Here is a 72,089-nt window from a genome sequence, read left to right as displayed (position 1 = left end):
GAAGAAGATCGTTCCTCAGAGAGAGCTACCTAGAAAACCTGTACCTGTTACAACATGAGGTGGAGGAAGAGATTCACCCTGTAATAGCAGATTTGATTAAGCAAGGGAAAAGAGTAAACGACTGTCCAATATTGCAAGCATTTTAGCATTTCATGCTCTAACTGACCTTTTTGGGCGAGAGCTGTGGGCAATTGAAATGACAATTGTTTCCTGAGTATTCGCGGTTCTGCTAGCTATTTTTAAACACACATTAGACTTTTGAGCTTACCAACTTATTGTGTTTTATTATAACAGTGATAATGTGGTGATACCATGACCATGAACACATTTCATTAGATGTCCTTTAAATGTGCAAACTATGTTGGAGGGGGAATAGACAGGTGGAAGATTCTATTCAAATATGACAGGCTTGTCTGTAAGTATAATTTTTTTGTAAAGAAGCACTAGTGCTAGAAAAGAAACAGGTTTCCAAAATCCACAGGATCCATCAATAACAATACTGAGACATCGACGTGAAAGTTCAAAAACATTGACTGGAAAAGATTGGAAATAGCTCTTCCAACTGCATGCAAGCGCAAAAATAGTACTGACTCCAGAATGCAAATATTGACAACAAGGATGTCCATGTGCTATGCTGAGATCTGGGAGTGGCAGTGGAAACGCTATAATCACCTACTAAGGGACAATTTACTTAAGAATTTCTTGATTCCTTGAAAACCCAGTTTTTACATAAACAGAGACTTTCTGCAAATAAATTACCTGCTAAAACTCCAAGCATTTTACCTGTTCTACTCCAAAGTCTTTCTAAACTAAAGTGTAGAGGGAAGGACAGACCCAAGCAAAATTATCTAATTAACCCTATGCAAAGAACCCCAAAAAGCACTCGCCATCAGTTACTTTGGGGAAATAAATGTGTGCATGATTGTTATCCATTTTTAGTAACCCTCACACCTTTTTCCCCCATCGAACTGTGTGATAAGCCTTATCAATGTTGACAACTATACCACTCCGAGTCTATTCTTTCTCTTTTCCATAAAATACTCTATTCCAGGTCTTTGGTACATGATCAAACTGATAGCCTTTTTGCCATTACCTTTTTAGTTTTTGAACACATTGCTCCAATCACTTTTAATTTAAAGGAACTATTTCACCTTTGTGATCACTATTCATTCAGTTACATCTCTTAGCAGCTACTTTATCCAACATATTATACATCTCTTTATATGTAATTCCCTATTTCTATCTTGCTTGACACAGTAAAATCAGACATACACTGAGAACTAATAAAGATTATGGACAGATTTACAAAATGTGGCACAGTGTTCTGTTGCATCAGAAAAGGATGTGCTGGGTTACGCAACTTTTTTTGACAGGGGCAGCCCCGTATTTACTGTGTGTTACGGTATGGTGCAAATCTCTGTGTTGTAGCACAACGTGCCGTAAAACAACTTATTCTTGCTTGATGTAAATCATACTTGCATGCTGTAGGTCAATGCAGCATCACCTCAAGATGCCTTTGCATCACTTTTAAAGTAAAGCACACTCCATGCAACATTTAATCTTTTTGAATATGGCAAGCTGTGGAGATGCTAATACCCAGTAGGGTGGCCATTAAGGAAGACAGGTTGTCCAGGTGAGAGCAGAAAAGTAAAGGTCGATTTTACAAAGGAGGAGAAGGGAATTTTTATTTCTGAGGTGACAAACCAAGAGAAGAATCTTTTGGTCAATTCCAAATTACCATTATCCAATAAGGAAGTTTTATGGAGAGGTATAGTTGATAAAATAAATGCAATAGCACCAAAATGCAGAACTGTTGTAGAATGCAAGAAAAGGCTGCATGATTACAAGCACACAACCAAGTAAGAACTGGCAAGGAATGTGAAGGATTCAACGCAAACTGATAGAGTTTGAGATATATATGAGAAATTGACATCACTGGAGGAGAATGTTGCAACACTTATAGGACTCGAGATGGTAGATGGCACTGTGGACACTGATCCTGCCAATCTCAGGATAAGTTTGCAATAAAAAATAGTGTTGAAATGTATAATCTCATAAATATTTCAACACATCTATTTGTATTTTGTACATGTCCCCATGTCCAATATATTTAACAATGCATAAAGTTACATACAAAGATGTCTTAAATTAATTATGTAAATCGATTTTTTCTGAATTTCTTACATTATGTTCCATTTAAAAAATAAACAACATTTGTCAGCACAAAATATCAGTTTTGTGATGAATCATATTGCAAATATGTTATTCATTGACTGCTTTATTTTAAAGGAACTGAAATGTAAATCATAATGTAGAATGTTTGAAAGATTTAGGTGGTCATTCCGACCTAGGCGGGCGGCGGTTGCCGCCCGCCCGTCGGAATCCGCCTGAATACCGCCCCGCGGTCAATAGACCGCGAGGGGTAGTCTGACTTTCCCGCTGGGCCGGCGGGCGATCTGATTCAGATCGCCCGCCGGCCCAGCGGGAAAGCGCCTTCCACAAGGAAGCCGGCTCGGAATCGAGCCGGCGGAGTGGAAGGCGTGCGACGGGTGCAGCAGCACCCGTCGCGCTTTTCAGTGTCTGCATCGCCATCCTGTTCATGGCGGCTTTCCCGCCATGAACAGGATGGCGGTAGGGGGGGTCAGAATCCCCTCGGCGGCGCAGCGAGCTGCGCCGCCTCGGAGGATTCTAAGGGTCAGTGGAAAACCGGCGGGAGACCGCTGGTTTTCCCGTTCTGACCGCGGCCAAAGCGCCGCGGTCAGAATGACCAAGGGAGCACCGCCGGCCTGTCGGCGGTGCTCCCGCCCCCGTTGGCCCTGGCGGTAGAGAACCGCCAGGGTCAGAATGAGGGCCTTAGACATTTTGAATGGTCATGTGTCATCTAGTCCTTATATGCTTGTGGAGAAATATTGCTAATGAGAGCATTAAATTCTGTGATTTTAGGGTTTCTTTTAAAGTATATATTATGTATACATCAAAATATTTTAATGTAATACTAACCCAATTAGTGCAGGTGTTGGTCAGACGATGGCACCCACACTCTCTCCCTAGTGTGTCTGTTGTTCATTGGCCAACATAGAGAGGGTTTAAAGAGAATCTCAGGTTTTAATTCCCAGCAAAGTGGAATCTCTTCCACTTCAGGCCCAGCTCCATTGCCTATATGTGACATCAGTGTGCCACAAGGCACACTGGTGTCACAAATCCCCATCTGCCTCAAAGGAGAGAAGCAGGTGAGTTCCCTCCACCATGCCTTGATGGGGATATCTTTCTAAAAATGGCCTCCTCTCAGTTCAGGAGGCATCACTGGAAAGGGGAGATTCTCCCCTTTCTAGTGATGCTTCCCTGAAACACTTTCCTGCTTGGGTTCGTAATTGTAATGTTTTGTGTCTATAGGAGAAGCTGCAGCTGGATCAAAAAGCTAAGTGCTTTTTTGCTTTTACACTGTCACACATATTTCACAGACGCACGCACCCACGGATGGATGAGTGTTTTTACACTTTATCACACACATCTCACAGTTGCATGCACCCACTGACTGATTTAAAACCATATTTCTGCCTTATACGTAGGACAGTGTTTTAGAAAGAAGTATTTAGACATGTTTTACACAGTCAACAGAGATGGCGTCTTCTGGATGACTGCTGGCAAGGCCCTAACTCAAGTTATGGAGGACAGATGGGATGCAGAATCAGATACTGAGACATCACCTGAATGAGAACAAAATGGAGCAGAATCTGGAAGTGACTTTTCAGTCTGCAGAGTTTCATTTGATGTCTTGTCTTCCAGTGATAATAAGCAACATGTACAAGGTAGCAATGGATATAATTAACTGCACATTTCAGTTAAAAGAGCTATAGTAAATGCAAACAAATATTTTTTTTCAGAAAAGAAATAAAAAGGGGCAGTACACCAGCCCAGCATCTTGCTGCCATAAGCGTGCAGGTCAGGTAAAGAAGAGGACAACCCTACCCAAAATAGTATCTGTTAAGTCTGGAGCACACCCAAAGAGTAACAAGTGAAAATAAGCAATCGTAATACTGGACTCTGAGATCCTGTTTTATTAACAAAACCATAAAGTGAAACATTTACTTAAGTTGCTGATGTTCAGTTAAGGTTGCAATATTTGAGCAAACTAAAGTTCATTGGCGATGTGATATATAAAGTACTAAGAACAGTCTTAATGGACGGAAGAAACAGCATTCCACTCATGTAACAATAGCAAGTGGTCTTCAACTGCGATTCTTGTTGTAAGAAGGCCAACAGTTCAAAATTTACAGCCAGATGGTGATGTTCAACGTGTCAAAAGTGGTCATGGCAAGAAGACAACCAGCCAACAAGTGTTTTGTCAATATGATGTTATCAAGGCATTGTTGGGATGAAGGAAGTAAAAATGATCACAAATTCAGGTCAAACGGTTCTCTACGATGAAGTATGACGAACACCTAATGCAAAGGTTGTAACCTTTATGTGGACAACTTCTATACAAGAGTAGAGATGTTCAGTGAGCTGTACAAAGTTGGCACTGTGGTATATTTTGAGGTAACTGCAAATAATTCTCACAGTAGCATGTTTGTAAGATGCTCCAAAATGTACACAGGGCTGCTGTTCATTTCAGCTCACAGTCAAAATCCATGATGAGAGCACTTCCCCAGTCACAGTTTGGGGTCAGTTTGCAAAAGTTCACAAGCACACCTGTATACTTGATTACAACAAGTACATGGGAAAAGTGGATAAGAATGACCATGTGCATAAAACTCACACATGGTATAAGAAGCTGTTTACCAACCTGATCCAGTTGTCAACATACAATGCATATGCTGTTTACCATCAGACCACCACAGGAAGACCAATGTCTTTACTTTCAGTTGATTGTCACTGTAAGACTTACTGCTCAAAAAATAGTAGGCCCCACTTCATCTGCTGTGGAGGATTTGGTAAAGCTACAGGATAAGCACTTGGCTGATCGCATTCCTGCGATAGCGAGAAAGACTTGCTCATGCCTTTGTTACAAAATCTGCGGTAAGTTAGGAAAGAGGCAGGAGGCTAATGTTTTTCAACTTGCTTTATGTTGTATCATACAAAAGTGAAGGACTGGGAAATTGACAGAGGTGGAACTTAAGACAGGTTTCCCTAGCATGTTTATCTTAGTTTCAAAATTGAAATATAGTAACTCTGTTCAGGGAACCTAGGGCTCAAGGTATCCTTGGACACCCACCACCTCACATCCATAAACTGGATGAAGTTGGATTTAGCACAGCAAGTGTGCTCAAGGCACAAAAAGACATATTTTCTTAAGCTTCAGGTAGCTGCTACAAAAGGAGTTAATAAAGGTTCACTTAGCAAGTATACAGGATTAGTCATGACTGTGAAGGAGACAGAGACATGAACAGGTAGGAAAAGCTTCGGCTAGATGTGCTCTCACGGGGATACTATATGGCAAGGAAGCAGGTAGTCAAGGTAATAGAGATTCACACACCATCACTTCATCATTACCAAAGGACTCAGACGAATAGGTGCCACACTCTGCACTGAGTTACTCCATCACTCAACTATGCAGATGACTCTAAACCATAAAAAATGCAGCAATCAGACTCACCCTCAATCTCCAAGCGCATGCCCACACACCCTGCACCTCAAAGAGCTTCACTGGCTTACCATCCAAAAGCGAGCTTTCTTCAAACTCCTCACACACACATGCAAAGCCTTACATAGCATTGGTACAGCATACCTGAACAACTGCATCAGATTTCAGAAACCTTCCAGACACATCTGCCTCACTGGAATCTTAGTCACACGCATCCATTCCGATGCAGCACATCCCATGCAGAATAAGCAGTAGTGTCTTCTGCTTTGCTCCAAAAGCCAGGAACGACCTGCTCCTATGCAACTGCACCGCCTCTAATATTCTCGAAACCCCAAGAAGCTGAATACTTGGCTCTTTAACTAAGGGAGTTTATGGATTAGCCCAAACTGCCCCTGTGTCTATGGTAGGATACCTTCCTGAGTGAGTATGTGCTTTGCCAATACACCCAATACCACACGGAACTCTGAACCCCACTCTACACATATGGATCATATTTGTGGCCTGCTTGCCATGTTCACTCTCCATCAATACATGGTAGATGTTCAATTTTCCATATGATAAGTTCATTAAAATCAAAGCACTGAACAAAACAGTGGACGGGACATATGCCATGACATCACTGAGTTCCCTATGTGCCAAAAACTAACATCCTTAGGCTTAGGACGTACATTTCATAGGAGTCATTAGTAAAAGCTCCCTAGGTACACACTTGATAACGCTCAGAAGGTCGACTGAGGCAGATACTTGACATGTAGTAAAAACTTAGACAAACTTTGTTTTCATTTGTGAAGCTTGTTGAGGCACCAACTATCATTGTGTCTGGCCATATGTGTATAGAGATTGTTATCTGGTGTATTTATATAGAAGTTGGTTAATGACTGGGTAAGAGGTGGCGTGATTGGGGATCCCAACCTGTGGCATATGAATGTGATGGACCCTTGAATGGTAACAATATGTAGATGTGAGTGCACTGCTGGGTTAGACTGGGCCTGTGGCTGGCAGTATGAAAGTCTTGAGTGAATAGCGTGTCAATGGCCCATAAAGTGGTTGGTGACTTCTCCTGGAGGAGCCAAAACCAACCAAAACCAACCAAAACCAACCACTGTAACTGGTGGTTTCACTCTGGATGTTCAGGAACAACCCCTTATTATTTTGAGAGCTGAAGACCCAGAGGTTTCCAGGGTTGTGTAACTTGCATTGATCAGAAAAACTTGAAAGTGCATAAATGGCTAAGATTGCTCGTTCATTTACATTTAGAGTTGTAAATTTCTGGAATCTGTTATGATCCACAAATTGACAATCACCCAGTGTTATCATACATCTCCACATAAAAATGGAACCCAATTTTTATGGGTGGACTTGAAGCCCATGATTAAAAAAGGACACAAAGTGCAGAATGGACACATCAAATCTTTCCACTGAAAAACACCCTGTTTGTCTGTTGAGTCAGTGTGTGCAAGGAAGTGAGTGTGCTTTGGATTGGGGTGGGAGTTGGGATTTGGGATAAGGAAGGAACAGGAGTAGGGGCACAAGGTTGGGCCGGTTGGGGGCTGCGTCAGCGCAGAGGCTATCTTCACACTTGATCTCTGCATGCCAGACACTGAACTATGAATGTCATCCAGGAATGACATCAATCTGTTGCATTTGGCAATTAAGCCCCTAAATGCCATTCACAAACCTCTGTCAAAAAGTGTTATTTGAACAGGTGTTTAAGCTGCTACAATCAATATATATATGGGTAGGCATGAAGCCATGCTTTACAGGCCAACCCTCTAAATTTCACCATAGGTGCTGCAGTCCAAAGGTGGCTTTTCAACTTTGAGACCTATGGGTGTATTTCATACACCACGTATTAAGGACTTATAGGCAAGTTAGATTTTGTCAATCAGGTAAGCCACCTTAATCATGCTTAAAGGGGGTTCACCAGTCACTTCACTCCTGCGTAACAGCGGTATAGTGCATAGCGGTAAAAAGAATCAGCAAAAGGTGAACAATCTGAGGCGACCGTGCAGATATTCTGAATTTGCCATACTCACCATTACTTGTGAAGGTTAATTATGATTTTATCATATTAATAACTGGAGGAGAATGTAATTAAGATAGTCAAAATGTGTAAAATTAGGTCATGTGTGTTTTCCAATGTTGGTACAGGGGGGTTTACTTGAACCACCTATGGAATGTGGTTAGAAAAATAATCAAATAACATATGCTGTACCAAATCGTTGCCTATTGCTCTCTGGACTAAGTAAAACAATGGATTAATGTTGATTGCTATTTTTTTTTTCATTACTTCAGCACAACATTTCTAAATGAAAAATTAAAGTAAAAACTCTAAATCATGGCTGTGTGCCAGCTTTGTAAGCATTTGGGCGTGTTACTCAGGATGTGAAAATCTCAACAAAATGAGGAGACTTATAGTAATATTTTGTCCAATGTTCAACATGTACTCTTTTGCTAAAATATGGGCCTTTAACTTTGAAGGATTATGGGGACAACTATTTATTGCATGTATCAATTGGATAAATATGGTTGACTGGTAATCAAATGTTATTATTTATGACAATATGTGATCTCTGTTTTGATGTGATAAATGAACAGACAATTCAAAAATTTACTATACTTATTTTTAGATCATCTGTATGTAGTAAACATGAACCAGAAAGGGATCTGGAAGGCCAGATATCAAACGATTTAATCTGTGGCTCACATATTCAGAACCATGGGACGTATTCGTAATTGATCCAGAGCGGAGGAAAGATCAATTCGTTCTGCAAGAGCATCTCGGCCCACAGCAACACCCCAAGCACCACCACCATTACCACAAGTTGATGCTGCAGCTCCGGCATCTCCTCAATGAGGACAAGAAGCCATTAGGGTGCTATATGGGCTGTTAAACTAAAATTCCATACAAGTTGCTCATAACGAACAATGCAATCGAGGTACTGACTCACTCAAAACCTCGACTGCATAACAGACAACTCAGGCAAATAACAATAATTGCTAGGTAGGTGTCAATAAGCCTTGTGTGCAATGGCCTAAAGTCAATGATGGGCTTCCTTTAATATTCTGTTTTTTCACTTGTAGTTTTGTCATTTAAAGCTTGTATTTTCTATAGTTATATTACTTTATTTAACTTATGCATTTGGTTCCAGGGTAGTTTAAGTTAGTTTTAGAATATATGGTTATAGAATGTTTCTATGTGCTTTAGAGAAGATAATGGTAGTACAGATTTTTCTTGAAGGAGTTGGGGTGTCATATCTATAAATATGCTTTTTATTCAGATATACAGTATTTCAGGTAAAGTTAGAGTATGTAGTTTACACATGTGTAGAGATTTAGTAAAGGACTATATATGTAGACATTTTGCTTTAGTTAGACTATGTATGTATTATTGATAATAAAATGTTTTATGTAAATAACATGTCATGGTGTGGTGTAGCCATTTTAGTTATGGCTCCATGCACGTTAGTTTAACACACTAGGCTGCTGGGTACTTTAACCTAGATATATTTTATTCAGCTTTGCATTGTTATTTGTACAATAACCAGTTTTACGGTCTTGTTTTATTTTCATCTATCTAACTGTTTTTGCTTAGCCCAGCACTGTGGCTACAGTTTGGTACATTGCCGGTGAACGTGGTAGAAGTTTAGTCTCCAACATTCGTAGAAAATACAGATCCTTACGTAGGGACATTTTCTCAGAACATCAGCTGTGTTATTATAAAAACACTTCCTAGTCCCATTACACGTTAAGAGGGAGATTCCAGCCAGGGAACCACGACTGTATGCTGATTGCTTGAATGCTTCGCTACAGATGCTAATGCAGACCACAGGCCTTTGCTCGTGTATGAGGGTTGATGTCTTCTCGGGGGAACCTGAAAGGCAGAATTAGAGCTTAACACGCTGTGCTCAGATTATGACTTAGATAGGAAATAGTTCATCAATCATAGTGACAATATGAAAGCGTTATTCTTATGCTTCACTCTTCGCGTCACCATTTTAATACTGTCATGTTGTGTCGTCCTGGTTATTGCAGCTCAAGCTTTGCTATCTAAGATGCAGTCATTTTATTAAACCAATCATTGAAACATATACTGCTGCTGTTTGTCATTCATATATGAGACTGAATTGTGAATGAGAGAACTGGATGCGACCTGAGTGACCACGACTTCCCTGAGAAGCCTAATATGTCATGCGCTGGGCTGCCCAATCATCCCTATCCTTTGGTAGAGATGAGGCACTGCTAGTTAGCCGGAGCAAAACCCGGATTTAGAGCAACAGGTGTCACCCACAGCAGGGCAGACTCAGTCTCCCACAACGTAGACGATCTTGCTGCTCAAAATCCAGTAGTCTCATTAGAATAATGAGAGCCTACGCGACAATTGTATTATCATTACTTTTAACTTACATAAAATACTTAGCTTTACCTAATAGCAGTACACTAGCTGACTGTCAAAATCACGATTTCCATGGCTTCAAATAAATGTGTATATATATTATGGCTATTGCACCGCTTTTGTGCCTGCTAGGAGATCTTGTGTATGTTTTTGACACAATTTGACCTTTGAGTTATACGGCGTTAGTCTTCATTAAATTAGTAGATATCACTGTGTTGGTCTTGCGATGATTTTAAATGGGAACATATATTAATAAGGGGTTTATGTAATGCAATGCAAAGCAGACTTTGCACCACACAAGGCTGAAAAGTAATGCAAATCAACCATTTTGCCTTTTTGTACATATGAATTAACAAACTGCATTATCTAATGCGACACACGTATGATGCAACAGCTTTGTAAATATGGCCCTATTTGTCCAGGAAAATGGTCATGAACCATGTGCCACCTTTTTTTTTTTAAAAAGGTCTTCTGCTTCATATTGAAATACTGAATCAAAGAAAAGTGGTTGCAATTAAGCATACAAACCTTCATCACAGTTTATCACTCTCACTTGGTAATATGGACATGAAGCTTCAATAAATTGAATTACACATCATAGATAAAACTCACAGAGCTTTGATAATGAAATGAAGCCAAATCGTGGATGCCTCTTTTCCAGATACTTTGCCAGTGAGACTGGCACAGGCAGACAACAATGTTGTAAATAATCATGATAAAAAATATGTCACCAAGGGACAATAGGTGTTAAAAGAATTTTAATTCTTCTATTTTTCCTTTCTAGAACTTAAATCTATATTATCACTTTATAGAATAAAGAAAATATCTAACTGATTTAGTCAGTAGCAAATCAAATAAGTTATTTTATTCTGCCATTGTTGGAAGATAAACCCCTCTCCTACTTTCTTATTTCAATAGCATATTGTAGAAAGCTGGCTTGGTGTGTGGTGGGTACTTAAGTTACTTACACCTTATACCATGTCCACGTATCCCTAATTAGTGTAGTGTAGGCAGTGTCTAGAAGCCAGGCTCTCTAGAGGTAGCTGTGGATGAGCAGCCAAGGCTTATCTAGGAGACATACAAAGCTCATTCAATACCACTGTAGTCACACAGCACTCACACACATGAAAGACAGCACTCAGTGTTACAAAAATAAAGGTCCTTTACTTTAGTGACACAATGCTAAAAAGTACTAGAGAGGCAACCCTTCAATAGGAGGTAAGTAACACATTAAATATATAGATTAGTTACCAAAATGTTACAAAAATAAAGGTCCTTTACTTTAGTGACACAATGCCAAAAAGTACTAGAGAGGCAACCCTCCAATAGGAGGTAAGTAACGCACTAAATATATAGACTAGGTCCCAGAACTAGGCACAGAAAGTGATAGAAAACAGTGTAAATACAGTTAGACAATAGCGACCCTAAGGGGAGCCCAATCCATGTACTAAAAAAATGGAATGCGAACACAGGACCCCCACATAAGTAAGTGGAATGTGTAGAGGGGGGCTTGGTGGTACTAGAAAACCCCAAAGGTAAGTACCACAGTGCCCCCTACCGACCAGGAAGAAAGGAGTACATTACTAGATTTTCCCCAAACCACTCAGAAGGAAAGAGAAGAAGAAAATGCAACGCCCAGACAAGACTGCAAGAAACCAGTGGTGGTTTTCCGAAGAGGAAGACCTGTGGAAGAAGGAGACCAAGTCCGGAAGTCACAGAAGGGTCCAGGAGGAGTAGGAGCTACTATCCAACCAGCTGTGGATGCAGGAGTTGGTCAACGGTGATGTGATGAAGGTCAGCACTGCAGCCCTGGATTCGGTGAAGAGTTCCTGAGGGATGCAGACGACATCCCATGCTAGAAGAAGAATTGTAGTTGGGTGTAGGTGCAGGAATTCCACTAACAAGCCTTGGCAAAGGCAAATGACAAGGTTGGTGGAAAGTGGAGCTGCCTGTGACCAGCAAGGCAGAGGCAGCACCCATAGGAGTCCCACAGGATGGGGACACAGGAGTCGCAGAAGAGCCCACGCAGCATGACTGAAGAAGGGTCCCACGTGCAGGAGAACTATGCAGATGGCTGTGCATCACAGAAAGGAGTACTGGGGGCTGGGGCTAGACATAGCATGAAGATCCCTTGGAGGAAATGCAAACAATCCTTGGCAGCTGCAAGAGACGCAGTGCATGGGGGTACTTTCCTGCATGGGAAGGCAAGGGCTTACCTCCACCAAAGTTGGATAGCTGGCAGAGAGGACCAAGAGGATTACTCCAGACCACCACCCGTGATGCAGGACCTACGCAGCTCAGGATGAGAGGAGATCCACGAAGCTGGTCGTCGGTGCAGTAGGTGCCTGCGGATGAAGGGGAGTGATTCCTTCATTCAAAGGGAGATTCCTTCTTCTTCCTCCTGCAGACCCACCCTCAGAGGATGCCCAGCTGGGAACATTTTACATAAACTGGAACGAGCCGTGGAAACAATGTTGTCAGAAGAGACTTCTTTGTGGATACAGATAGTCGGTTCCTGGAGGGTTCAGCCGCGGTTTCAGTGACTAGAAGTCAAATCTGAGGACCCACCCAAAAGAGAGACCCTAAATAGCCCTGAAAGGAGGATTGGTTGTCTAGCCAGGTGACCACCTATCAGGAGGGGGCTCTGATGTCACCTAACTGGCCTAGCCAATCAGATGCTCTCAGAGGTCCCTGCTTACCATGGATTCAAGATGGCAGAACCCATGGACCCTCTGGAGAAGCTCTAGGCACCACCCCTGGGTGATGATGGACAGGGGAGGGTCACTCCCCTTTCCATTGTCCAGTTTTGCACCAGAGCAGGGACTGGAGGTCTGTGAACCGGTGTAGACTGGTTTATACATGGAGGGCACCAAATGTGACCCTCAAAGCATACCAGTGACTTGAGGAGGCTACCCCTCCCAAGCCATGTAACACCCATTTCCAAAGGGAGATATTGTTACCCCCATCTCCCAAAGGAAATCCTTTGTTCTGCTTTCCTGGGCTTGAGCTGTTCAAGCAGCAGGAGGGCAGAAACCTGTCTGAGGGGTGGCAGCAGCTTAGGCTGCCTGGAAAACCCTGGAAGACTGGGAGGAGCAATGCTGGGGGTCCTCTAAGGAGCCCCCAGAGTGCATGGAATCATACTTACAATACTGGCAACAGTATTGGGGTATGATTCTGACATGTTTCATATGAAATATGCCTAGGTTCAGAGTTACCATTATGTAGCTGGATATAGGTTGTGACCTATGTCCAGTACTCGCATAAATTGGCGTCCCTGCCCTCACACACAGGTACTTGCACCCTGCCCTCTGGGCTAGAAGGGCCTGCCATAGGGGTGACTTACAGTGACTTGGTGCAGTGACCTAGGGTGAAAAAGGGTGCATGCACCCTTTCACGCAGAATGCAATGTCAGGCCTGCGGAACACTTTGCTTGGGCTCCCCACAGGTGGCATAGTACATGCTGCAGCCCATGGGGATCCCCTGGTACCCCGATTCCCTGTGTCCCATATACTAGGACTTACATGAGGGCACCAGTATGCCAAATGTGGGGTGAAACATGGTACAAGTTACGAAGTTAGATGGGAGAGAGCATAATCACTGGGGTCCTCGTTAGCAGGATCACAGTGAACACAGTCAAACACACTGACAACAGGCAGAAAATGGGGGTAACAATGCCAAGGAAGAGGGTACTTTCCTATACATATGGTGCTGCCATTAATAATTAAATTATTGTCAAACCAATCCAAAAGTCAGGATCATTTTACAGACATAATAACAGCAATGGTTAGTCACAATCTTAACTCCACTGCACTGTGTGAAAGTAACAGCTACACGCTGTTGAGGATGTCTCTGGCCTCTCCACTACTCAATTTCAGTGCTCAGTTTAATAGTATTTTTGGTGCAGGTGGCAACTGTCACATTGAGCTCCAGAATGCGGCTCTCAATACAACTGGTTCAACGAAGGGCACAGATCATATGATCTTTGACTTCAGCACTCACGACCTGGTGGCTGACTCAGCTAGATGTAGATCATCTAGCTCACAAATGCTCAATCTAGCCTTGACCAGTTCTATCTCCCAAAGTTCATTATTCTGTTGAAGGATGCATTGAAAGGACTGAGGAGCTGGAGCTAGCAATCTGTGCCCTTCACGATCCTAATTTGTTAGGAACATGACCCTCTCAAATGTGAGGGTACTCTTACCATTTGTATCAATTGCTGAACCTAATTACTGTGGAACCGGAAAGATCATACTGACAACCCCACTGCAATAGGTATCATCATGGATGTTTGAAATCGAACCCATATTCTATCTATAATAGAAACCACTCTTTTAAGTTCATAACTGAACAAGACTATTGCAGTATAATCTGACTTTTGGGATAAGATCCACCTTGATTCAAGGAATGAAAATGGATGCCATTGTATATGTGGTGTACAATAACATCAGAAGGTTTGTGCACTGAAATGATCACCTCCCACCCAAACCTCTGAGGTGGGAAAGACTCAACACCTCATGCTGTTGGCCTTGTTTGTGGAGAAATGTGATGTTATGCATTGCTGGCAATGCAATGTCTGTGATGAACACAGGTAGCTACAAAAAGTGAGGAAAGACCAATCACATGATTGTTAGGCTGTCCCTTAAAATCGTGGAGAGTAGGGATCGGAATACTGTAGCTATTGTATATCCCAGTGCAAAAGGAAACTACTTTGATCATTATCTCCTGCCATGGTATGCCTTTTGTAGAAAACGAAAGATCAGAAGTAACCCGACGAGACCGAAGTGACTAAAACTCTGGGCACATTTTACTTCTACCAAAGTCGTAGAAATGACAAGCGATATGTGTCCGAAAAAACATAATCCTGGATATGTCACTTGTTATAGTGTTAGAATTGCCCTTGCGGGTTATAATGCAACTCCTAGATTAATCAACTTCCAAAGGCCCTAATGCTAGATTTTGGTTATTTCATTGTATTATATTTTACTTTAAATTTAAAAAGCACGTCACCCCCCTGATAAGGTGCAAAATTGCTTTGTGGGTGGATTGCCTTGACCTACCTTACTCCCCCCCTGCTAAATGCGCTCCTCGGAGCCCCTTTTGCTCTGCTTAGGTGGGTCCTGTTGCCAGGCGGACGTTTCCATGAAACTGTTCCTGAAAGACTGATAGAGCTCTCTATATGCAATATATACTATATATTTTCTGTCACGTCAAACAAAAGAACTTGTTTATTTTTATTTTCCACAGTGTATTTAGTCATAGCGATTAATGGACTAAACCTACCCTACTGTCTTGTTTCAGCTGCTCTCTCGTAGGCGGGCTATTCTGTCAGTTAGCTGCTCACTGGAGACTCCTGGTGACCAATGGCAGAGCAGCGTTCACCCTCATTCACATCAATGCGGAGCTGCCACATGCCCTGCAGCTGTGACTTATTCCTAATAATCTACTTCCTTGCACAAATTTCACTGAGTTTGATTAAAAGGGCAAACCACGAGCACTGCTTTTCGAATAGTGATGGTGCTGCAATCGTTAAGTGAAAATTTGGTGAAACAAAATTTTATTGGAAGTGGGAGATTCACAGAACACGAAAAATGAGAGAGGATTTTGATGAGGGAGAATAGTAATGTAAACAAGATGTATGCAAATGTAGTCATACACTATTTACTATAAACTACCTTGTAATGTTGCACAGGAGGTGGTGTGTGGCCTGGGTAATAGTGGGAAGGGAATAAAGCTCTGGTCTCAGTGTGCCAACAACACACTATGTTGAGGAATCCCAAACATTTTTCTAGACATGGCTACCGTGGAAACGACTGCTTAAAGCTGAAACAGTGCGATGCAAGTGATAGAGCGGTCCGTAGTAATAATTTTACCTGTGTTCGGACGCTCTTTAGGCCGATGAATCTTTTGACTAAGTGGGAACTCTCTGTACTCTCATATTGATCAGTCGCATCAAATCAATAATCAATAACGAACATAAGCAACACCTTGAACAACATAACACCTAACAATTAATCCAGAATACATTTCGGCGAACCCTGACCTTTCAGTCAGGAAGAACCACACCAGTTTATTGCGAAGTTAGTGAATTTATTTCCCTATATTAACAAAGCTAGCACAATGTAAATGTGTCTCAACACCAAATGATAAACATATATGAACATTAGTAGCTGTCCATAACGTCGAAACAAGTGTAATCTATTAAGCATTTGAATCACAAGGCATTCGATAATGGCAATGCAAATCACTAATACGATAATCTGTAATGAACTAATGGCATACATTTAGTCAGCATAACAAGATCTCAAATTGCATCGTGCGACAGATGGAAACCTCGTCTAACCTCAAATTAGCATCGGCATGTAGGACTTCATGTAAAAACAATTTAGCAACATTAATTTAGAAAACTCCTAACTAGGGCTCTTACCAAAATCAGCAGTTGGTTACCTAAAAGGAACACAATGCAATTTTACAATTTCCTTTCATATTTACCAATTACGATCAGCATACAAGGAAGTCTTCATCTCACAGGTACCGTTCTTCGGTCAGCATGGGTACCGTTTCTCGATCAGCATGGGACGGGACAAAGGGGCAGGGGTGAACGGGGCAATTGCCTCACGGCGGCAAGGTAAAACTATTACTTCATGTAAAGGAATCAAATCAAGGTTACAGTCTCTAGGGCAAGAATCATTTAAAGTCTCTTTCTCTCGATTAGAGAAAGAATCAAAGTCTCTCAAAATGGCGTCGCAGCAAAGTGGGCCATAATAGCTACGAAGTTAAAATGGCGTAGTGTCCGATGATAGAGAGAGCAATGATCTCCGATTTCTTCTTGTGCACCTGGGTTTTATAGACAACAGTTCAAGTCCTGTAGGGTCTCCATTGGAGGGTTCATAGGTTAGCTTCAAATTGACCAATCAAAAACGACAGTTCTCAAGCTTTTACTTAAGCATACATTATCCTTGGAGATGGGTACGCAAATCGCAACATTGTCTCCCAATTAGCTTACTTTCAGAGCCTCCATTGTCCGCACCTGCAAGTCGACCTTGAATTAAAGAGAAAATATGCCAGGCTGGCACTAACTTTAAGATAAGCATGTGAACAGTTTCTGTGGAAAAGTACAGCTTCAAGCTAAAATACACGTTTATTAGCACAGTGGAAAAATACGAGCATCTAAACCGTGAGACCAGGCAACTAGGCCAAAGCCTCCGCTAAAGTAATGCTAAGCTAAAGCATTTCAAATAAGCAAATCGTAGCACACGTTTATGATTATGTCAGATTAGTGCAATTCTAATTCACCACGTTATATAAAGCACGCGTATAAATGATGGCAAACTACTCTGAGGGCACATTTTGTCCCTGTACAATCTTTATTAATTTGGTTAATGTCACACATGATTATTTCAGCACTACGTTTAAGCGTTAATAAATCAAAAACTTCATTTTCTGCTTCATCAATCCCTCCTCTGATGACTACTTGTCATCACACCAAACCACGCCCACAAATTTTATTCCATTAAAATTCTGTCAGTTCTCTTTTCCTTTTAGTACCCCTAGTTTGCGCTTTGTATTCTTCTGCCATCCTTTTCATAATTTTCTCTTCTTTTCTTCTTTTAATTCTTTCCATAATCATTATTATTCCCCTTTTTATTCCCCAAATTCCAAATACACAAATTATTACTATTAATATTCCTTCTATTATTTTCAATAATATTCCATTCCAAATTCCCCCAATCCAATGTCCCACTGAAGCAAGTCCCTTTCCAACCTTCTCCCACACTCCTGGTTCTTTCAATTCCTTCAAATCTGCACTTTCCTTTGTTAGATTAGCAAGCATAGTTTTAATCTTCACACTATTATCAGGTATATAGGTACAACAGTGTCTGGCACCAATCATTTTGCAAACGCCTCCATCCTTTGCTAAAAGAATGTCTAAAGCAAGCCTATTTTGAAGAGTCATAGCTCTTTCCGCTGCAAGTTCAGCATCTATCAGGATTATAGCACCTGAAAACTTTGTCAACATGTTATCCACTATAGTAGACAACTTTCGTATCTTGATGGAATTCAACACAACTCCCAATGAAGGAATCATGGCTCCAAATATATCACCTACCACAGCAGCTGCGGTCTCTCTTTTCTGGATACGATGGGATCCAGATGTCTTTTGAATCATCGATACGTCATCCAGTTGATAAACCTTTGGGAACACTATACCCAAATAACATCTCCCCCACCATCCCTTTGGAAGACGATAATAAGCGTTATGCCCACAAATGTAATATACACCTGGAATGACAGGGTCAAGTCCGTTCATCATGAATGTCCATTTGGCCTTAAAAATAAACGTATGTTTGCATTCACTCGCTCCTACAAAAATATTGTCATAATAAGATTCTCCTCGATATATACAAAATTTCCCTACATGCCAAGAATCTAAAGCTATTTTCCCTTGTGTCTTTATAGCAGCAAAATCATAATTATCTACTGAAGTCCTCTCGCTTAGCTCCTTTTCTAATTTCGCATTCATTTGTGCCCTTCTATCATCTGTGCGATCTAAAAAGCTTATTTCTACAGCAGAGACTGAGCAAGTAAGGTTCTCCCTATGAGCATGAGCCGTTTCAAAAGGTTGCATTGGCTCGAAAAATTCCCTCATTATTTTAGCATCCCAATCCTTCGCCGTCTGGCTAAGCTGCGCTATTATAGGAACATAAGCAAAGGTAACATCATAATTCGAGTAAAAATACTGTATGTTAGTTTGACCATAAAACCTAGACATTACTATACTACATGTAATCCCATATGTAAGAGGCATGTGGTGATAAGTTACCCCTTCCTTCACTGATGTCGGTATCTGTGTACACACATAACAATCCTTCGCATCCATAGTCTCAACATACTCTGTTAGTAAGCGATAGAAAACATTATACGAAAGCTCTTTCTTATCGTGCAAGAGCCTCTCATCCAATGCTAGTCTTTTCAATGGTGTTAGTTCAGTGACAGTAACAGGAACAATAGTAGAAGCCTCGATATTCTCACTTTCACCCTTTCCATGCATTCCAAACACAATTGCCATTATTATTATTACACATGTAATTACCAAGCCTATACACACATATTTACAATATTTCTTTCTATTATTTTGCGTAGCGTACCTAGTCATGATCTGTATAGAATCAGAGAGCTAGAAGCACCTATAAACGAAACTATTTAGCAATTCAGTTACAAAGCTGAACAAGCGCAATGTTCACACCGTCTTCTTCAAAAGGCCAGTCACTTATCGGTTAGCAGCATTTGTCTCAATTCGGCAATAACTCAGTCTTTATCAGTTTAGCAAATGTCTCATCCAGTTTAACAATGTCTCAGCTGGTTGTTTCTTTCACGTTATATTGTAGCAAGCAATATCATTTACTACTCTTTCAATCGACAGAGTCTATGAAACTTTTCTTTTCTATTGGTATCTCTTCTTCTTCTTCGTTCTCGATGCTTAGAGATACAAACTCGTCAGTCCAATCATCATTGACTGCATATGCCCATTCAGGACCGGAATACCTCCTGTTTGGTATCCTTTTCCTTTTCAATTTTGCTTCTCTTTTCGACTCTGTTTCGCTGGTACTTTCCTCTTTTGTCAAGTCTTTTTCCTCACTTGACGATTGTTCCACAACAGTCACTTCCTTTCTTTTCTCTTTCACTTTCGGCCTTCCTCCTTCGTTCAAACTTTCTTTACCCTTTTCTTTTATTGGTGAGATACTCAGTCTTCTCTTTGCACCATGTCCATTTGATGGACCTGCACCCTTTTCTGTGGAAGCTTGAACCTTTTCGTTCTGTTCTGCCTTATCCCCTTCTTCCGGGGAATCGATCACGTTCTCCTTTTCTTTTTCTGTGTCGTCTGCTTCTGGGAAAGCCCTCCTCTGATCAGGCTCTCCTGCCTCTTCACCTTTTTCGAGCCCTTCGTCACCGTTACTTTCTTCAGGCTCTTTATCACTTTCAGCTGCTTCAGGCTCCTTGTCACCTTCAGCTGCTTCAGGCTTTTTGCTACCCTCAGCTGCTTCAGGCTCTTTGTCACCTGCAGCTTCTTCGTCGCTGTCTGAACTTTCCCCTTGGTCTCCCCCAAGTGAGTTGGGGTCTTCGTCGTCGGAGAATATCTCTTTCTCTCCTGCCTGTTCGCTTTCAGTTCGCTTTTGTTCTGTCTCAGCACTCGGCACTGCTTTATCAGGCACTGGTAGTTTCAGCGCTTCAACTTCCTCATCTGTGGGACACAACACCTTCTTTGTGTGACTGGCGTGAATCCAGTTGGGAACCCCCGCACACTTCACAGCGGTAGTTGTCGTCAGGATCACTTGAAAAGGGCCTTTCCAACGGGGTTCCAGACACGACTTTCTCACGTGCTTCTTTACCACGACCCAGTCACCTGCTTTCAGTGCGTGTCCTGGACCTTGGATCGGTGGCAAGGTGGTCGCTTCCACCTGGTGAGAGAAAGAGCGAACCACGTCAGCCAGTCCTTTGCAGTAGTCTAACACCATATCATCTGTAATATTCAAAAGCATGTTTGCGGGAACTGCAGGAAGTCTCATAGCCCTGCCCATGAGAATTTCATGCGGAGACAATCCAGTTTTTCTATCAGGAGTGTTTCTCATTGACATTAGCACTAAGGGCAATGCGTCAGGCCATTTCAAATTTGTCGATGCACATATTTTTGCCATTCTCGATTTCAGCGTACCATTCATCTGCTCCACCAGTCCTGAGGCTTCAGGGCGATAGCTACAGTGCAGCTTTTGCTCAATGTTCAGCGCTTCGCAAAGTAACTTTATCACCTCGTTATTGAAGTGACTTCCCCTGTCTGATTCTAAAGAGATCGGGAATCCGAAACGTGGTATCAACTCCCTCAACAAGAGCTTGGCAACTGTAAGGCTGTCGTTTCTACGTGTGGGGTATGCCTCAATCCAGTGACTAAAAATGCACACAATCACCAACACATATTTTAGACCCCCATGTACAGGCATCTCAATGAAATCCATCTGCATACGACTAAAAGGACCGCTTGCCCTACCAATGTGACTCGCGTTCACAACTGTTCCCTTCCCTGGGTTCATCTGCTGGCAAGTGACACATCAATGGCAAACTGCTTCTGCAGCTTGACGAAATCTGGGGTTAAACCAATCAGTTTTGAACAATCTTATCATGGCATCTCTCCCTAGGTGAGCTTGCCCATGATAGAACCGCGCAAGCTGCGATAAGAGACTATTTGGCAAAACATATTTTCCCTCATGTGAAACCCATAACTCGTCTTGTCTCTTTATACATTGTGATTTAATCCAGGAATCTCTTTCATCCTCCCTGACATTATTCTGTAGTGCTTTTAGTTCCTCTATTGTATCTACGACCTTCAAGGCAAATGCTTCAGCTGGTTCGAGTTCTGGTTCACTTATTGAATTCCAATCATCCCTTAGTAATATACAGTTCAAGGCACAAAATCTTGCGACTTGATCCGCATATGCATTTCCCAGAGACACATAGGCCCTCATTCTGACCCTGGCGGTCGGTGATAAAGCGGCGGCCAAGCCGCAAACAGGCCGGCGGTCTAAAATATGCAATTCTGACCCTGGCGGGAACCGCCAACACAGCCCGCCAACTTAACACTCCGCCCGCCACAGCGGTACAAACAAACAGCGCGGCGGTTCCCGCCAACAGCCAGGCGGCAGACAATGTACCGCCCACCCTATTACGACCCACCAATCTGCCACCTTTTCCGGGGCGGGAGCACCGCCGATAAGAACACGGCGGAAACAGACTACGAACGGGAAAACGCTCACCTCTACGCACTCCACGCGAGATTCCGGCAGCATGGAACCAGAGTTGCAGGTCATCCCCGCACTCCTATTCCTGCTCATATACCAGGAGCACGCCCGGCGGCGCGGAAGACATCGGTGAGTACTGCACCTACGACACAGGGGAGGGAAAAGATTACCGGCACACACCCACCCACCCACACCCACTACAACACACACATCAATGCATTCCCACAGATCACTGTCACAACCCACAAACCACCCCCCTCCGAAATAATGCAAAGACCAAAAGAAGAGATCATAAACGGGCAGATATATTGAAATATGGACACCAGTAATCGCAATAAATAAATAAACTATATACAAAATATATACAGCTACTAAATGTAGTCCAACCACTGTCCGTGGATCACAGGGGTCCTGTGCAAAGGGGCAAGGCCCAGTCCCACGACAAGAACTCCACGGAGAGAACACTGCAGGGGCATCAGAAAGAAAATCGGACAGGCACCTCAGGGGGAAGGGAAGGGGGGGCACCTCAGCCACTTGAGTACACGACGCCAGATCCACGAGGGGACTCCATGACCACTGGCCCATCCTGGGGAGAGCAAAGCCACAGTCCAAACAGTCCATACAGTGGGTGGCCTGCCCACTGGGCCATCCTGGGGAGAGCAAAGCCACAGTCCATACAGTCCATACAGTGGGTGGCCTGCCCACTGGGCCATCCTGGGGAGAGCAAAGCCACAGTCCATACAGTCCATACAGTGGGTGGCCTGCCCACTGGGCCATCCTGGGGAGAGCAAAGCCACAGTCCATACAGTCCATACAGTGGGTGGCCTGCCCACTGGGCCATCCTGGGGAGAGCAAAGCCACAGTCCATACAGTCCATACAGTGGGTGGCCTGCCCACTGGGCCATCCTGGGGAGAGCAAAGCCACAGTCCAAACAGTCCATACAGTGGGTGGCCTGCCCACTGGGCCATCCTGGGGAGAGCAAAGCCACAGTCCATACTGTGGGTGGCCTGCCCACTGGGCCATCCTGGGGAGAGCAAAGCCACAGTCCATACAGTCCATACAGTGGGTGGCCTGCCCACTGGGCCATCCTGGGGAGAGCAAAGCCACAGTCCAAACAGTCCATACAGTGGGTGGCCTGCCCACTGGGCCATCCTGGGGAGAGCAAAGCCACAGTCCATACAGTCCATACAGTGGGTGGCCTGCCCACTGGGCCATCCTGGGGAGAGCAAAGCCACAGTCCATACAGTCCATAACAGACCCCACTGCCACTGGAGGAGGCAAGTTGGCCAGAGGACATCCTGCAGCCCTGCCCGAGATAGATCCTGCCCTGCCACGTCTGCCAAAGGGCCAGCGGTTCTTGCCTTGAAGGGCCCAGTTCAGCGGTTCCAGAGACGGCGGGGCCCAGTTCAGCGGTCCTTGCCCTGAAGGGCCCAGTTCAGCGGTGCTTGAGACGGCGGGGCCCAGTTCAGCGGTCCTTGCCCTGAAGGGCCCAGTGCAGCGGTTCTTGAGACGGCGGGGCCCAGTTCAGCGCTCCTTGCCTTGAAGGGCCCAGTTCAGCGGTGCTTGAGACGGCGGGGCCCAGTTCAGCGGTCCTTGCCCTGAAGGCCCCAGTTCAGCGGTTCCTGAGACGGCGGGGCCCAGTTCAGCGGTCCTTGCCTTGAAGGGCCCAGTTCAGCGGTTCTTGAGACGGCGGACGGTCTATGGCCAACTGCTAATTGCCTGGTGGTGCCCTCCTGGGCAGCGGGGATGGTGCTCCTTCACTGCCCACCTTGGCTGTGGGTGGTGAGGTCCTCCTGGCCAGCTGGGCTGGGTCCTCCCTGGGCAGCGGCTATGGGGGTGGTGGGCTCTCCCGGGGCAGCTGTGCCGGTTCCTCCCGGGGCAGCGGCTATGGGGGTTGTGGGCTCCTCCTGGGCAGCAGGCCAGCTGCCTGACCTCTCCGACTTGCTGCCCTTGCCCTCCTTAGTCGTCGGCCTGTGGCCCTTTCCTCCCTTTGGAGCTGTGGCTGGTGACTGTCTCTGGGTGGTGTCCGGGGGGGATGTAGAAGGCGGGCTCCTGCGGCGCCCCTTCCGCCTTCTGCTCCTCTTCCCAGGGGGTGGGCTGGCTGTCCCCTTGCTGCTGGGCGAAGATCCAGACATGCGGGCTGGCGGGCTCCAATACCCCTGCACCCTTGTCAAGGGGGCTGCAGGGCTGGTGGTGGCTGAGGTGCTCTTCTTACCCCGACGAGAAGGAGGGGGGGGCTCAGGGTCAGGAAAGAAGTTAGTAGTGGCGAGGAAGAGCTTCTTGGGACAATGGAGAGTGGTAGGTACAGTGGGAATGGGAGTGGAGGGAGAGGATGTGGTTGTAGGTGAGTCACGTTTGCTGTCTTTGGGTGCAGGTGCAGGAGGGATAGGCTGTTGTGAGGTGGATGGCTGTTGGGTGGGTGGGTGGCTGCGTTTGTGTGGTGTGGAAGAGGGGGTGACAGACACAGTGGGAGAGGACACAGGGGACGTGTAAATGGCAGTGGGGGTGGTGACTGCACGTGTGCGGACTGGAGTGGAGGGTGTGCTGGTGATGGAAACACTGGCTGATGGTGAGGTGAATGGAGGTGTGAGTGTAGACGTCACAGGGAGGGAGGAGGGAGACGAGGAGGTGGGGGTCACAGAGGTGGTAGTGACTGTTGGCATGTCTGCATCGGAATGTTGCGTGTGTGAATGTCTGCGTGATCTGTGGTGCTTATGTTTGGATGAGCTTCTCTTGGGTGTTGAGGTGTGTGCAGGCTGGTCTGATGGTGTGGGTGGGACAGGCAGAGGAACAGGAGACTGGGAGGAGGGAGTTAGTAGAGGCAGGCAGGAGACAGGGACAATGGCTGCCGTCAGTGCTGAGGCCAGAGCCTGGAACGATCGCTGATGGGCAGCCTGACCCGAATGAATGCCCTCCAGGTACGCATTGCTGCGATGAACCTCCCTCTCCACCCCCTGGATGGCATTCAAAAGGGTAGTCTGCCCAACAATGAGCGTTCGGAGGAGGTCAATGACCTCCTCACTGAGGGCAGCGGGGGTAACAGGGGCAGGGCCTGAGGTGCCTGGGGCGAAGGAGATGCCCGGCTTCCTGGCAGAGCGGGCACGGGGCGAACGCTGAGGGGCTGCTGGGAGGGCGGAGATGGTGCGCTGGGTGGCGGCTGTACCTGTAATGGCGGGGGGCACGGATGGTGCCACCCCCGCAAGGGAGCCCCCTTCCGAGGACGTGTCCGTGTCGCTGCAGGTTCCAGTCGTCCCCGTCGTGGAGCTCCCCTCGCCCTCCGTCTCACTGGTCCAGTCTGACTCTGTGGCATGGCCCTCCTGGGCCATGTGAGATGCAGCTCCCTCCTGCCCCGATGCCACTTCTCCTCCGCCTGATGATGCTGATGCACACAAGCACAGAAAGACAAACAAAAAGGGGGGGGGAGAGAGAAATAAAGGGATATTGAGTACATGGATCTCCGGTACAGTTAGCGGACATGACAGACACAGATGCCCCCTGCACTAAGTTGCGCACTTGTGGTCCGCTACGCATTCCGTGGAACATGCCCTACACGCCTAGAGTTGACAACTGCACCCATGGATGACACGGCCCAGGGATGGCTGTACTGACAAACTACTGAGGGTGGTGGCTGGGGACACAGGGGCTTACGGGGGTGCCCAGCCTACAGATATCGCCCTGGCCTAGGGGGACCCCCAGCCATCCTCCCCCAACCAGACACCTCCACTGCGCGACAACAGAGTAGATAATGCTTGTACTCACCCCCTTGTGTCTGCTGTGCTGCCCTCACGCGCCCATCCAATTCAGGGTAGGCCACCGCCAGGATCCGGAACATCAGGGGGCTCAGTTGACGGCAGGCACCCCGCCTACGTTGGGAGGCCATCCCCAGCAGAGACTCGGCGGTCTTCTTGGTCCCGCGGCGGATGTCCTCCCACCTCTTGCGGCAGTGGGTGCCCCGTCGATGGTGGACCCCCAGGGTCCGGACTTCCTTGGCGATGGCACGCCAAATCCCGATCTTCTCATGGGCGCGGACCTATGTGACACGTACAGGGAGGGAGAAATACCACGTTCAAGTTTGTCAGCATTTTCCTTTCCAGTGGCCCAACGCCCCCCATCCCCGCCAGGCCCCCCGCCATGCCCAACATGCCCCCCATCCCCGCCAGGCCCCCCGCCATGCCCCCCGCCAGGCCCAACATGCCCCCCATCCCCGCCAGGCCCCCCGCCAGGCCCAACATGCCCCCCATCCCCGCCAGGCCCCCCGCCATGCCCCCCGCCAGGCCCAACATGCCCCCCATCCCGCCAGGCCCCCCGCCAGGCCCAACATGCCCCCCATCCCCGCCAGGCCCCCCGCCATGCCCCCCGCCAGGCCCAACATGCCCCCCATCCCCGCCAGGCCCCCCGCCATGCCCCCCGCCATGCCCAACATGCCCCCCATCCCCGCCAGGCCCAACATGCCCCCCATCCCCGCCAGGCCCCCCGCCATGCCCAACATGCCCCCCATCCCCGCCAGGCCCCCCGCCAGGCCCAACATGCCCCCCATCCCCGCCAGGCCCCCCGCCATGCCCCCCGCCAGGCCCAACATGCCCCCCATCCCCGCCAGGCCCCCCGCCATGCCCAACATGCCCCCCATCCCCGCCAGGCCCCCCGCCATGCCCCCCGCCAGGCCCAACATGCCCCCCATCCCCGCCATGCCCCCCGCCAGGCCCAACATGCCCCCCATCCCCGCCAGGCCCCCCGCCAGGCCCCCAAGCCAGCCAGTGTCCCCAAATCCAGATTGAATTAAACTCACTTGTTGGTCTGGAGGACCGTAGAGTAGCGCATACTGGGGGAGGACCCCATCCACGAGTTTCTCCAACTCCTCTCCAGTGAAGGCAGGGGCCCTTTCCCCAGGTGCAGCAGCCATTGTCCCTTCCAGACCGAGGTCACAGCAACACTTGCAGTATAGGTCCTCTCCTGTGAAAGTTCAAGTCGCAAGTGGATAAGTAGATAGAAAATGGCGGTCACGTCCGCGGCGGTGCGTACCGCGGCGGTGCGTCCCGCCACCGCCGGCGCCCTTCGCCATTGGCTCCTGAAACCCATAGGCTTCAATGTTAACCAATGCGGCTTTGCGCCGCGGTCTTCGCCCGCCGCCCGCCGCGGTGTGCCACGCCAGCGCATTGACCTCACATCCCATTGTCACACTTCACAGGTCAGGCAGCCGCCATTTCCAGGGCCCACATGGCTCAATTTCAACTGCGTCACACAGGCCTAGGCCTTGCATAGCCACTCAGACACGCCATTCACTGCATAGAGAATCGTATACTGTGCTAGCTGTGAGTACGTACCTGTGGGTTGCTTGACTGTGTGCTCCATGTTGTCCTTCCTAGGCACCGTCCGCTGGGTTGGGCGAGGAGACGGATGAATCCTCCCGTGTACCGACCGCTGGTGGACCTGTCGACAATGGAAGAACGCCACATTATCCTGACCTACCGTCTTAACCGTGCCACTATCCATGAACTGTGTGCCCAGCTGGAGCCCGACCTGATGTCCCCCATCCGCCAACCCACAGGGATTCCCCCTCTGGTGCAGGTCATGTCAGTACTCCATTTCTTGGCAAGTGGGTCATTTCAGACAACCGTGGGAATTGCTTCTGGGATGTCTCAGCCCATGTTTTCGAAGGTGTTATCCAGAGTGTTGTCTGCCCTGATGAAATCCGTGAGGAGCTACATCATTTTCCCTGAGGTGGGCGAATTGGCTACAGTGAAGGGTGATTTCTACACCCTTGGACATATTCCCAACGTAATTGGTGCCATTGATGGGACCCATGTGGCTTTGGTTCCCCCAAGAGACAGGGAGCAGGTGTACAGGAACAGAAAAAATTACCATTCAATGAACATCCAGGTGGTGTGTTTGGCTGACCAGTACATCTCGCATGTAAATGCCAAATTCCCAGGGTCAGTGCATGACGCCTACATCCTAAGGAATAGCAGCATCCCTTACGTGATGGAACAGCTACAGAGACACCGTGTATGGCTAGTGGGGGACTCTGGGTACCCCAACCTGTCGTGGCTACTGACCCCAGTAAGGAATCCCCGGACCAGGGCAGAGGAACGGTACAATGAGGCCCATGGGCGTACTAGGAGGGTGATCGAACGCACCTTTGGCCTCCTAAAGGCCAGGTTTAGGTGCCTGCATATGACAGGTGGATCCCTAATGTACTCACCTAAGAAGGTGTGTCACATCATCGTGGCCTGCTGCATGCTTCACAACCTGGCTTTGCGCCGCCAGGTGCCTTTCCTGCAGGAGGATGGTCGAGACGGTGGTGTTGTGGCAGCGGTGGAACCTGAGGAGAGTGACGAGGAGGAAGACGACGGGGCTGAAACAGACAACAGGGACAGAATCATTGAACAGTACTTCCAATAGGACACAGGTAACATTTCAAAGATAATTTAGTAAATGTTAACTACTCTCCAGCATCTCTGCTGCCTGTCTATTTGCCCCAGTGTATGATGACTGAGTTTTGGCTTTTCCCTCCCTATTTCAGATCTGGGGTCCCCACTACGAGTCCTGTGCTTCGTTTCCCCATGGACTACAGCTTTGTGGCAGCTGTTTGTTGACTTCACCATGTACAAGGACATATTTGCACTGTCATGTCAATTACAATCTATTGAAATCACAGCCAGACTCCAGATATTTTGGTTCAAAATAGGTGTTTATTGAAGTGCTCAAAATGGGATGGGTGGTTTCAAGTGGGTGGGGGCTATGGTGAAGGAATGTCCATGGCAGAGTCCAGAGTAACAGTCACACAGGTGCATTGTCCAGAGGCCTGTGGAGAGATGGAGCATGGGCAGTTCAAGGATGGACAGGGTGACAATGTGGGACAGTGGGATGACATCAGGTGGTATCCATTGCTGGCGGGGGTCTTGACATCCTACTCTGTCTTCTTGCGAGATCTCAGGGCCCTCTTGCGGGGTGGTTCTTCTCCTGCAGGAGGTGGGGGTCTGGTGGGCTGCTGCTGTGCGGGGGCCTCCTGTCCACTAGCGCCGGCGGAGGTGGTTGGCTGTTCTTGGTCCAGGCTAGTGGCAGGGGCCCTTGGGTGTTGTTCAGTGTCCGCCCTGGTGTTTACGAGGTCCTGCAGCAGCCCTACCATGGTAACCAGGGTGGTGTTGATGGCTCTGATGTCCTCCCTGTACCCCCGATAGTGTTCCTCCTGCAGTGCCTGGATCTCCTGGAACCGGGCCAGTACCGTCGCCATCGTCTCCTGGGAGCGGTTGTATGCTCCCATGATGGTGGTGAGGACCTCGTGGAGAGTGGGTTCCCTGGGCCTCTCCTCCCCCCCCTGTCGCACAGCTGCCCTCCGAGTTCCCCTGTTTCCCTGGGCCTCTGCCCCCTGGCCGGTGTGCCCACTACCACTGCCCCCAGGTCCCTGTTGTTGTTGGGGTGGTGGGTTATCCTGGGTGCCCTGTAGTGGTAGACACACCGCAGATTGACGCGCCCTGGAGACAGAGGCATGGGCCCGCTGGGTGGGAGCTGTGCTGGTGTTCCCAGAGGGGTTAGGGTCTGTAGTGGCCTGGGCCTGTGTGAGGGGAACCGACTGTCCAGAGGTCCCCGATGGTCCGGGCTGGTCATCGGTGTCCAGGTCGACAGAGCTGCTGTCATCGCTGACGGCCTCTTGGGTGGGGGGTGTGGAGAATTCTGGCCCCTCCGCCGCGGTGTGTTGACGGTCGGGTCCTGCAGGGGTATAGAGGTATGGTTATAGTTTCAATGTGTGGCATATGGGTGTATCTGTGGGTTCTCGTGTCCCCAAGTGCTGGCATTCGTGTGTGGGGGCTTTGGTGAGGGTGGCTTGTGGGGGGGATGTGTATATGCATTGGGCATGCTTTGGTGATGGGTGTCCATGCTTAGTGGACGCATGCAGGCCTAGGTTTTGGGATGTGTGGGTTGTGATGGTGAGACATTGGCGGGGAATAGGTGTGCTGGGGGTGGGGGTGAGGATGGTGGTGAGGATGGTGGTGGGGGTGAGGATGGTGGTGGGGGTGAGGGTGGGGGTGAGGATGGGGGTGGGGGTGAGGGTGGGGTTCGAGGATGGGGGTGAGGGTTGGGGTCTGATTTGGCATGCAGGTGGGGGGGAAGCAGTATTGAAGCTTCAACTTACCAGTATCCATTCCTCCGCCGACTCCTGCGAGGCCGTCAGGATGCAGGATGTTCAAGACTTCCTCCTCCCATGATGTGAATTGTGGGGGTTGAGGTGGGGGTCCTCCGCCAGTCTTCTGCACGGCGATGTTGTGCCTGGATACCATGGAACGCACCTTCCCCCGTAGGTCGTTCCATCGCTTCCTGATGTCTTCCCGATTTCTGGGGTGCTGTCCCACTGCGTTCACCCTGTCGACAATCCTCTGCCATAGCTCCGTCCTCCGGGCAATGCTGGTGTATTGTATCTGTGTGCCGAACAGCTGGGGCTCTACCCGAACGATTTCCACCACCATGACCCTGAGTTCTTCGTCTGTGAAGCGGGGTTGTCTTTGGGGTGCCATGGGGTGGTGTGTATGATGTGTGGGGTGGAGTATGTGTATTTAAGTGAGTTGAGAGTGGTGGTGTGTGTTGTTTTGTGTGTGGATAGTGTGTGGGTGATGGTGTTGAGTGGCTGTGGCTGTTATTTTTTGGATGCTGGTGTCTCGCTCTTGCCTTCTTTACGAATTTTTTAGCGTAGGGGTTTGTGGGTGATGTGGGTGTGTGTTTTATATTGTATTGTGTGTGTGGGAGTGGTGTGTGTATGTGTATCAGGTGTGTGGGATTCAAATCGTCCAATGTGGCTGAGTTTTGTTCGTTTGTGTGTATTCTGACCGCGGCGGTGTGTCCCGCCAATGGAATACCGCGTTTGAATGACCGCCGCGTGGATTCGTGGGTCGTAATGGCATGGGCGTATTTCTGTTGGCGTGACGGTGGAGGTTTTGTCACCTCCACCTTTCCGCCGACCGCTGGTCTGGCGGTCTGTTGTGGCGGTCGGATTTTCGGAGGTTTGCCTTCTGCGGGTCAGAATGACCGTGGCGGGTTTCCGCGACCGCGGCGGGATTATGGAGGATTTCTGACCGGCGGTAGGCGCCTTTTACCGCCGAGGTCAGAATGACCCCCATAGTCCTGTCCTTTCGTGTGAGCACTACACTTTACCACTGCAACTTCGGCTGGCACTTGAATGGCATGTAACAATTCCCTTATCCTTTCCCCGTTCTTCACTGGGGATCCTGAAGAAGTCAGGAAACCTCTCTGCGACCATAGTTGTCCAAAGTCATGCACAATCCCAAACCCGTATTGACTATCAGTGTAAATGGTGACTTTCATCAATGCAGACAGTTGACATGCTCTGGTAAGGGCTACAAGTTCTGCTACTTGTGCAGAATAGACTCCTTGAAGCCATCCCGCTTCCAAGACACCTGTTACAGTACATACAGCATATCCTGCTTTCAAAATCCCCATCCCATCTCTTAGACATGAACCATCAACAAAAAGAATTTGGTCATTTTCATCAAGCTTGGTATCCTTGATGTCCGGTCGAGGTTTTGTGCAAAATTCAGTCATCTGAAGGCAGTCATGCTCGACGTCTTCAGCGTTCTCAATTTCGGCATTTTCTCCAGGAAGCAAGGTTGCTGGATTCAACGTAGTGCACCTTTTCAGCTGCACATTCGGTGAGCCCAGAATGATCGTTTCATACCTTGTGAGTCTTGCTCCAGTCATGTGCTGCGTTCGGGAGCGGGTCAAAAGTATCTCAACTGAGTGAGGGACCATGACTGTTACTGGGTGTCCCATCACTATTCCTTCACTCTGAGTGAGGCTGATACCAACTGCTGCTACGGCGCGCAAACACCCTGGGAGTGCTGCTGCAACCGGATCCAAAGTAGCTGAAAAATACGCTACTGGTCTGTTCACGCCACCATGGGCTTGGGTCAAGACAGACAAAGAACATGCATCACGTTCATGACAAAACAATGTGAAAGGCTTCGTATAATCAGGCATACCTAAAGCTGGAGCCCTGCACATGCATTCCTTTAATTCAACAAAAGCATCCATCTCATCTCCTTTCAGCTCAATTTCATCCAAGGCATCCTTTTGGGTCAATTTCAGTAGGGGCTTTGCTAGAGAGGAGAAGTTGGGAATCCACTGGCGACAATATCCCACCATTCCCAAAAACTTCCTCACCTCCTTCCTTGTCTTTGGTGGACTCATTTGGAGTATACTTGTAATTCTTTCCTTCATTATTCTCCGTGACCCTTTCTCTATTTGGTGACCCAAGTATTTCACTTTCTTCTGACAGAACTGTAATTTGGAAGGAGACACCTTATGTCCATTCCTTCCCAAATGGTTCAACAGAGCAATGGTATCGGCTGTGCAGCCACTTTCTGTCTTTGATGCAACCAGTAAGTCATCAATGTACTGTACTAAGGTTGACTCGAATAGCAACTCTAATTCTTCCAAATCTTTCTTTAGAATCTGATTGAATATTGACGGTGACTCAGAAAACCCTTGAGGAATTCGACACCAACTGTACACTCTGTCTAGGAATTTGAAACAAAAGAGGAATTGGCTGTCCTCATGAAGAGGCACAGAAAAGAATGCTTGTGACAAATCGATGACTGAGAACCATTCAGCATCGCAAGGAATTTGAAACATTATCACAGCTGGATTCGGTACGACAGGGCAGCACTTGACTATGATGTCATTTATTTTCCTCAAATCCTGCACGAGTCGGACCTTTCCACTCGGCTTTATTAGTCCCATTATTGGTGAATTACATGGACTGCTTAACACTTCTTTCAGTACCCCTTGTTTTACAAATTTGTCAATGAGTTGAGCAACTTTCATGAGGGTATCTTGTGGCATGTGGTATTGTGGGGTCTGGGGAAAGATTGCATTGGGCTTTACAGTCACTTTCACTGGTTCCACTCCTTTCATCAATCCCACCTCTTTTCCTGTCATATCCCACACTTCCTTTCCGACTGTTTCTCGTAATTCGGCTGGAATGTCTTCTTCAGTTATCATCGGGAAAAGACAAATCAGAGGATACTCTTCATCGACCGTTTCCATCTCATCCCCCTCTACACTGTCCTCTTCTTCCCCGTCACTGCTCGTCTGGATTGTTATTCCTTCGTTCGAACACATGATCGAGCAACCTAATTTGCACAATAGGTCTCTCCCTAACAGTGCTATCGGGCTTGAGTCACATACCACAAACTGATGTACCCCTTGGTAGTTACCGATGCTGACTGGAACCGGATCTGTAATTGGGTTCGTCAGGTGTCTGTTTGCTACTCCCACCACTTGAACTGTCCTCCCTGAGAGTGGCAAGTTTGGTACTTCACTGCTCTTAACTGTTGAACGTGTGGCTCCCGTGTCAACCAAGAATGAGACACGATGACCCATTACTTTTCCCTCTACGTACGGACCCCTTTGATCAACTTCCAAGGATGCCGCAAGCACACAATCTCCTTCTTCTCCTGAACTTTCACTCTCCCATACGTTGTTTATTCCACTCTCACTGTGTAATGGGAACTGTTGTACGGTGCCATTTGTACTCATTACCTGACCCGAGACCTGTGGAGGAACCATCACTTGCTGCTGACTCATTGGTGCCAATGGTATTTGCATTTGCTGATTAGGTACCATAGGTAACTGCTGTTGCATCGGCTGCATTTGCGTCATCTGCATACAAGGCATCTGCATCTGCTGCGGCTGCATAGGTTGTAATCCCTGCAATTGATTTACAGTCTGAAAATTTGGGCTTGGACCTCTCAATTTCGGTCCCCTCATTGTCTGAAATGCATTGACATCATTGTTTTGCTGACCAACACCTACACCTGTACCTGCACCTACACCTGCACCTACACCTGCACCTTCCTGCACCACCATCGGGCACTCGCGTTTCCAATGACCGACGATTCCGCACACGTGACACGGCATCACCTTCTTCATCGCCTGCACACCCGTCACAACAGTGTTCAAATCCGGACCATTATTCACAAAACCTCCTCTGCCTCTGCCTCTGGCCTGTGGCTGAAACGCCATGTTTCCCTGCAACTGCTGTTGTGGTACCTGCTGTTGGAACCCTTGCATCCCTTGCAAGCCTTGCAGACCTTGCAAACCTGTCTGAGCTGCCTTAAGCTGCATCATCATCACCTTCTCTTTCAGCTTTTTCTGTTTCACTTCAATTTCGTCGCTACAGTATTTCGCATAAGTCAAGACTTCGTCAATCGGTTTCGACTGCCAACAAATCAAATGCGACTTTATCATTTGGCTTATCTCTGGCCTCAGCCCTTCCACAAATCTGAAGACAAAATGGAGCATGTCCTTCGCCTCTATTGTTTCCGTGCCACTGTAATTCTTGAACGCCTTCAACAACCTCTCATAGTAACTATGAATCGATTCCTTAGTCTCTTGGGCAGTTCGATCAATCTTCTGCCAATCCACGTTCTTCGCGGGTACCTTCGTCTTCAAATGCTCAATCACCTTATAGTACAAGCTCATCACCATAGGTGATGGTGCGCCCGTCTCCCTGTCTCTCTCTGGTTCACTTGTCGGCCAACCTACAGCTCTTTTGCAATCCTCCCACAAATCTGCCGGAACCACAATCTCAAAGAGAGTGTTCAGGACTTCCCAGAGACATTTTGCAAGCTTCACAAACCTATCAGTCTGCTGATACCATTCAATCGGTTTCTCTCTTAGTTTGGGAAAATCATCCGTAAAGGACTGAATGTCGCTTCTGTGCCATGGTACATGTACTAATTTTCCCCCTGCTGTCTCCCTCATTGGTAACATTGTTACTGTATCACTACTCTGCGGTCTTTTCTCATTGTGCTCTGTAGCACTGTCCCTCCTCTTTTCCTTCCTCTTTACACATCTGCTTTCCCACTTGTCTAAGCACCTCCACACTTGTGCACTCTGCAACAATTCTCTAAGGTGTGTCTTCATGCCTGCTGACCTCATGTGTTCAAAATCTGTGGTCCCAAAATCTAACCTGTAGCTTCTGCTCAAGTGTTTCGTCTTGTCTATGTCAACCCCGTTTCTGTCAGCTGCTTCCTGCAAGCTCTTGTGTATCTTGTTCACTTCCTTCGTAATCCTGGGACATAGATACCTCAGCTCTTCTTCCGTGTAGGACTCTAACCTGTTCACACCCATTGTCCCTTCCACCAATTCTTGTGCTTCCATGTTCAACCTGACCCTATTCATATAGTCTTCTCCTTTCCCACTAGCTGAATTTTGTGTGGACTTCAGACTGTTGAACCACTGTGTCAGCTGTTGCGCATTCACCCCCATCAGGGTAGCGTTCACATCGACTGCCATCGATGGCTGCGGCAGCTTTTCAGTGTTCGATGTGAGAGGTATTATCAGTGGGGGGCTCGACCTCACCAGTGTTGACTGAGCACATATGGGACTAAACTCCATCAAGGACCCAGACCCCGTTGGCTGAGCCGCTATCGGAGTTATCCCTGGAGTGTTTTCTATGCACCTTCTTTCTGTCCCATTCTGCAGCATTGATCCCTGACTGTTCAGACCCGAATTAGGCTGACTATACAGAGGTACCGCTGGACCTACAGTAATGGGTAAGGATATCGCGTCTGGGTTCTGTCCATTCCCCATGTTCTGTGGCATGTTCATTCCCACACCATGGGTCATCATTGCCGGCATGCCCATCTGGCTCCCCGTCATTTGAGCATATGCGTTTCCTCCCTGCATCTGCTTTTGAGGCATCAAAAACTGAGTTGATTCAGCTTGTGCCATTGTTTGGTTGTAACCATTCGGTACTCCCCTTACGGTTGGATCTAGAATCATTCCTGCACTGGTATCACCGTTGTAGTACCCTGGCATCTGCGGCTGATAATTTTCTGCCGGTTTCAACACGGGCACATCTGGATATATTCTCCTAACCTGCGGTATCTGCGGGGTGAACAGCAGACTCGGGTCCTTTGATCCCGATGACGCTCCTGAACTCTGGGTTTCACTGTTCTGTACCGGTGCCGGAGGGGCAGAACTGGTGCTTGGACCTTGTCCATTCTCTGCATAAGGCGGTGGACGGTCGTTCAGCAATTGCATTATCAACTCCTCATCCTCTAACTCCTCTTCTCTTCTCAACTTTTCCTCGTCCTCTCTATCCTTGGAACACTTTCTGTCTGTCTTACAGGTAGCTTTCTTACCTGTCTCTTCTCCTTCCTTAGTAATTGCGGGGAACAATTTTATCCCCTGCAATACATCTGACCTCCACACCTTCTGTGCATTATCCCACCTAGCATCCGCTAGTGTCTTCTCTACCTTCCTCATTCTGGTCTCGAACTTCTTTTGCTGTTGCTGTCTGGCCATTAGTTCCCAAATTGCTAGAGCCTCAAACTGTGCTGGCCTTGGAGGCACCTTCATGTCGTACATCGTGAATCTCAAATTCTCTAAAATCTTTATATTGAATGTCCCATATATCGGGAACGCTACGCTCCCATGTTTCTCTGTCAACTTGTGCCATTGCTTTAGCCAAAGGCACGGAGCTACCCCCTTTTCTTCCATTACAATGTAAGCTGGTGTACCCTCGGGCGGCGTCTCTTCTCCTACGCTCACTTTAATGTAAGACTCCCCCTTCATCGCACTCCTAAATGCTTTAAGGAATTTCATTTTCTCGTCTTTTATTTCACAAAGTTTATAATCAATAGGTCGCTTTTATTTCACAAAGTTTGTAATCAATAGGTGACTTTAATTCCCGGAATACTCTTCACCTGCCTTTCCCCTTCCAATCGAGTCCCACGGACTGCGTCCAATCCGTGCGCGACCCTTCTCTGCAACCAACCTATCCCAGCGCGGCTCTTAGTGACGTCACACTCACACACACTGCGGCTGACAAAGCCTCGCGGCTAGTCTTCCTTCACTCACCTCCTCTCGTAACAACTTTTTGCATATATTGCGAGCTACCAAAAAAATAAAACAGATCTGTCGGTTTACTACAGGAAGGGTAACACAGTCGCTTCAGGACCTTAGGGACCTTTCACTAGCCTCGGGACTTTTCACTAGCCTCTGGCCGCTATTCCGTCTTTCTCAGTCCCCACATTCGCAAGCAAATCCGACCCGCAGACCTACTCTCAACTTGTCAATGATCTGTTCTAGTGCACTTAGAATCTTGTCAAAGCCCGAAGTCGAAGTTTCTTTCACTCCCTAACACACGTACCGACTCGTTGACCACGCCCGATCAACCTACTAAACCGCCCAGACCACAACATGGATCAACATACTCCGGAGTCTCTTGACCTCGCAGGGCCCGTCTCAACAACAACAACCACGTGGACCTTTTTATGCACAAAGCGCCACACTCACATGAAGTTCGACGACTTCCCTACTCTCACACTCGGAGCCGCACCTCCGCTAACTCTATGAAGTTCGACGACTTCTCTACTTCTACACTCGGAGTCGCACCTCCGCTATCCTTAAAAAGAAAATCCTCGCAACCTTTTCACACACCCTGCGGCAATAAGCTGTGCAAGCGCAAAACCCTAACTTCACTCATACCATCACTAGTACCGCCAGCGCTGATTCCACACCTCCGTTCTCTCCATTCGCAAGCTCAGAGATCCCGGGAAAGTCGCGGTGGACCTAGCCCATCATCATCTTGTCAATCCGTTTTATCCAAGAAAAATCTAATTCAACCTCTCGAATGGGGTCTCAAAATGCGTAACCCTTAATTCAACACCATGTACTTTAAGAGTACAGGGTCCCAAAAGACGTAACCGTCCTCTGCTACCATCTACTGATAGAGCGGTCCGTAGTAATAATTTTACCTGTGTTCGGACGCTCTTTAGGCCGATGAATCTTTTGACTAAGTGGGAACTCTCTGTACTCTCATATCGATCAGTCGCATCAAATCAATAATCAATAACGAACATAAGCAACACCTTGAACAACATAACACCTAACAATTAATCCAGAATACATTTCGGCGAACCCTGACCTTTCAGTCAGGAAGAACCACACCAGTTTATTGCGAAGTTAGTGAATTTATTTCCCTATATTAACAAAGCTAGCACAATGTAAATGTGTTTCAACACCAAATGATAAACATATATGAACATTAATAGCTGTCCATAACGTCGAAACAAGTGTAATCTATTAAGCATTTGAATCACAAGGCATTCGATAATGGCAATGCAAATCACTAATACGATAATCTGTAATGAACTAATGGCATACATTTAGTCAGCATAACAAGATCTCAAATTGCATCGTGCGACAGATGGAAACCTCGTCTAACCTCAAATTAGCATCGGCATGTAGGACTTCATGCAAAAACAATTTAGCAACATTAATTTAGAAAACTCCTAACTAGGGCTCTTACCAAAATCAGCAGTTGGTTACCTAAAAGGAACACAATGCAATTTTACAATTTCCTTTCATATTTACCAATTACGATCAGCATACAAGGAAGTCTTCGTCTCACAGGTACCGTTCTTCGGTCAGCATGGGTACCGTTTCTCGATCAGCATGGGACGGGACAAAGGGGCAGGGGTGAACGGGGCAATTGCCTCACGGCGGCAAGGTAAAACTATTACTTCATGTAAAGGAATCAAATCAAGGTTACAGTCTCTAGGGCAAGAATCATTTAAAGTCTCTTTCTCTCGATTAGAGAAAGAATCAAAGTCTCTCAAAATGGCGTCGCAGCAAAGTGGGCCATAATAGCTACGAAGTCAAAATGGCGTAGTGTCCGATGATAGAGAGAGCAATGATCTCCGATTTCTTCTCGTGCACCTGGGTTTTATAGACAACAGTTCAAGTCCTGTAGGGTCTCCATTGGAGGGTTCATAGGTTAGCTTCAAATTGACCAATCAAAAACGACAGTTCTCAAGCTTTTACTTAAGCATACATTATCCTTGGAGATGGGTACGCAAATCGCAACATTGTCTCCCAATTAGCTTACTTTCAGAGCCTCCATTGTCCGCACCTGCAAGTCGACCTTGAATTAAAGAGAAAATATGCCAGGCTGGCACTAACTTTAAGATAAGCATGTGAACAGTTTCTGTGGAAAAGTACAGCTTCAAGCTAAAATACACGTTTATTAGCACAGTGGAAAAATACGAGCATCTAAACCGTGAGACCAGGCAACTAGGCCAAAGCCTCCGCTAAAGTAATGCTAAGCTAAAGCATTTCAAATAAGCAAATCGTAGCACACGTTTATGATTATGTCAGATTAGTGCAATTCTAATTCACCACGTTATATAAAGCACGCGTATAAATGATGGCAAACTACTCTGAGGGCACATTTTGTCCCCGTACAATCTTTATTAATTCGGTTAATGTCACACATGATTATTTCAGCACTACGTTTAAGCGTTAATAAATCAAAACCTTCATTTTCTGCTTCATCACAAGTTGCTTAAGGTACCTGGGGTTTTACGAATAAAAAGACACTATCAACAGGAATACAGACTATAGAGCTCTGGTCTCTGAAATCTAGTACATACGTAGACCTTCAGTCCTAGATTGGTGTAAAATACCCAAGCGCAGATTTATTATTATTATTATTAATCAATTTTAGCGTGAAGGAGCACAGAAAACAAATTTGCTCCACTGTATTCTGAAAGGAGAAGAAAGTAACGCAGACTAGATTTATTTTAAAAATGGCCTGCTGCTGTCTCCCCCTGCACTAGTCCCCATACAATCAGTCAATCACCCTTCACATCCTTTACACCATTGGTACTCACAAAACATTTTCCCAGGGGCCGAAATCTATGGTCTGCAATGTGACCGAGGGCCGCATTAACGCTGGCAGTGAGCGGCTTGGGGGGTGGTGTGGGACGGAGAGGGGGGTTGTCGTTGAGGAGGGTGTAGGGGAAGCAAAACATGAACATTTAGTGGCTGAACTGCACAATGTGTAACCAGAAAACCTAGGATTCATCCCAGCTTCCCCACTTAACCAAATTGTGTGATTCTAGTCAATTGTTTTATTTCTATAGCCCTCCTTTTTCTTAATTTTCACATAAAAGAGGGCCTTAAAATACACGGCTTCAGGATGTGCACCATACAAAACGTTGTCCTGTGTTTGGTTTAATAAATTATAATGGTGTTCATGTATAATAAGAACCCAGGCCACCCAAAGAATGCACGTAACAACTGGCTTGCGTCTTAGTTCACTAGTATCATTGTGAGGGGGTGAATGCTCCTAAATCCATTTTTGAAACTATCAATTTAAAAAAAGAAATACTTCTGAATGCACATATATAATCCGATGAACTAAGGTAACGTTTTGAATTTTTAAGTGATTTTTGCTGCATGATGTCTTTAAAATTAAGGTGTTCCTTTATTTACTTCATTAACCTTTAAATAAATGATTGCCTGTTTATGTAACATCTTCATATGCTAGTGCTGAGTTAGGTAAATAGCAGCCCATTGCTGCTATTTACCAGGGGCCGCATGGAAAGGTCAGGAGGGCCGCATGCGGCCCCCGGGCCGTACTTTGAGCACCAGTGCTTTATACCATGGAGATGAGAGGAGTGTGTGATAACTAGCATAGTTTTTGTACTGGAATCCTACCCTTACAGCACAACGTCCTATGGCTTTAGACAAATTATAAAATATTTCAAACATTGGATGAGTACAGTATATATGCAATGTGTGAAACATTTTCTTAGAAATAAAAACATTTCTCCAAGTTAGCACCTGCTTCAAGGAGGCATTATTGTTTGCCTTGTCTGGCTATTTATTTAGCTCAGGGTTTGCATGAAAAATTATAGGTGTTTTTACTGTAATGCTCAAGGTCTACCCAAGTAATGCCCTCTTGATGCAAAGGAGCACAAAGCACTATGAGCCAGGTTTAAAAGGCCCTAACACCACCGGAGTGTCACTTTTAGTGACACTCCGGTGGCGTTTTGCACTGCGCCGTATTTACAAGTTGGCATTAAATATGGCCCCTTCACACGCCGTACTCGGTGTGGAAGGGGCGTGTAATGGGTGTTGCTGTGGGCGTGCCACAGCAACACCCATTGCATTTTGACGCTGCCCCAGATTTACGAGTTTTCGTAAACCTGAGGCAGTGCCAAAATCTAATGCCACCCCCGGGGTGGCGTTAGTATGGCGCAACAAGGAGAAATACTTTTATTTCTCCTGTTTTCTGCAGCACACAAAGAAAGAGCAAATCGCCATTTAAGATTGTTTTTGTGAAGGAAGGTGTCCTTCCTGCACAAAAACAATCTCCCCCTCAATGCTGCCATGCTTGCACCATGGCGCAAAGGCGGTTGCGCTAGCGCTCGGCTGCAAATTTAGCGCTGGCGCAGGGGGCAACACAGGGGTGCGCCGTATTCTATTAAATAAGGCATATCCCTGCGTTGTGAAAATGACGGAGCACGGCGTTGCCAATTTTGGCGCAGCATCAGGCTTTGTCATTTTCTTTTAAATCTGGGCCTATATGTGCTGGAAAAAGGCCAACGTTTACAGACAAAAATACCTTTATTGATGGAAAGTATATACCCTATCAAGAGTTCGCATCACACTGCATCCCTTTCCATTACTTTGTATGGCTTAGTACCCTACAAATCATTACTACATATGCCCCACAATGTTCAAACATTATTTGCAGTGATTTTAGCAATTGAATCCATATGAAGGTGAGTGTAAGTTACACAATATCCTATATCGTGAAGGGAGTTACCACCATACGAGTACGAGTGCAAATATCAGTTGTGTACGTACTCCAATTTGTTTTCCACACAATAATTACGGGCAAAAGCACACAAAAGTCCCGGTGCACATTTTACTTATGTTGCAGTGTTTTGCTCCTGTTATTACCACGAGATAGTAAGTGTCTCTATGAGAAGTCTAGATAGTCAATTTGGTAGGAGGGGTGTATCAGAACCTTTTTTTAGCCAACACCAACCTTTGGTTCTATTTCTGAAAAAAGAATTGTAGTGATGAGTCAAAATTACTTTGTGAAATATACAATTTAATTTCAATAGCTTTTGGTGCATTTCGCAGTGAATTGCCTTGATTGCATGCTATTACGCAAGGCATGCCAAGTACAATTTGTTCATGACTATAACACAGTAAATAGCGGGCACTGAGAGTGCAAGATGAGGACAGGAGCAAAGTGAGTAACAGCCATTTTCTTTGAAGCAGTATCTGAAATTCAAATCCGTGTTTCCAGGAAATCATAAATCAGGATTTTGTATAAACCTTGCAACAGCATTCAAGCTCTCTAGAACGAAAAAAACATAAACAACTTTAGTTTAACCCAGTCTGTACTTCGGCAAGGAGCCACTTCACAAAGAATAGGCCCTTACGTGAAAGGGAGTAATTTCCGTCATAGCTTTGTCTTTTGTCCAGAGATAAATCTATTAGGGTACTTACAAGGAGACGGCACCAGAATGTATAAATGTTGTATGTCGGGTGCCCTTCCAAGTTAATTTAAAGAATTTAGGGCCAGATGTAGCAAACCATTTGCGACTCGCAAACGGCGAAAATCGCCATTTGCGAGTCGCAAACGTGGGTTTGTCATGCAGAAATGCATATTGCGAGTCGTTACCGACTCGCAATATGCATTTCCGACTCGCAAATAGGAAGGGGTGTTCCCTTCCTATTTGCGAGTCGCAGTGGGATGCAATACCATTTGCGACCGCGTATGCGGTCGCAAATGGCATCGCAGTTACCATTCGATTTCAAGTGGATGGTAACCCACTCGCAAATTGGAAGGGGTCCCCATGGGACCCCTTCCAGTTTGTGACTGGACCCAAAAATATTTTTTCAGGGCAGGGAGTGGTCCAAGGGACCACTCCCTGCCCTGAAAAAATACCGAAACAAAAGGTTTCGGTTTTTTTTAAGTGCAGCTCGTTTTCCTGTAAGGAAAACGGACTACACTTAAAAAAAAAAAACTGCTTTATTTAAAAGCAGGTCACGAACATGGAGGTCTGCTGACGTCAGCAGGCCTCCATGTTAGCGAGTGCCTATACTCGCTATGGGGCCGCAATTTGCGACCCACCTCATGAATATTCATGAGGTGGGTTATTGCGACCCCATAGCGAGTCGCAGTCGGTGTCTGAGACACCGTACTGCATAGCAATTTGCAACTTGCAAATTGCGAGTCGCAGGGACTCGCAATTTGCGACTTGCAAATTGCGAGTCGCAGGGACTCGCAATTTGCAAGTCGCAAATTGCCGATTTGCTACATCTGGCCCTTAATGCTATATTTCATGCCGCATTACTCCATGACCATTTCAACAAACTGATGGGGTTTAGGAATTAAACAAATCATTTCAAAGTGGGTTGCTTGGGTGAGAATAAGCCCTTTTAATGAATGTTGAAGACATGGTATTAAGTGGCACATTCGGAAACATTATATTATATTGATTCTTTAGGGGATTTATAATGTGAAAATCTCACCTAGGCCACGTCACACATGCCAATGAAAGTTCTAAGTAGATTACACTCGAGCGAGATGAATAGTATGGGCCTAGATCTGACATTCTGCAGTCGGCCCAGTTTTGATGTTAGACCTAAGAAAAATCTGGTTAGAAATGGTTCGCTTTAGAGGCTTTCTTGACCTGAAGGTATCAAGCATCAATTTAAAGTTGAGGCTGTTTCAAAGTTGTAAACTCTGAACCCAAAGGATATTCCACTATACTTTAGTCTCCTAAGAATATACTGCTTGATCCAATGGGCAGAGGAAGATTGCAGGTTCCTAGGTGAAGTGGAAAGGTGTGCCACTTTCCGGATTTCTGCAGGACCTCTACCCCCAACAGGGTTTGTGCATGTCGTGTTTTGAACTTGATCCTGAAGTCAACCCAGAACTAATGGAGAGTTTCAATAGCGCGCTCATGCCTGCTAGCACATTCCAGTGGCCTGATTTTGCACTCTTGCAGTTTGACAATTAGTTTTTCTTGGGGGGAGGCCAAGTGTAGACTTAGGTCCTGATTTATGTTTAGGTGGATGGCCCACCGTTCCTCCATGGGAGCGAAACAAAATACTCCGTCCTCATGACAGTGAGACTGCCAACCTAATTTATAAATAACCGCCATGCAGGCAGTAATTTGAAAGTATTGAACCGCCATCTTAGAGCTTCCTGACAATGCATTTCGCTCTCTGCTACAGTGCTGGGTCAGCAGGACACAGCCCTGTACCAAACGGTATGTTTCTCTTATTTACAAACAGAAAATCCCGAAATGGGATTTTCTTTTTTGTAAATAAAAAACATAATACTCCCTTCATCATGCGAGTTATCTCCCATGGCGAGGGGAGTATTATTTCATTTTTACTGACGCTATATGTCCGCCCATTCTAATTAGGTGGGTGTACCACAACCACACACAAGACAATTTCAGAATCCAGGTACACTAAAACCTTGAACCTGCTCCACTGTAATCAGGCGTAGAAGCACACCCAGGAGGCGCTAGGCACCTGGGTGGGACCCCGATGATGAAGCATGTCACCAGCTAGGTGGGTGGGTGAGGGGTCTTTTAGAAAGAACATAAGATTCTGACAGAGATATGAAATCTGGTTTTTGAACTCCTGCTTTTGTTAGTCTTGGTTTATGACGTGTGGACATGTAGCCATTTCCCTGATGGCCCTTACTAAGCAGGGCTGTTGGACATTTACGTCACGGCAGAGATGGAGTAGTCTCCGCCATCGGCAAACTTAAAGTCAGCGTGCATATAGATTGGGTGGGCGGACCATTATGTTGGTGGGAAGGGAGCTCTGTCACCGCTGTGACAGAGTTCCCTTCCCATCACATACAAATCAGGTCCTAAGTTACATTTGTCCACGTGGCTGGTAACTAGTGTGTGTGTCTGTATGTAATATCAATATGGTTAGTAGAAGCCAGTTGATATTTCCGTCAAAAACTAATTCCCTTTACCACTGTATTGATAGGTGGTGCAAGAGACAGATTCAAGTCGAAAAAGATCCTTAGGTTGGTGTCCCCGTAGTGACGAGGTGAAGGAGGAGGCACCCTGCAATGCTTCGCTACTCTGTCCTATAAACATACGTGTACCTGGGAACCAACTGTATACATTTGGAATTTTACCAGATGGTGTCCTAGTACTTGTGTCAAGGGAAGTATGTAGATATTAAAGAGAAGCATGGAAAGGAAGGGCTGCTGTAGGACACCACATTGCACTTTATGGGAAGAAGACACAGATGACCCTAAGCTTAATTGCTGACTTATTTGTGAAACAATTAATAAATCCACTCAAGACTTGTCCCAGAAACACTCCCTCAGTCCGTAAGCCTGATCATCAGGCTAGTGTGGTTGAACCTGTTGATAGCAGCTGAGAGGTCAAAGGAGTAACAAAGCGTTTTGCTTTTTCTCATCAAGAGTGGTGTGTAGTTATTCTCTGATTCTGGGCCTCCACACAGCCTGAATCTAGAAGTTTGGTCATTCAGGATGTGTTTCTGTTTTACTCATTCTTGTAGAGACCTGGTAGTTCCTCTACCTATAATCCTGCCTAGATTTGAGAGGTGTGAAATTGGAAGGTAGATGGACAGTACATGGTTTAGCCATAGGGAGCCTCAAACTCTCCTTCTATTGTACTTTTAAAAAGTTGGCATTTTCCTGCACTTAGCCCTCTGTGCCTGTAACCTGCCTTAGGTCGCATGACTGGGAGTAACTGACAGTTGGAGCTTCGAGAATTTACCACAGACAGTTACACAAAAGGGGAATTAGCAGAGCCTGAACGGGCCATTAACTGACTTGATGAGGGGACGGAGCTAAGCACAGCCCCACTTGCAACTGAATAGGCTGGGCTCTGCGACCACACACTAGGCTGAACAACTCTGCATTGTCAGTGCAGCCAGCTAGAAGCCAAGGCAGGGAAGGCTGGAAATTCCTGGAACTTCGGAGAACCCATCTGGAAACTTCTCCCCACTTCTAGGAGCAGGGCACAGGGTATAGAAGATTGCTCTCAGACCTGCTCCTCAGTTCACTACTGGACCTGTGGAAGGACTCTCAGAGGACTGCCTGCTGCTGTGTTCTGCTGTGCACGCCGCCAGCCTGCTGGTGTTCCTGGAAGGACTGCTTTGCTGTCTGGAGCGTGCTTGGGACCTTCTGAGACCAGCCCTGCTGCAGAGCCCTGCATCACCGCCTACACTCAGGACTCCAGAAATGACTCCAAGGGTTAGCTCAGCTGGTCACCTGTTTTGAGCAACAGGGACATAACATGCTTCCACCATCTTAACCCTGCACCTGGACCCAGCCTGAGTGAGCCTTGTACCCCTAAGAGGCCCCTTTCCACTCCTGGACCCTTGGTTGTGGTGCTAAAGTTGCCCAGGTGGCCATTTTCTAAAACTGAGGAATTGCTATTTTCAACCTTAAACTTCAAAAAAATCAGAACTCTAGTTCTACTAATTTGTCTTTCATGATTTTGGTGTCAAATAAGTTATTAAAATGTGCTCTATATTTCTAAATTGGTTTGGGATTTTGATTGTGTTGTGTCTTCACAGTGTTGCTGTTTGTGTACTGCATAAATACTTAACACATTGCCTCTAAGTTTAGCCTGACTGCTTTTTGTGCCTAGCTTCCCAGGGTTAAGCACAGGTTAATTTAGTGAATTTTGATGGTTCAGCCTGCAAGGGACTGTGGTTGTTGCTTGACCAGGGTTCACATCCCAGTCAACCAACGACCCAATTTCTCACAGTGACCACAATGTGTCCTTCTCTATTGACCCCTTTCCTAGGGGAGTTCGCTTTCCTACCTGTGAGAATCAGTCCTCTATTTCAAATGACCTACAGCAGAGCCTGGTGGAAAATTATGTTTAACCCATTAAAGTACTAGATGCTGTATCTATCCCTCATATCTTTCCATCAGAGAAGAAGAATATGAGCAACCTGACTGCACAATCATCTGACCCTGTGATTATAATCAACGTAAACAACTACACAGTCCTAATATTAAACTAGGCCTCAGTTATACACCTTCAGCTGATAAACATGATTCTGAAATACAGGATTTTTTAAACAAGTATCACTGGACGTAGTTAGACCTGGTTCAACGGCCATACAATAGTCACTTTTGAAGATTTGAGTGCCCCTAGATATATGATGATCACTTATTTAAAAAAGAGAGAGAGAGAGACAATTAGAGAGAGTGATGAATGACTGTGCTTTATGAGCTCTGGGGAAACACTAGACCACAGTTTCTCTTTCTGATATGCATAATCCTAAACTGTGCAGATAACCCACATAGCTTGTTTAAATTAAAGATTTTCTGTTGACCACTGACTACCACCATCTCGTTCTATGCAGAGGCATTGAACGTCCTTTAAACGTGCAATTCATCGTCCAAAAAACATATTATGGGAGTTTAATTGATAGACAGCCCAGTCAGAGAAACTGCCTCACATCAGATTGAGAACATGAACTCCTTGGTTTAATTAAAGTGGTACATAGTCCCACTTATGGTAATTTTCATCCAATGGAACCAGGTGAATATTTTTTTCAGCAAGTCAGTAATTGAACCAGTTGAAATGGAAGCATTTATTACTAGATGGTAGAACTTTCTTTTTGCAGGCAACAGGGAAAGGTTCAGGTTGGGAGTTTATAGGCTTTCATTTTCTTGGCCAGCTGTGAAACTTTTACTTTTGACATGAGTTTATGGTGAAGGATGAATGGAGACTTGCACTTTTCAAAATTATGTTGTAAGGTGCTTGGTGAACTTTTCAGCACTTAAGGGTTTGTCTTGAAAAATGTAAAATATATTTTTTAGACCATCATTATAACTTTGCTTAGCTGTTCCTTTTTTTGCTCGTTTTTTCTGTTTTGTGACACCTCTTACCCTACATATTTTTATACAAGCTTGTAAAATTCAGAAAAAGTAGATGAGCATTTGGTCTCCAGGTTCCGGCATTTTCTTTTCAATTTGGCTTGTTCGTTATTTCATTACTTGGTGACTTAGATCTTGGGTGCTTGCTTTCAAAGTCAGTGAGGAGCCAATTTATCTTTTGTAGAAGGCGGTGAGCAAGGGCTCAGGATCGAAACAGGTAGTAATTTTAATTCTGCTAATTTATGAAGGTTGTTAAAATCTTCTTACCTTTTGTTATTCAGTTGCCAGGATGGGAAGTTCAATGTTTGTTTCTTGGTACAAGGCTATGGCTGACACCAGCGATTGACGAGGTAGACCATGATTAAGAAATGGTCTACCAGGCTTGTGGTGGCTCACATAATCCAATTTCAGTGTTGTGAATGAACACCTGGTTCCATTGGATGAAAATTACCATAAGTGGGACTATGTACCACTTTAATTAAACCAAGGAGTTCATGTTCTCAATCTGATGTGAGGCAGTTTCTCTGACTGGGCTGTCTATCAATTAAACTCCCATAATATGTTTTTTGGACAATGAATTGCACGTTTAAAGGACGTTCAATGCCTCTGCATAAAACGAGATGGTGGTAGTCAGTGGTCAACAGAAAATCTTTAATTTAAACAAACTAAGTGGGTTATCTGCACAGTTTAGGATTATGCATATCAGAAAGAGAAACTGTGGTCTAGTGTTTCCCCAGAGTTCATAAAGCACAGTCATTCATCACTCTCTCTAATTGTCTCTCTCTCTCTCTTTTTTAAATAAGTGATCATCATATATCTAGGGGCACTCAAATCTTCAAAAGTGACTATTGTATGGCCGTTGAACCAGGTCTAACTACGTCCAGTGATACTTGTTTAACAAATCCTGTATTTCAGAATCATGTTTATCAGCTGAAGGTGTATAACTGAGGCCTAGTTTAATATTAGGACTGTGTAGTTGTTTACGTTGATTATAATCACAGGGTCAGATGATTGTGCAGTCAGGTTGCTCATATTCTTCTTCTCTGATGGAAAGATATGAGGGATAGATACAGCATCTAGTACTTTAATGGGATAAACATAATTTTCCACCAGGCTCTGCTGTAGGTCATTTGAAATAGAGGACTGATTCTCACAGGTAGGAAAGCGAACTCCCCTAGGAAAGGGGTCAATAGAGAAGGACACATTGTGGTCACTGTGAGAAATTGGGTCGTTGGTTGAATGGGATGTGAACCCTGGTCAAGCAACAACCACAGTCCCTTGCAGGGTGAACCATCAAAATTCACTAAATTAACCTGTGCTTAACCCTGGGAAGCTAGGCACAAAAAGCAGTCAGGCTAAACTTAGAGGCAATGTGTTAAGTATTTATGCAGTACACAAACAGCAACACTGTGAAGACACAACACAATCAAAATCCCAAACCAATTTAGAAATATAGAGCACATTTTAATAACTTATTTGACACCAAAATCATGAAAGACAAATTAGTAGAACTAGAGTTCTGATTTTTTTGAAGTTTAAGGTTGAAAATAGCAATTCCTCAGTTTTAGAAAATGGCCACCTGGGCAACTTTAGCACCACAACCAAGGGTCCAGGAGTGGAAAGGGGCCTCTTAGGGGTACAAGGCTCACTCAGGCTGGGTCCAGGTGCAGGGTTAAGATGGTGGAAGCATGTTATGTCCCTGTTGCTCAAAACAGGTGACCAGCTGAGCTAACCCTTGGAGTCATTTCTGGAGTCCTGAGTGTAGGCGGTGATGCAGGGCTCTGCAGCAGGGCTGGTCTCAGAAGGTCCCAAGCACGCTCCAGACAGCAAAGCAGTCCTTCCAGGAACACCAGCAGGCTGGCGGCGTGCACAGCAGAACACAGCAGCAGGCAGTCCTCTGAGAGTCCTTCCACAGGTCCAGTAGTGAACTGAGGAGCAGGTCTGAGAGCAATCTTCTATACCCTGGTGCCCTGCTCCTAGAAGTGGGGAGAAGTTTCCAGATGGGTTCTCCGAAGTTCCAGGAATTTCCAGCCTTCCCTGCCTTGGCTTCTAGCTGGCTGCACTGACAATGCAGAGTTGTTAAGCCTAGTGTGTGGTGGCAGAGCCCAGCCTATTCAGTTGCAAGTGGGGCAGTGCTTAGCTCCGTCCCCTCATCAAGTCAGTTAATGGCCCGTTCAGGCTCTGCTAATTACCCTTTTGTGTAACTGTCTGTGGTAAATTCTCGAAGCCCCAACTGTCAGTTACTCCCAGTCATGCGGCCTAAGGCAGGTTACAGGCACAGAGGGCTAAGTGCAGGAAAATGCCAACTTTTTAAAAGTACAATACAAGGAGAGTTTGAGGCTTGGCCAGGGGTTTTAAATGCCAAGTCGACATGGCACTGGGACAGTGCCTTCAGGCTGCACTGGCAGGACTGGGACAAGTTTTAAGGTGCCACTTAAGTGGGTGACACAATAAGTGCTGCAGGCCCATTGGTAGCGTTTAATTTACAGGCCCTGGTTATATGGTATAGAACTTCTACAAGAGGCTTACATGTAAATTAAATATGCCAATCAGGTAAATGCCAATCAAACCATGTTTAGGGGAGTGAGCACATGCACTTTAGTACTGGTTAGCAGTGGTAAAGTGCACTGAGTCCTAAGGCAACAGAGCAAAAATCCAGACAAAATGGAGGTAAGCAGGCAAAGGTTCCCACCCTAAGGCCAACTTGTCTAACACATGCCCCCCCAGCTGAAAAAGGGGAGAACTACCCAACCTCCTGGGGGGAAGTACCTGGATAGACCATCAGCTTTGGCGTGGTCTGACCCAGGTCTATGTTCCACCATTAAGTCCATTTCCTGTACTGAAATGGAGCACCTCAACAATTTTGTATTCTCATTTGCATTAGCCACCTGAGGGGCCTATGAAGTGTGTTCCAAACAGGTATGGTCTCAGCTTCGTCAGCTCCCAGACCGCAGCAAAGGCTTCACTCTCAATATGACTCCACCTCTGTTCCCTGGGAAGTAGCGTCCTAGAGATGAAAGCTACGGGTTAGTCTAGGCCCTCATCATTAAGCTGTGATAGTACTGCCCCTATACCATGGTCTGAAGCATCAGTCTGGATTATAATTTAAGGGGCTGTGCACATGGCCTTCTTTAGGGTGTCAAAGGCGTTCTGGCAGGCCTCTGTCCATATCACCTTTATAGACTGCTTCTTTGAAGTCAGCTCAGTCAAGGGAGCAACAATGGTGCCATACGCCTTGACAAACCTCCTGTAATAACCTCTGAGACCCAAGAAGACCCTCACCTCTCTCTGAGTTTTTGGGGGCTCCCAGGCCAGAATGGTCTCTATTTTTGCCTGGATGGCCTGCACCTAACCTCCCCTCCCCACCAGGTGTCCCAAATATACCAATGACCCCTGGCCTATCTGGCACTTATTGGCCTTGATAATCAGGCCTTCATCCAGCACTTCCTGGAGATGGAAGAGTTGGGCCCTTCCAGCTGCTACTAAAGACAGCTATATCATCTAAGTAGGCGGCACTGAAGACTTCCATACCGTACAGTACATGGTTTACTAGCCTCTGGAAGGTGACAGGGGCATTCTTTAATCCAAAGGACATCACTTTAAATTGATAGCGGCCCTCTGGAGTGGAGAAGGCTGACCTCTCCTTAGCCCTTTCAGTTAGGACAGTCTGCCCGTAGCCTGAGGTTAAATCAAAAGTGCTCAGGAGCTTGGTAGCCCCTAACCTATCAATGAACTCATCAGCTCTAGGTATGGGGTGAGCATCAGTCTTGGTGACTGAGTTGAACCCCCTTTAATTCACGCAGAACCTGAGTTCTGGGACAGCACCCAGTGCAGCAGCTTTTGGTACCCGCACCACAGGGCTAGACCAGGGGCTACTATAAGGCTTAATCACCCCCTACTCCAACATCTTAAAGGCTTCCTCTTTGATGCTGTCCCTCACTTTGTCAGACAGCCTTTACATTTTGTTTCTGACAGGGGGTCTGTCTCCTGTATGAATATCATGGGTACACAAGTTTGTAAGCCCAGGAGATAGGGAAAACAGAGAGGGAAACTCTCCCAATAACTGGTGACAGTCCCTCTGCAGCCTTGGGGTCAGGGTAGGGGAAAGATTCACACCTTCCACTGCTCCCTCTTGCTCTTTTGATGACAGGAGGTCAGGGAGAGGCTCACTCTCCTCCCCATCATCTGTCACCTCAGACCTCTCATAGTGGGGTTTGAAACAGTTGATGTGAAGGACCCTCGGGTGCCTGTGGGTCTCAAGGTCAACAGGTAGGAGCCATACCCTTTTCTCTCAACTATCTCAGTCTGACGGTTTTTGGAGGCTCCTGGGCTCCACTGGCTCCATCACCCACACTTTCTGTCCAGGCTGGAATTCCACAAAGGTAGCATTCTGGTTGTACCACTGCTTCATCACCTCCTGGCTTGTCTCCACATTCTCAGAAGCCTTCTGCCAGAACTTGGCCATCTGGTTCTTGAGCATTAGCATGTACCTAACCACATCCTGGGGAGACTTATTGGCTGCTTGCTTCCAACTGTCCTTAACCAGACTGACAGGTCCCCTTACAGGGTGAAACTACAGAAGTTCAACGGGGCTGAATCCAACCCCCTTTTGTGGTACCTCCCTGTAAGCAAAGAGCAGGCAGGACAAGAGGACATCCCACTTCCACCTCAGGAGGTCAGGCAGACCACGAATCATGCTCTTCACTGTCTTGTAGAACCTCTCAACAAGCCCATTGGTTTGTGGATGATAGGGTGTGGCAAACTTATAAGTACTCCACACTCCTTCCACATAGATTGCATTTAAGCTGTGTAGGAAGCTGGCTCTGTATATACTATATTAAAATGAGATATAGTGTGCACAGAGTCCAGGGGTTCCCCACAGGCTTAACAGAGGCTAAAGTAGATAATATTAATGCTCTCTTTTGTGGTAGTGTGGTCGAACAGTTATGCTTATCAGAGGGAAGTGCAAAGCATTTGTTGTACACACACAGAGAATAGAAGATGCACACACTCAGGCCCATATTTATACTTTTTGAGGCGCAGTTTTGCGTCAAAAATATTACCGCCGCCTAATGCCATTTCGGTGCACGTGCGGGCGTCAAATTTATACTTTGACGCACGGCGGCGCAAACCACAGGTATAAGTCTTTTTTTTTTTACACACACCGCAGCATCACGTCGTAAAGTAAAACAATGTTAACGCGGCGGAAATGACTGTGAGCCGATATACGACACCACAAACCGGATATGCTGCATTTTTTGATGCAATAGCATCAAGATTCCCCGCAAACACAGCCATTTTAGCAGAGGAGAGCCAAAATGGATCCCAGATGCCTATACAGACCCCAGGAAGATGACAACATACCAGGAACCAGCCAGGAGGACCCACACAAGAACCAGGACAGGGAGAAGAAGAAAAGAAAGTGTTGCGTCAGTGCAGAGGAGCAGGAAATCCTGGTGAAAGAGGTGATGGAACACCAGCACCAACTGTCACCTCAAAGTTGCCAATCAGTAGGAGAGAGGCAATATGGCAACAAATTGTTGACAAGATTAACAGTGTGGCAGAAGTACGCAGAGCAGTCATTGAGTGCAAGAAACGCTGGCATGACTGCAAGCGCAGGACCAAGGAAAAGATGGCCAGGAACAGGAAGGCAGCACTGCAGACTGGAGGTGGGAGTCCAGCACACCAGGAGCCCCTGGACCACATGGAGGAGATGATCACAGCCGTCATCCCTGAGGAGATCGTCACAGGGATTTAAGGACAGGACAGCGCAGACTACCAGGAGACAACACACAGGGTAAGTCGCATGGGGAATTAAAATGCACTAATGTTAACTACAACCGGGGGGGTGGGATACCGACTACAAAATGCATGGAAGTCATCATATTCATGAAGTGGCATGGGTAAAGGGGTACGGCATGGGGGCATGGCCTGTACAGAGAGAAGCTGGGGCACACCATAACACAACACCAACAACAGTTCCATGGGAGTATGCTGCCATGCCAACGATGTAGCAAAGGTAAAGCCACGCCAGGAGGGAAGGGCACAAAGTCAAACTGACATCCTGTCACACGTCAGCCACTATACCCCCTAAATCTACTAGGGCCCAATGAACAACCTCGAGCCAAACCGACAACTGGAATGTAACAGTGACAACAGTTGCCACTACCACCTCCGCTGTGTGTGCAGCTCAAGTAGCCAATGGCAGTAACGTCCCCATGGATCATACACACCTAAATTAGTGGGTTGAGGATGACAACTTCAACAATCCCCAGAAACAAGACAAATGTTCCAGTCCTGTCAATTGTGAATGCCCATAGTTGCCGCAAACATCAGCTAATGTCATCAACATCAGGAGCTACACAGCACTAAGCTCACACCCATGCAGCATATGCCAGGGTCCATCCTGTGCCTGGGTCACAATGCAACATCCCAAATGTCATACTGCTCAGACAACAGCATTGAGGGGGAGGACACATGTAACTGGTCACTGAAATACACCTGCACAGTCAGAGGAGGAAATAGGACACTGCTACGACTATGGGCAATCCAATGTCCACACATTCCCCAACATCAGCTGTGCACATTAACAATGCTCACATCCATATTGTGCCATAATAATGCTATGAATAGGATACGCCACATTTCAACTACATATACGAGGATGGGAAAGATCAGAGACTGGGGCAGGTCCAGATTGTTAAGTGTGCTGCTAGTGCCATCAGAGTACCCACAGCCAGTGAAAGGTCTCACCATGAGAATGGATGTAGACGGAGGGTTGAGTAAGACAAGAAGGTGGCAATTCACTATTTGGCCTAAACCAACACCTAGAGGAGATGATGCTGACAAGTCAAAAAACTTACCACAATACATGTGACGTGCAGGTGGGGCATAGGCCTGAGAGAATGCCCATCTGAAAGACTGGATCAATGAACAGGAACCAAGATCACAATGTGAAAATCATCACAATGCAGGCATGTCACATCACAAATGCCACAACACAGATACACTAATTGTACCCTATTTCATTGCAGAGGACGATGGATCTCCTGCGGATATGCATGTCCAGGACTACCCTGATGACATGGATGTCGAGCTGACAAACATCAGCCACCAGACCCTCCAAGATGTCCTTGGAACCCTCCAAACCCCACCTTCAGTCACAAAGAGGAGCACAGAACAAGCAGCCATCACAGAGGACCCACCCACAACCCCAACCCCAATTGTAAGACCTGCCAGCTCCAATACAGCTGAGGACTCAGATGACACAGGCACCAGCTTTGAGAGAACTGTAGTCGGAGTACAGCGGGAGCTGGCCAATGAGGTACGGGTGGGGATGCAAACTATGGCAGCCAGCCAAGAGGGGGTGCGTTTGTGCATGATGTCATCTGCAGATCAGGCAGCAGCCATGCAAGCGCTAACATCCATCCTGCAAGGACTACAACAAACTGTAAAGGAATTCACCACTGCAGTAAGGGAGTTGCCACAACACCTCGCACCCCCAAACCTTCCACTGCATGCACGAATGCAATCATGACCCCCTCATGGCCGACCTGGCTGCCTACCATCGTGATGTGGCTGCTATTCTTAAGAACCAGCAGATCCTCCTTGCAGCAGTACTGCCCTTAAGACCCTCACAGGTACCAGCGACCGGGATGTCTGACTCCACGTCTTCAAACACTGAGGTATGTATTGCCCCTTCACAACCACCACCACCAAGGACAGAGGAGGCAACACACACATCATAAGAAGAAGACATGAAACAGATCACCTTCACACGTAAAAGTACCCGGAAGCACTAGTCCCTGCCACATGGCCACCTATTACCAAGGTCCTGCGCTTTGTAACATGCCAGTCTTGCAACAACTGTACTCAATGACTGTTCTGCAAACCACTGTATATCTTGTCAGCCTGCCTTGTGATTGTCTCTCACTTACTCATTGGCAAATCCTGTCGCTCTGCACTGTCTGACACATCACCCCAGCATGACAAATGCATTTTCCTGTAGCACTTGTGTAGGTTCACAATGGAAGATGTCACTATAATGGACTCACAATCATGGACAATGTACATATAGCACTACAGCACTTTTCAATAAATAGCACTTCCACAACTACTTTGTCTCTGTGTAATGTGACACATCAACCATGCAGTAGATCACTGAATTTTGCCTCCTGTCAAATTACATAGCTTGTCAGTACAACTGTCCTGAAATAATGTAGTCTGCTAACTATGCACAGTGGCCTGGATTGCACCATACTCTGCCCTTCCTGAGGGTAATATCTGATGAAAAGAGAAACCAAACACCATAATGCTGTGTTGGACAGAATAATGCTTCCTCAAGGGATATCTAAGCCATTGAATAGTGGCAGCAAAATGTTGCCTCCATGCAATACTAACACATATAACATTGCCCACAAATCTAAGCAAACGGTCAACAAACTGCATGAATGAAGGTGTCTGAGTTTACATCCAAATAAGTAATCATGCTGAACAGTGTCACAAATGATCTATGTGAGTGAACACGATACTACAAGAGTGCTTACTACCACTCAGCTTATAAGGGTTTCCTTGAACATCACACTGCAGTCAGACATAATACAGTGTCCCCAATACCAAATCTGGAAGCACAGTATGTGACTTTAAAAACATACTTATTGAAAAAAACACGTTGGGATCCATAGTAACTGTAATTGGTGGTTGCAATGAATGGTAAAATCTTTGCAAGGTAGCTTTGGGGTAGCTGCCAATGTTACAGCTAATTTGGGATTTGTTTGTAGCATAGGACACAAATGTAATACAAAAGAAATCATGTAGACTCATGCCAAGGCCCTGATCTACAAGCATTTCACAAATACTGTAAAGGGTTTACTACATATTTATTAAACTGTAAAAACAGAAGTGAAAACTCTGGGAAAAGCCTTACCTACGCTAATCTACCCTAACTACTCATTACCCACAACTGTCCCTAACTAACCTAAGCTAAACTTACTTATCACATGTAACAAAACGTTCTAAACATCAACCCCCTGCCCCCCTTATGAAACGGTACACATGGAGGACAACAGATACTAACCTAAACACATACTATCCTATACTAAACAAATATATATATATTTAAAAAAAATCTTTTTTATAATTTTTCTTTTTTTTCTTTTTTCTAAACACACAAGAACCCCAACATTGCCAATCCCCCCACCCACCCACACACTCAAAAAGAAACAGTATAAATAATCAGGACCCCCAGCCCACTAACACTAACTAAACTAACAGCCTATACTAACCTAAGACTAAGCCCCCTAAACCCACAAAGTATAAGAATAAGGAAAGAGGAGGGGATCATGTCCATCAAAATGTCTGAAGGTTGGCCCTCCGGATGGGTCCGCTTAATGGATTGCACCCGCCGGTTAATATGGCGAACATCCTGCCGCAGGCGAATCATTTTTCTGAGGACACGGTCCATTTTAAGCTGCATGTCCACAAAAGCAGCAGGGTCAATAGCTGCAGCTGAGGTGGTCTGTGTGCCAACTGAGTAAGTGTGGGTCTGTGTAGGGTCAATGTCTGTGGGCTGCCCTGCAGGTGGTCCTGTGCTAGGGCCTGGTGCACTTGCCACAATGGTCACAGCTGTTGGTGGTGCCACCTGGGTGGTAGTGGTGGTGGTGCTGGGGGTGGCTGTGGTGGGCAAAGAAGGGCCACCCTGTGGGAATGCCCTCCAGGCTCCGGAGGCACATTCATTTCGGTATCTGCAGGCCATTCTTCGGTACCCTGACTCTACCTGCAGTATATGCTGGTACCGCATTGTCCGCCTTTGGAATTCCCGCACCTGGATGGGTGACACATAAGCAGCTGTGAAGACAAATGAAAAAAATTACATTAGGAACTGCATTGTGTGAAATCGCACAAGAAGTAAATCAGACAATACATCTACTGTACTTGTAACAGCTCATATCATCATACAGATCATTGAATGTCCCTGAGGAAGTACATGGCAGGCCAGCCTACAAAGGTCGTATTACACATAGCACATCCAAGCCCTACAAGATGGGTAACAACTGGCATGTTTTGGCATCAGAGTTCTGCCAGTTGTCAGCTAACAATCATGCAGCACATCCTCCGCCAATGCCAGGGCTACAAATGTCATTGTACGGGATGGAAATCTAGGGCCACACAATCTGCAAGTTGTAAATGGACTTGCTAGTATAGTACTCATGTGCTAAACATGAGTGTGTATACTAGGTTCAGAGAAAAAATTCACTGATTTACATTTCTGTGTACCAAACGTGTATCATCAGTCCTAGGTACACTATTCACAAACCCATGCCTGTGTTTGAGGGTTGGGGGGTGGAGAAACAACTAACAATGTCAAACAACATGGGCACCCAGGAAGCTTTTGAAAGCAGGACATGTGTTTGGCTCAACACACACACCACAGGTAAGGTGTATCTACAAATAGGAGACAGCAAACCCTTGACCAATCCCAGCGCCACACATGTCTGGTAATGCAGACCTTTGTCCACATCATATACTTCCAGTAAGCTATGACATACAACTAACACAGAGATGCAAGAACACCCTGGCCATGATTTGCAGGCACACCTAGCCCATTGCACTCAAGTGCCACATACTCGTAGCACTACATGTGGAGCTACATGCTGCTAGGTAGTTCAACCTACAGTTTAATCAGTACATTAGTGAATAGGGAAGCAGAAGTCTGTTGATAAGCATTTTGCAGCCCCATTCTGGGAGAATGTGGGTCTGACAGGCTGACTAAATCACAGATTAGGTCCAGTGCGACTCTTGCTAATGCAAGTGTTATCCACATGACTCATTCCCATTCACATTGCAGGGCCTACAGGACTGACCTAGAATCCCTAAATAAGACATTAGGATAAGCATTGGCCAACTCTCAAATGATGAGAAAATGAAATCCCACTAATGGAACAAGACAATTGATGGGCCAGCGCATCACACCTTGCTATTTGTTCAACTCACAGGAGTCCATCACACATCACCAGCAAACACAACACATAACAGACATAGCAACACTTACTGGAGTTGTCGGGGTCCTCGAACTAAGCCACCTCGCCCACAGTGTAGGGTGCGGGTCCACCTGTAAGGCATGGAAGGGGGAAATGTGCTCAAATTATGTGCACTGTCCAACAATTCCAAAGACAAATACTATGTGTAAAATTACATAAGTAAGTAAAGCCACTCAGACATGATGATACTGCATCCGATATTGCACGGATAACATGTACATACCATGGGTCTCCGGTGAAATTTACACACATATCTGCACACATGCAGTGGGCCTAACTATCATGTGGTGGCAAACATGCTCCTTCATTAGTAAGCAGACATAATAATGGAGTGTATTCGTCTCATCATGTGTATCCAAGAGAGACATCCAAAGCCACTTTCCTTGAGGAGTGCATTACCATTCAACCAGCCATTGTGGCTATGACAAATTTATGACACACAGGTACAATGTACAGAGGGGCAGGGACAGTTGTAAGCCCTCATGTTGTTACAGTTTCTTCATTTGATGTGGTCCAGTTATGATGAGTTGCACCAACCATAGAGATATGAACCCATGTGCATACCTTTGGCCAGCCATCCCTAAACGAAAGGTGGAACAACAAACACCAAATACCAGTCTAAGATGTTATCTGAGGGCACCTTGCACTTTTTCCCTATGTCTCCAAATCCAGATCAGACATGTATCCGAAATGACGAAGGACCACAATAATCCCTAACATTTATAGAACTTCCGTGATCGCTTGCCTTACACACTCACCAGACACACATGAGACATATGTTTGGGCCACATTGTAATCATCAATTGACGTGAAGCCTGCACTCATCTTCAGCATCATGTAGTGTTTCGAAAGTCAGTCTAGCTGTTGCGTCAACAAATGTTGGTAATGATTTTGAAAATCTATACCTCACAGGCAAATGTGACCTGTATATACATAATTGGTTCCTGATTTGTGTTGCTGTTTGACACAAAGGCGGCACCAACTTACATTAAGCAAAAGTATTCAGTAAGTTTGCAGAGCACTTGCTTCCTGACAGCTAGCAATTGTGGTCCTTAACATAGTCCATGTATGACCCTGTATGTTTCCAAAGCATTCCACACACTCAACAACATTGCCGGCAGATATTGTACAAATCATCTGATGTCACTACAGAGCATTTAATTGTGCACATTTACATGATTTTTACTCACCAACAGGGCCACCAATCACAATTCCCAGGTGGTCCAGCAGATCTTGCTCCCTGGAGATGAGGTCAACCCAGCGGTGCTTCAGCTGGTGGTCATTCCTCTGGCTCCGATATACGCATTGCAAGTGATGCAGAACCTTTCCCCACCAGAGCCTCCGAGCCTCGGTGTGATACCCCTGTATCACCCGCCCACCTGCCTCAATCATAAGGGGGAGGAAATGGCACACCAGCTATATGAACCCCCCAAGGTCCTCCTCACCCATCTTGCCAAGACGTGGCCTACCCAACATTTTAGCACAAAAAAGGCTATTAGGGGATAAAGGAGAACAAAGGAGAATAGGGGGAAAGTAGAATTAGAAAAACGTAATCTAAACAACTAAAAGAGCCCAACTATCCCCAAACTATCACTACCCACAACAGACTCCCAAAAACAACAAAGACAACACAATACTAGACAATAGTACACAATAAACACTCAGACAGGATACAACAACAATATTTTATTCACAAACTGACAAGTAATGGACCACACAGGAGACAAAAGCAAAATTTGACTAGACAAAACTCTGAACACAGCCACACAGTCTAGAAGAATCATAGACTGCAAAGTGAAAGTGAAAGTACACCCACTGTACATAATCTGTAAACAGGATATCCCATTACATCACTTCCTGCATAAAATGGCCGCCGTTTTTATCGTCATGCGTCCAAAATATTTACGCACACAGTCTGGGCGTCATTTGTTTCGACGCACAGAAGTAAAAATGAGGCCGCATCCATATATTTTGAAATAGTCTAACACTTAACCAGTTTTCAGGGCATAATGTGTCGTTTTTTGGGCATAAGTGTCATTTTTTGACACATAAGCGTCAAAATTTCAGGGCATTAACTGGGTTTGGGTAATTTTACCATTTTAGTGTAATGTTACATTTGTGACACAACTGAGATAGACTGATTGCACCCACTTTGGTCTTGATGGTGTATGGGCAGATGTGAGACATCATACTGCTGCGGACCATGATCCGCTACTTCCTTAACATGATTGTCACTCTTGGCTGACGCACTAGATGGCCATATGTGTGGCCTACATATATGTATTGCACAAGTTGGGCATGTTTGCCGTCAGGAGAGGATAGCAAGGTGACGCACATAAGTACAATACTTCAATGCCTATGGCTCAATGTGTGTGCATTGGCTACTAATGTAGTTGTTCACCCAGTGTGTGTGCATCACAAGATGCGTTATTGAAGATATGCTTGTATGAATGTGAAGTCAATGTGTCCTAACCTTAGATGCAAGTCAGTGTGGAAATGAGAGAGGACATGTGTTATTCATACATGTAGCAACATCTGTTGTGTGCACTTCCAAGATTTTGGGTAACATAGACACCACAAATGACAAAGCATGCACCGGATAGATGGCAGACGCTTGTTCATGTCAATGGTCCAAAACTTCCCATCACATGTCCTGGAAGTTTGGAAACTGCTTCCTAGGCACTTGTTGGTGAACCCACCGTGAGTCAGGCACATGTACAGACTAAGTGGGTACCATGTTATTGACACGGAAAGCCAAAGGTGACCCACAACTGTAATTTCCCCCCACAGTTGTGGTCATATTACTGAGCCACACCTCTCCTGTGGCAGTGGTGGACCAGCAGACGAGGCAACACGTGGCCACATATTTCCAGTGATCAATTGCACAGAGGTGTCTGGTTCATGTGTGTGGTCCAATGTTGATCCTGTATATTTTTAGGGGTCTATGTTGTCACAGTTACGTCCAGGTCTCATCATGAGTCAGTGGCAGCTATTCCTGTATCTACTGAGTATAGTTCGGAGATCAATGGAAGTAAAGCAAATGAGGACATGAAAACCTACATGGGGATGGTCCTACCCTGTCACTGCAGACGTGTTATGAGACTGTCAACAGGGCATCCTTGGTGTGCTGAGTGAGATCATATCTCAGGAGTCTTGTTCCGGCAGGTGTCATCACAACATTTGTACACAGGTTGGCCTGTAAAGTTCCCACTGCATCTGGGAACATCATAGCCTCCGTGTTGATTAATCTTGCAGCTATTCAGCACGCACAGGCCATCAATATGTTGTGAGCAATCTGATTCAGCATGTGAACTGTCAGGGTCCTAACATGGGTGGAATTTTCATGTACATTATCAGAGGTTGCTGGTTCTGCTAGAGGCACCATACCCAATTCCTGCATACGGCCCTGGTACACTGTCACACTTTGTCATTCATGCATACATGAGACCCAGACAAGGGATAGACCTTTATTTTGGTATTCCAAGACAATTTTACAATCATGGTACAATTAAAAAGCAGATGATTCTATACAATTTATTTGGGTATGCATTGAGGAAGCACCTGACAAAATACCCCTGAGGAATGTGAGGTTTGGGAAAGCAAGTATGGTACATATGTAGCCACAAGGAACCTTTGGGGTAACGCACAGACAGGTGCCAGTCAGACTGACAGGATGCAGGGTTAATCAGGATCCAGCAATTTCACAAGGTACATACTCAGTGGTCTGACTTACACTGGTCGGAGGAAGAACAAGACAGTTGACATGGGAAACTGTGTTTGTCCTATGTTTTGGAAGGTGACACATACTGTAAACCCAAGGGCTGTGTTACACGGCTTATTCTCTAGCAATGCATAACAGTGTATTCGACAAAATGGCAACTTCTATGCTGTTCCAAGCATCTGCAAGGGCAGTGCATGTACAAATGGGTGGTCTGCCTGGAGGTGCTCACAGGTGTGTGCTGCATCAGTTTATCACAAGTCCTGTAGGTGAGATTCAAGTTCAAATGGCCAACAGTACCTTTCACATGGGAAGCAATCTACAGGTGATAACAGGGCTTAGAAACTACAAGCCTGTGTATTAATTGACCTGACGTCCATGCAGTCAGATGTACTATGACAATGGCATACCATAGGAAAGGGTGAAGCACACTGGATTACTATTGTTAGTCTGAGTGTGGACAGGAGGGAATATCTGGGTACACATATTACCATTCCAGGGACCTCTTCAGACATGTGGGGTGAGACAGGAGCATGGGTGTGTCAGGAGTTAGGAAATGGGCTGAAATGTACATGAAATGTCATGTGCGCAATGCATGTCATAGGTGTGGCACTTGTGCTGTCTATGTTCTGCTTCTATGGAACTCTAGTCACAGATAGTCCTTGCTAAGATAGGTGTTGTACAACTTACTGATGTCAAGGGTCTGGTCATACATTCCTGTTACCAATGCAATAGCACATCCACTGCCTCATGTATGAGGCATTTTTTCCCTTATTAACTGATGGTGTCTTAGTTGTGTGCCATATGCTGCGATGAACCATGTTGCCAACATGTATGTGTGAAATTGGTGTGGTCCTCTGCTATTGCCCTTCAAAGGTGAAATGTACGGGATGTATGTCATTTACAGTGTGTGTGTGTATGTGACTATTGTGTAATACGCATCACAATTGCTTTGGAATGTTCTGTGTCCTGATCGGTATATCAGCAATGCTCCATGAGGCTACACTGTTATTCTGATAGTTAGAGATAAAGGTGAGCAAAAATGATTACCCAGACCATGATATGGTGATTATTATCGGTGTTTATTTACATATGTTGCTACAGTGGTGATGGTGAATTGTTCTAAAAGAAATTGTTCACAATATGTTGGCGCCTACGCAATCCAGCAGCTGTGTTTTGTTGTTCCCCCTCATGTTGCAGGCCAGCATCCTCCTCTTCCTCCTCTTCAGGCATTTGTGGCTCTGGTTCTAATAGGGGAATGTTCCTTCGTATACAAATGTTGTGCAGGATGGCACATGTTAAAATGATCTTATCGACCATTTCTGGTGAGTATAGGAGGCTGCCACCAGTGATGTCGAGGCACCTGAATCTCGACTTGAGGATGCCGAAGGTCCTCTCCACTATGGTGCATGTCCTCCTATGTGCCTCATTGTAGGCACGCTCTGCTGCTGTGCTTGGGTTGCCAAATGGTGTCATAATCCATGGCTGGACCCATACCCCTGATCAGCTGAAAAAGAAAATGATTGGGATCATGTTGATGTAGCTTGCACCATTAATATCACCTTGCATGGCAGTAGTTGTCTTGTGTTGTCTGTGACTCCTTTGTGTTATCGTGTTGCTTCATAGCCTTCTAGGATGTACCATCTGCATTGGGTTGTTTCCTTGGCCGAACGAGTGTTTGCCTGCTGACCGGTTGTCAGCAGTATGTTTTGGGATTTGCAGTACAGTGTGCACTCCCTAGCATTGTGACTTGTGATACAGGTGTCCCTGTGTCTTCACTGGGGGTGAGATGATAGTTCCATGCACAGATTCAAATTGACAGTGGTGGTAACACGTTAGCATCTATGTACCCTGGACATCCCATACCTTTAGACATATGCAACCGCCACATAATGAAGCACATGAGAAACAGCCAGCGGCCCATCCACTCACCGCATTTTGGGAGCACTGCCGACAATGGCAGAGGCCATATTCAGGCTGGTGGAAAGGCCCTACACCGCCACCATATTATGAACCACCACACCATCATCTGTTCTGGGGCGGGGACTACCGCCACGCAAAGCCTGGTGGAAACGACCCCTTACATTTTGCAAGGTGACAATTAGCCAAACCTCTCCATACGTTGTGATCATTGACGTCTTGACATTAGACTGTACACTAATTTCAGATGTGTGACAGGTTCACTGCAGACCTATCAAACATGGCTAGCAGTGTGACAACCTCAGTGTGTTCCTGTCCACATGTTGCTGTCATGGTGTATGTGTTTTGTGTCCTAGAGGGTTGTTGTGCAGTGTGCATATCAGTAGGTTTCTGTACTTACCAACAAGTAGTCTATTGCCATATCGTCCATCCTGGAAGTGTTGATTGATGGTAGAGTGACGGAAGATGAATGAGTCATGTACACTCCCAGGATACTTTGCCACGATGTTGGTGACAATCCTTGGTGATCGACAATGGTCTGCACATTGATGGAGTGTGTGTGCTTTCTGTTGCGGTAGAGGTGTTCAGTTGCAGCAGGTGGCACAAGGTGTACATGTGTGCAGTCAATGGCACCAAGGACGTGTGGAAATCCATTCATGAGGTAAAACCCCTGTTTTGTCTCCTGCTGCTTCTGCTGTGTGTTTGGGAAGCAGATGTGGCGGGTGTGAGTCCAATGATGGTATCCAGTACTCTGGGCAAGAAGGCAGAGAATGATTGCTGTGATATTCCGGCAACCAGGGCGCCAGTGCATTGAAAGTAGCCACTTGCCAACATGTGAAGTACAGCTAGCAGCTTGGTTTCTGTTGGGATGGTGCGGGGTGTCAGCAAGGTGGTTGCCAACTGTGGCTCTATGTTGCGCAGCAGCTGCTGAATGGCATGCCAATTCAACCTGTACCTCTGGATGACGTCATGTTCCCTGAGGCCATGAAGGGTTGTCCTGGTGCGGAATATCCTCTCCTGCCTTCTGTGCTGCCTTTGGGGTCCCTGCTGGTGTTGTGGTAGCTGCTGTTGTTGTTGCTGGGCTCTGAGTCTGCATGCACGCTGGATGAGAAGCACCTCCATGTCTTCCTTTCGCTGCTCTGCTGTTGCTTCTGTGTGTTCTGATTAAATACAGGTGTGTTTGCCCCATTTTAACGCCTGCCCTGACCCAGGCATTAATTTTTGACGCAAATCGGGCTGTGAGTCATTTTCCGACTCCGCCTCCCGGCCGTGCTGGATTATTGCCCGGAAGCATAAATACGACGCACGGCCGTAAACATCTTTTTTTGGACGGGAACGCCTACCTTGCATATGATTAATGCAAGGCGGTTTCCCGCATCCAGAAAATGATGCACACAGCTGGATTTTGGTGTCCGCGGCCTCGGGCATCAAAGTTTAAATATGGGGCAAGGTTTGCGCCGATTGTGCATCAAAATTTTTAACGTACATTCGGCGCAGACGGAGTATAAATATGCCTCTCAATGACTTAACTCCAGACCAATGGTTTTTTGTATAGCAAAATTATATTTTCTTAATTTAATTTTAGAACCACAAGATTTAAGTTGCAGGTAAATACTTAAATAGATTTTTATTTCACACATGTATCAATAGTACTTTGTTTGAAATCGATAAGTTATGCAGTTTTTAAAATATTGGCAATAATCTTTTTTAAAACTTGACACACTGCAATTTTCAGAAACAGTTCCTGGGGGGGAAGAAAAGTTAGATCGATTTGCAGGTAAGTACAACACTTACAGTTCCAGTTCGGGAGTTATGAAGTCTACAGGTTGTGGTTCAAGTTAACCCCATACACCCACCACCAGCAACACGGGGCCGGCCAGGTGGAGAGGTCAAAGTGTAGGCAAAAATTAATGTGGGCTCCTATGGAGACTGGGGGAACTCGGTTTCAGATCTACAGACAGGTAAGTACCCGTGTCTTCAGAAGGCACAACTGGGGGATTTAGAGGAACACAAGTAGGCACCAAACATACATCCTCATCAGCGCTGGGCGGCTGGGTGCAGGGTGCAAACAAGATGTCGGGACTCCAATGATTCTCTATGAGGAGATCCCAGTGGTCACTCAGAGGCTGCAGGAGAGGTCCAGGAGGTCGTCTCGGGCAAACCACAGGCTGGACTTGGAGAAGGGCTGCCTGCTGACTGTTGCTTCACTGGAGGTCGGGTTCTCCAAGGCCTGGGGGCTGCGGGTGCAGTGTGTCTTTAGGTGTCAGATATCTTTGTCCGGAGCATCACGGTCAGGGGGGTTCTCGGGATTTCCTCTGCAGGCATCATTGTGGAGGGGTGGAGAGGTCAAACCAGGGTGGGCACTTGCTCAGAATTGCCTGGGGATTCTCTCTAGCTAGTTGGGCCACCTGGACAAGGGCCGTAGGCGTCGGGTGCAGAGTGGTTAGGACTCACGCATTCGGAGTGAGGTTGGAGTCCTTAGTTGTTATTTCTTCTTGGACAGGACCACTGTCCAGGGGGTTCTTGGTCTTTTCGAGTGAAGGGCAGACATTTGGAGCTTGAAAGAGGTCGCTGGTCCCGCTGGATGCATTGCTGTTCTTTTGCAGGTTCTTTGAAGCAGGAGACAGGCCGGTTGGGCTGGAGCCAAATCAGATGTCATCTTCCTTCTTCTCTGCAGGGGCTTTCAGCTATGCAATGCGTCTTCTTCTTGTCAGGTCACCAGGAATCTGGTGAGCTGGGTTCAGGGATGCCTTTAAATACAAGATTTAGGGGTGTTACAGGGGTCAGAGAACAGTAGCCACTGGCTACTGTCCCCGAGGGTGGCTACACCCTTTCTTTGTCCACTCCCTCTGGGAACCTAACCCTATTGGTCCCTGTCCTCCAAACCAAGATGGAGAATTCTGCAGGGAGGAGGGTCACCTCAACTCTGGACACCTTAGGGGTGGTCCTAGCTGAAGGGGTCACTCCTCCCTGTTTTCCCTAATTTCCATGTCGGAGCTGCTGCCAAATGTGGGGCTTTATCTGGAGGGCAGGCAACTCCACTAGTTGGAGTGCCCTGGGGCACTATAACCCAAGGCTTGAGTCTTTGAGGCACACAGCCAGGTGTTACAGTTCCTGCAGGGGGGAGGTGTGAAGCACCTCCACCCAGGACAGGCTTTGTTTCCCGACCACCGAGAGCACAAAGGCTCTCATCCCATGTGGTTAGAAACTTGTCTGAAAGTGGCAGGCTGGCGCAGACCAGTCAGTCCTACACTAGCAGTTTGGCTAACATCTCTAAGATGCTCTCTATGTACATGTTTTAATAAATCCCACACTGGCATCAGTGGGGGTTTATTGTGCTGAGAAGGTTGATATCAAACTTCCCAGTATTCAGTAAAGCCATTATGGGGCTGTGGAGTTCGTAATGACAAACTCCCAGACCATATACTCAATATGGCTACACTGCACTTACAATGTCTAAGAATGGATTTAGGCACTGTAGGGGCATATTGCTCGTGCAGCTATGCTCTCACTTGTGGTATAGTGCACCATGCCTCAGGGCTGTAAGGCCTGCTAAAGGGGTGTCTTACCCATGCCACAGGCAGTGGTTTGTGGGCATGGCACCCTGAGAGGGGTACCACATTGACTTTGCCTTTTTCTCCCCACAGTACGCACAAGCTGTAAAGACAGTGTGCTTGTGCTTGGTGAGGGGTCCCCTAGGATGTTATAATACATGCTGCAGCCCTTGGGGACCTTCCCTGGCCACAGGGCCCTTGGTACCCTGTGTTCCTTTTACAAGGGACTTAACTATGTACCAAGGGTGTGCCAATTGTGGAAACAAATGTACAGATTTTGGGAAAGAACACTGGTGCTGGGGCCAGGTTAGCAGGAGCCCAGCACATTTCCAATCAAAGTTGGCATCAACACTAGGCAAAAAAAGTAGGGGTTAACCATGCCAACAGTGGCACTTTCCTACAAGCTGACATCAAGTTGGTGCCCCTGTCAGACACCACTTCTTTGGTGAAACCTACTCTAGTGAAAATCCCCATTAGGGCCCTAGTTACTGCAGGTGCAGTTATCAGCAGTATGCCCTCTGGATATCTTGTAGCATGGTCCACAAAGAACAGGTTAAACATGCTGCCAGAGGCTGTCTTGGGGTCCAGGGGCCCAATGATGTCCATCCTTTCTAAGGGGGTGTCAATTACATGTTAGGGTTGCTGGGGAGCTTTCAGCTTCTTCCCTGACTTCCCACTGGCCTGGCAGGTCACACAAGTCCTGCAGAATGCATCTGGGGACACCTTCATCCTGAGCCAGTAACTGTGTGGGACAAGTCTGGCAAAGCTCTTATCCTGCCCAAGATGTCTTGCCAGCGGAATCTCATAGGCTATCTTTAGTTCTGCTTTAGTAGAAAAGCCCCGTAGCTTTGGGGAACAACTAGGACTCTTGTTGCCCTATGCAAAGGTGACTTTGGTTCAATGTACAGGAGGCCATGCTCCGAATAAATGTGGTGATCTCCGGAGGTTTCACCAGCTTCCTGGGCTCTAGCTTGCCGCCTCATGCCCTCCAGGGTTGAACATTCTTTCTGCGCTTGACAGAAATCCTCCCTGGCGGTTCCCCCTTCTGCTTGCCATCCAGCAAGCTAAGACAGGTCACCAAGGGAGGCAATGTCCTCCTCAGTAGGTCCTGGTGCAGTTTCCACTGGCGCCCCATCCACTTCCTCTGGGAGACAAACAGGGGCTGGTTTCCCACACCGCCTGCCCTTCCCTCTTCTGGCAGTTGTCTGGGCCTTTTTCTCAAGCCCCAGACCCTTTTGACTCGCATTCTCGCAGTCATGGACCTGGTGGCCACACAGACCCACTCAGCAACCCAAACATTCCAAGGTGGGGCCTGAGTTTCACTTCCTTCCAGCCAGTGTCCTCCAGGTAATTTCCTAGTAGACAGTCTACAGGCATGGCAGGGCTCACAGAAACATTCAGAAGACCTGGGACCCCCCCTACTTAAAGGGAACTAGAGCCACAGGGTAGTGGCTCTCCTGGTTGTTCGCTACTACAACCTGGTGGAATGTATTGGGAATTACTTGCTCTGAGGACACCAGATGATAATTACTGTAGTCATGATGGCTCCTGTGTCCCTGAGAGCCTCCATCCTCTGCCCATTGATGGTAACCCGCTGCCTGTACTTTGCCATATTGGAAGGCATGTGGGCCTTGATCACCATCTCTTCATTACCCAGTGTAGGAAAATATGTGTTTTGACCACTGACTTTGTGTTGCACCACTTTGTACCTGGATTAGTTGTCAAATGTTCACCAGTTACAGGCTATTCAGTTTAGCCTCAGATTCATTCTGCCTATTGACTTTATCGTAGCATTAGACACTGCAATGTTGAAGGCTGCCCGTAATTTTCCACATTGTAAACTGTGCATTCTGTCTTGTTTTCAGGCTTTTTCTCACCAATGGCTTTGGTTGATAAGGATGTATTGAGATGGCAGGGAACGGCCTTGTTTTGACTTGACGTCTTGGGATTGTGGCCAAACCCCTACGTGTTATTTTCAAAGCATTCCTAAACTAGCCAGCATGTTTGAATTGCAAAATGGAGGAGGGGGGGGGTTCCAGAAAGCTCCTTTGCTTTTTTAATATATAAAAAGACCCAGTGCAACAGTGAGAGAGTCAGTGGATTCAATCAGGATTCTAGACATCAGATGCCTGATATCTTTCCTGTGGGGGTAGAGATCTCATTCTCTTTCACAGTCAAACAGGGTCATCCTCTTGCTGGCATGAGAAAGATGAAGCACTTGACAGGCCCTACGGTGATGCATTTGTAATTCATTATTTGCTTTGCATTATAATATAGATACATATATTTGCTGTGTATATTGCAGTGAGAATCATTTTGGTACGTTTTCCTTTCATTGCTGTTACTATTTTTAAACATGTGCTTTCAACATGATAATTTCCTTTTTGGAACCATGCGTAGTGAAATAATAAATCTCTTCTTTGGCATTCCAGAAATTTTTGTCAGCTTGGTCAGTAGTGAAAAGCAAAACACCCAGGGACACTAGGGTAAGCTCACTGACTTCCGCCCTACTAACTGGGGCCATCTTCTCCCCAAGCACTACACTTGCCAACCCTGGGGGTTTACCTCCAGTGGGAGGCTGTGCCCTCTTTGGACACTTTGGGTCACCTTTGTAGTTCCCATACTCATAACACTCATAGCACTTGGGGTTAGATTTGTTTTTACCTGAGAAGCCTTTCTTGTGGTGGCCAGATTGAGATGGGGACCCTTTCCCTTGAGAACTTTTTTGAGTGCCTCAAGAGGCCTCCTTCTTTATATCTCCCCCTTCTTTCTTCTGGTGGGAACTCTGACCACCCTTTTGGGAGTCCCCCCCCCAGATGCCTTTTTGGGCACTTTGGTGTTGGCCCAGAGGTCCGCCTCCTCAGCAAGCTTCCTGGGGTCAGTCAGCTTGCTGTCTACCAGCTGTTGGCGCAGATCTTTAAAACAACTATTGAGCATGTGCTCAATCAAAATCAGGTTGCACAGCCCATTGAAATCATTTACCTTGTTGCCCTTCACCTAGCCCTTCAGTGCCTTTCTAGCATAATACAGAAAGTCCACCCAAGAATGGTTGGGAAGCGTGTGGCTGTCCCTGAACCTCTGTCTATACTTTTCAGGGGTCAACCCAAACTTAGAAAGACGAATGTCCTTCATGAGGGTATACCGAGCCTGGTTCTCTACCTCTAGAGTCAGGAGTGTGTCCCTCCCCACTGCAGGCATATATTTCCACCACAACCTCCCCAGTGCCCTCTAGAACCTTATGGGCCCTCATGGATCCCTCATAGGCTGAACGCCACTTATCTATATCACCCCACTTCATAACTGAGTACCAGGTCTTTGGGAATGTGGACTCTCACCTCTCCAGTAGACACTGCTGATTTGCGGCCACCATTTCTGCTGAACTCTGCTTGCCTGGCTTTAATGTCCAGCTCCTTCAGGCTCAGTTCATGAGCCAGCATTATCTTTTTCTCCTCCACCTTTAGTCTTGCCACTTCCAGCTCCAGCTTGAGCTTCCTCTCCTCCTTTCTGTCCTCTAGCTCCGCTTGAGACAGGCCTCTGGAAGACACACTGCTCCATGCCCCATTCCGGGTATCCTGATCCTCCTCCTGGGAGCAGGGATGTTCCTCCAGAAGTCCTTGGTTCACTTGGGGCCTTGGTCCTCTTCCTCATTCAGTCCCAGGTCCCCTCTGGATCATACTCCTCTGTTACTGTTTGCAACCTCTTGAACTCCTCATAGGCCTGGAGGGCTATCTGTAGGTCCACCTTGGAAGCCTTCTTGCCCACTTTTAGCCCCCTCTCCTTGGAGAGCTTTTGCAGTTCAGCCTCGTTGAGGCTGTCACCCTTGATCAGATCTATCACCATTGTAGCAGAGGAAGGTAGGGTCAGTTAAATTTGGAAAAAAACAAAAACGGCCAATGGAGACTAAGGAGAATTTAAAAAGTGAGTCCTGATGCCAAATTATGTATCTGAGGTGTTTTATGTGCAACACCAATCACTGTATGGTACTACAAAAACACAAGTCCTGATCCACATGGTTGAACACCAATGTGAGAAATTCGGTTGTTGGTTGACTAGGTTGTGAACCCTGGTCAAACAACAGCCACAATCCCTTGCAGGGTAAACCACAAAAAGCCAATAATTAACCTGTGCTTAATCCTGGGAAGCTAAGCAGAGAAAGCAGTCAGGCTAAACTAAGAGACAATGTATTAAGTATTTATGTAGTACACAAACAGCAACTCAGAGAAAAAAACAACAAAATAAACATCCCAAACCAATTTAGGAAAATAGAGAAAATGTTAATAAAATAGTTAACACCAAAACCATGAACATCCAATTAGTAGAACCAGAGTTCTGATTTTTTAAAGTTTAAGGTTCAAA

This window comes from Pleurodeles waltl, chromosome 9, assembly GCF_031143425.1.
Source record: "Pleurodeles waltl isolate 20211129_DDA chromosome 9, aPleWal1.hap1.20221129, whole genome shotgun sequence".
Classification (NCBI taxonomy): Eukaryota; Metazoa; Chordata; class Amphibia; order Caudata; family Salamandridae; genus Pleurodeles; species Pleurodeles waltl.
Note: the sequence above shows the minus strand (reverse complement) of the source record.